At 42.5% G+C, this 72,089-nt stretch overlaps 1 protein-coding gene across 1 annotated transcript; it reads right to left on the reverse strand.

Moving 5' to 3' along the window:
- Positions 1-3,176: 3,176 nt before the first annotated feature.
- Positions 3,177-39,846, reverse strand: LOC121879934 (RNA pseudouridylate synthase domain-containing protein 2-like). Its single transcript, XM_042386752.1, has 12 exons — positions 39,594-39,846; positions 36,046-36,147; positions 33,133-33,254; positions 32,421-32,521; positions 28,934-29,021; positions 23,266-23,374; positions 18,571-18,682; positions 16,178-16,368; positions 15,261-15,464; positions 14,108-14,299; positions 13,429-13,628; positions 3,177-10,136 (listed from the first exon to the last, which is right to left on the reverse strand). Exons 1-12 carry the CDS (start codon positions 39,844-39,846, stop codon positions 10,059-10,061), a joined length of 1,752 nt encoding a protein of 583 aa, XP_042242686.1. The 3' UTR covers positions 3,177-10,058.
- Positions 39,847-72,089: the final 32,243 nt, after the last annotated feature.

The following is a 72,089-nucleotide window of genomic DNA, read 5'->3' on the forward strand; positions in this document are numbered from 1 at the left end:
GGAGGGGTGCAGAGGGAGAGGGGAGGGGGTATGCAGAGGCGAGGGAGGGGGGGTGCAGAGGGTGAGGGGAGGGGGGTGCAGAGGGCGAGGGAGGGGGTGCAGAGGGCGAGGGAGGGGTGCAGAGGGTGAGGGAGGGGGGTGCAGAGGGCGAGGGAGGGTGCAGAGGCGAGGGAGGGGGGGGAGGGCGAGGGAGGGGGTGAGAGGGCGAGGGAGGGGGAGGGGGAGGAGGGAGGGGGGGTAAGAGGGCGAGGAGGGGGAAGTGCAGAGCAGAGGGGAGGGAAGCAGAGGCAGGGGAGGGGGGTGAGGGCGAAGGAGGGGGGTATGCAGGCGAGGGAGGGGGGGCAGAGGGCGAGGGGAGGGAGGCAGGAGGGCAGGAGGGGATGCAGAGGGAGGGGACAGAGAGGTGAGGGAGGGGGGTGCAGAGGGCGAGGGAGGGGGGTGGAGAAGGGAGAGGGATGCAGGGGGGAGGGAGGGGATGCAGAGGGAGAGGGGGGAAGAGGGCGAGGAGGGGGGTGCAGAGGGCGAGGGAGGGGGATGCAGAGGGAGAGGGAAGGGGATGCAGAGGGCGAGGGAGGGGGGGATGCAGAGGGCGAGGGGGGGGGGGCTGGGGCAGAGGGAGGGGGCAGAGGGGCAGGGGAGGGGGTAGAGTGAGGGGAGGGGGGGACAGAGGCGAGGGGAGGGGGGCAGAGGGGAGGGATGCAGAGGGCGAGGGAGGGGACAGAGGGTGGAGGGGAGGGGGTATGCAGAGGGAGGGACAGAGGAGAGGAGGGGGGGAAGCACAGGGGCGAGGGGAGGGGGGGATGCAGGGGGAGGGAGGGGGATGCAGAGGGCGAGGGAGGGGAGGGGCGAGGGGAGGGATGCAGAGGGCGAGGGAGGGGATGCAGAGGCGAGGGAGGATGCAGAGGGCGAGGGAGGGGGGGAGGCAGAGGGGAGAGGGGGAAGCACAGGCGAGGGAGGGGGGATGCAGAGGCAGAGGGTGGGGGGGGTGCAAGAGGAGGGGATGCAGAGGGCGGGAGGGAGGGGGATGCAGAGGAGAGGGAGGGGGGGAAGGCAGAGGGAGGGACGTAGAGGGCGAGGAGGGGGGATGGAGGCAGGAGGGGGGATGCAGAGGCGAGGGGGGGGATACAGAGGGCGAGGGAGGGGGGGTAGCAGAGGGGAGGGGATGCAGAGGGCGAGGGAGGGGGATGCAGAGGGCGAGAGGGAGGTGGGGATGGAGGGGCGAGGGAGGGGGGGATGCAGAGGAGGGGGAGAAGCACAGGGCGAGGGGAGGGGGGCAGAGTGCGAGGGAGGAGGGGATGCAGAGGGCGAGGAAGGGGATGCACAGGGCGAGAGGGGAGGGGGGGTATGCAGAGGGGAGGGGATGCAGAGGCGAGGGGAGGGGGATGCAGAGGGCGAGGGAGGGGATGCAGAGGGCGAGGGGGACTAGAGGGAAGCGAGGGAGGGGGGGGCAGAGGAGGGGATGCAGGAGGCGAGGAGGGGGGATGCAGAGGGCGAGGGGAGGGGATGGAGGCGAGGGAGGGGGATGCAGAGGAGAGGGGGAGAAGCACAGGGGGAGGGGGGGCAGGAGAGGGATGCAGAGGGCAGAGGGTGGGGATGGCAGGGCGAGGGAGGGGGTATGCAGAGGAGGGATGCAGAGGGCGAGGGAGGGGGGATGCAGAGGGCGAGAGGGGGATGCAGAGTGCGAGGGAGGGGATGCAGAGGGCGAGGGAGGGGGGTATGCAGAGTGCGAGGGAGGGCATTGTCAGCACTGGCTGCCTCACCAGTTAGATGAAGGTTGTGGAGATTGGTGTGGTTCTTGAACTGCCCAGGCCTTGCTAAGGTCTCACTGACACTGTCGTCACTGCTTTCTGCCTTCAGCTTCTTCTTCCAAATATTGGTGGCCTTCGCCATGAATATCTTCATAGAGAGGGGCAAGCAGCTGGATCTTAGTTTTGAATCTATTCTTAGCGTAGCCTCTCCATCCTATCCATGATAGGCTCATGCTTCTTTAATAATCTAGAAACAGAGTGGGTTCATGTTCTGCTCTGCAGCCGTCACTTCCGGTGCCTTCTTATTGATGGTAGACACCGTTGACTGGACCAGGCCAAGAGTGTGAGGAATGTAGTATGCCCCTTCACCTCTCTCATGCTGCTTCACAATGTCGAGCTTCACCTCCAAATGCCAGACATTTTCAAAGTTACACTGCTCACTTCACAGTCAATAAAGCAGGGGAATCACTTCACAGTCAATAAAGCAGGGGAAACACTTCACAGTCAAAAAAGCAGGAGAAACACTTCACAGTCACTAAAGCAGGAGAAACACTTCACAGTCAATAAAGCAGGGGAAACACTTCACAGTCAATAAAGCAGGGGAAACACTTCACAGTCAATAAAGCAGGAGAAACACTTCACAGTCGCTAAAGAAGGGGAAACACTTCACAGTCGCTAAAGAAGGGGAAACACTTCACAGTCAAAAAAGCAGGAGAAATACTTCACAGTCACTAAAAGAAACACTTCACAGGCAGACAATACTTCACAGTTACTAAAGCAGGGAAACACAGCACAGCAGTCTAAAGCAGGGGAAACACTTCACAGTCACTAAAGCAGGGAAACACTTCACAGTCACTCAGGGGAAAACACTTCACAGTCACTAAAGCAGAGAAAATGTACTATACCTATTTAGTACAGTTCACTGTTAAACTTTGTAATTTCCTGTAACTGTAATGATAAAAAAAGGAAAATAAAAATGAGACCGGTTGCTGCTGCTCGCCTCACAAAGCACTTTATAGTCACCAAAAAACCATAGAAAAAAATCTATGCTAGATAACAACATTGATGATAACCGATAAACATTGAGCTTCATTTACGTACACACATGTATCCAAGAAACAATGGCTGGACCGTAGTTCACCAGATGGCCACAAGGCAGCATTCGGGTAGATGACACATCAGCCGACACGAAGCGAGTGATGCGAGATGGCGGGACGATGAATACCATTAATGCTAGTCTGTTTACATCGCAAATAGGGGAGTGGTCTTAATATGTCAGCATTGTTAGTGCAAAATATTGTAGATAGGAACATCGCAGATCGGGGGATACCTGTACTCCTATGAGGTAAGGGCTGCTGTACTGTAGCAAACACACTCTACCACAGAGGAATTTTCTGTAAAGATAAAGGATGAAGAGATAATACAAAATTTAGCACCCAAACCTTTATTAATATGTAACACTGAAATTTACTCCGGATTGACACTCGCACAGTCATAAAACAATAAAACAACAGAGGAAAGAATTATACAATCCTTATTGGGACACACAACTTTCCACCTTCTGACCAAAACAGTACAGTACATATTGCTATACAACTGTACAGTATTATTTCCACAACTATTTACAAGTCCACAAACACAACCAGAACCTTAAATGCTATAACAAATTTAAAATTTCTTACATAGGAAAAAAAAATCAACCCTGTCCCCAATTTGTGCTCGCAACAGTTTAAGTACAGCTTTAAAAAAAATAAATAAATAAAAAATAACATGAAGTTTTAAATAGATAATTTCACTCAATTCAAAGGTGATAAATGTGAAAGTTTTAAAATGCAGTAGAAAACCTAATACAGGGAACAGTAATCCATTAAAAATATAACAAGAGAGTTTGGAGTACATTAAGCCACAAAATGACAAAAGGGAAGGTTAACTTGATATGATCCATTCCTCTATAAAATAAGGATGAAGGTGATGAAGCCAGAAAAACTAACCCAAAGTTTTTGGTGATCCGAGGGTTGTATCTTCTCACTGCATTACAGTCCCCCCACAAAATGAAGCCAAGAAGAAACTGAAGCAACTGTTTACACACCTGAACACTACGTACGTGATCTATGGGTTCCCTCGGTGCTGCCATTTAAGAAAGGATGGATACAAGTGAAAATTTATAGCATGAAACAACTGAGGCCCCCCCCAGCATAGTAAGGGTTACTAGCGCCAAAATTTGAAACCGAGAAAACCGTGTTCAAAAATTTTCCAACGTCTAACAAGCATAACTTTGTTGTTTTTTTGAGATACAGCATTAATTTTTTATGCATTTTAAAGCTAACGGACTGTACTTGCAGTAGGTAGGTAGTGCGTCATGAAGTAATGTACTGGGTTGTTGCCTGTTGACTTGAGGCAACAAAACTCCCACCAGCTTATGTTTTTTTTTTACTTTAATCGATATCAGAGTGTAGATGCCACCACAACAAAAGAGAACTGAGGGAGAGGGAGAGAGGGATTCCGCACTCATTGGCTGGAAGGGCAGAGACGGGGAGGAGGCTGCGGGCCGGCCGCTGTGATTTGTCGCCCGCTCCTCTCACTCACTCACTGACAGGACAAGAGCACCTGGCGACGCAAAAGCCAAGCCCATATTATCCTGTCTGCCACAAATTGATGTTACACCCTATTTTCAAAAGGCTTTCAACCTTATTTACAGTGTAGTAAAGAGATCTTATCCACTACCATCGTATAGAGCTAGGCCAAACAGACAGTAGTGCTTTCCAACAAAAATGGGTTTTGCCCGGGTGGTGTGAGCTACCCTTATGATGCAGGGGCCTCAATTATCATCTTCCAATACAAAATTTTCAGCAAAGTGCACCATCAACTTCATTTAAATTCCAATTTTTGGTATAAAACATATCTTACGAGATTTAAAATGTAATGGAATATTCAGCATAAAACAAAACAAATTTTCCTCAACATATTTTGAAATCATAGTTTCTCCCGAGTGATATTAATACCTATACAGTGTACGTGGTGTTGGTAACTGAAGTGCCAAAATACAACTTTCATCTTCATGTAACATAAAAAGATCTGTAATTCATATCATCATCATCATACTTTAAACCTCTATCTTTAATTGCCGAGTCCATTAGAAACTAATTTTGAGTTTAACAACATTCTGCTACTGTCAATTGCTCTACCTATATACAATACTTATATCCACTATCAATTTCTCTACTTATAATTGTATCTTCTGTTAATTGTTCTACCTGTACTTGTATCTTCTGTTAATTGTTCTACCTGTACTTGTATCTACTGTTAATTACTCTACCTGTACCCTGTACTTATATCTACTATTAATTACTCTACCTGCAATTGAATTTACTGTTAATTACTCTACCTGTACTTGTATCTACTATTAATTGTTCTACCTGTACCTGTATCTACTGTTAATTACTCTACCTGTCCTTGTATCTACTGTATTGTACTGTTGTTTTAGTAAATATGATGTGAATTTCAAAACTTCAGATTCTGAATAAATCAAATCAAATTACTTTACTTTTCTAAGAATCCATTTCAGAATAAATATTATGAATAAACACCTTGGAGAAGTTTGACCACACCATAGACCATATATGTATGTAACAGGAGGAAGAAGGGTTGACAGATGAAGGAGCCACCAGACTGACGCTACCCTCCCCTTACACTCTTGAAAATAATTTATCTTCCCTCTTCTGCTGGAAAAAGAAAAAAAGAAAAATCTTATGTATGAGGGTCAAAGAGCAGGGCAATGACATGATGATGAGTAACCCATAAAAAAATACTGCTCTCTGTTCATCTCGGTAAGTAGTGTGAGCTGTCCCCAAATAATTAGTTTACAAAATTCAGATTCTTAACTGATTTCCATTTCAAAGGACTATAATTAAAATAATCTGTGATGTTATAAATTATGGTATAGTTAGTTTTCTTTTCAACAAAGTCAGGTGACTTAACCTATTTTTTATATTCAACTCGCCTGTTTTCTAAAAAGCCTAACACTACTCAGTTTTCAAGTTAACGATTCTTCCAGTAATGACACAAATGAATAGTTTACTTGTGAATCGCCAATAGAGAAAGAGGAAACTGGTGGTGGTTTGGGAAGGATTGGGCAAGCGTCAGTGAAGGGGATGACTTCCTGAGCTGGTCCGATGGGAATGTTGCTGAACAGAGTAAACAACATCACATCCAAGGCTCCCCTACGTAGGGTGGGGGCACACGGGTCCACCTGGCAGAGAACTATAATGCAATAACAGTAGGAGTATAAAGTGAAAGAAGCATTATATGGACTTATTCTTTACAGAGAAGATAATAAAATCATTCGCAGGAAAATAGGCACTTACATTCCATCATAAAATTTCTAGTACTAAACTATTTCCTTCTAACCTGATATGCATCAAGAGAGCTAAAGGTATCTCAGTAAAAAGACTTTATATTCATAACTTGTGCCAACTTGCCTGTGAACAGCTGGTTCTCTACGGTAAGATCCGCCCCCTCTACGAAGTCTATTCTGGATGCGACTGTGTGTTTTTACCGAGGTCTTACAACAACGCATGGAAGTGACTGAGTTAAAGAAGACCCTATAACTAATTTGAGTTTAAGGATGATTCCACAATGCTCCATTTAAATGAACTGCTCTAACAGCATACAGAAGCAGTATGGACAACCGTATCATCTCAAAACAGCCGAGTAAGGTCAAGAATACTGGTAATGTAGGTAGGACGACCACTGTTCTTTTACTTAATCATCAGCATTACGAGTCTCATGCTTGGGATCAATACTTCACGTGAACAGTAATAAAAGATTTTTTTTAACAGAGAATTTTGAAGCATTTACCTCTCTTATGTATGTAACAATGGTAACAGACTATCATTAGCTTAATGTGCTTGTCCCTTCTCCCATTATCATTAAAATTATATTAAATCTATAAACAAAACTTTCTAATTAGATGCCTTAACAGCTAAGAATTATACGTCTAGGATATCGAGGTAGGGACTTAAGTCAAAGCTATACAGTCGTGTGTATTATGGCGGGAGACGCTTATCCAGAGATTTTCCTACGTACATTGAGTAATACTTGTAAATAAATGTTAAAATATTATCTAAAGCAACGTTATTTACACAGGTTATTAATTTACTCTACCTGGCTCCTCTGACTCGATCAAAACTCTAGTTTAATATTTTCTGTGGGAATACTTCATCTAATCACATTATTGCTACTATTGGATTGTATTTTTTCCTGATACCACAGCACCTCACAGTTTGTTACTATGCCAAAAATTTTATGTGCTATACAGGCAAATATGGTCTTTACATGTACTGTACTGTAAGACTAATTTTTTACTTTCAAACATAGCAAAATAATCCTTATTGAAATGTTAATGAAGGTCCTCATTATATGACTTTTGTCTAATTTTCAGATGGGCCGAAACAAACTAACGGTCATAAATGATTGACCGGGTGCTCTATCATGTACAAAATGAAGGCAACAATTCTATCAATATTTATTATAATAATTATTATACCCTTCTGATGTGTCTACCCAAGGCTGAGTACACCAGAGCCACTCTGCTATAGTTGCTCCCTCAGTCACCTGACACTATCTACACTTAGTAGATGATACAAGTGTCTCAATGCCAAGTTAATGTCTCTCTTTCTGTGAGTTGCAGATGCCAGGGCAAACTACAGCAGAGAACTCGGCCTCATAATTACAATGATCTAAGGCACAGTTCGAGAAAGAGCTTGTTACCAAGAATATTCTCAGTATAAGGCTCAGAAACCAGTAGAAAAGTTGGGAAGGCATATTTCGGAGCAGGCATACCAACCTAATATTAATGGCCAACTCCCGGCCAGTTTACATGGCTTTGAGCTCTGGCATCATGAAGCTAGCTAACAGATACATGGTAGGGAGGCCCGTTCCTTTATATATCAGAATTAACAATCCTTAACACTAACCAGACAGGAAAGTTTCTTCACAAGGTATACAATTTATCCTCCCGTGCACCATAAGCTTCCTATTGCAGCTGCATTTTAGGGAAATTTACACACTTACTGTGCCTCTATCTGACCACAGTGTACAATGCTTGACATTCATCATTCCTGTACATCGTCATAGTTTAAAATCAAAATAGTTGTACTGAACTGACACGGATACATCACAGTGAGTCGAAATTCTTTCCTGTCTTTGGAGCCCTTGAATTTCCCCCAGCATGTATCTGTCTTCACTTAAATTGCGCTGAGATGCATAAATAATGCACATCCTCCGACTATCTTCTTAGTGTATGGAGGCCACATGAAATGGGAATGAACCATTTGTGATGTGACAGGGGATTCAGAGTCACATTGCAATACTTTTGTGGCTGATTTTGTTATCATGAAACAATATTCATGAATACTGTATTAAAAGTCAGGCAGCAATATCTGCTGAATGGTACAATGTTGTGCAAGTAAAAAAAAATAAAATAAAATAAAAAAGTAAAGAGAACTATACCTCAATCAGTACACACAACTAGTCATTATCTACAAGTACTGTAGTACTTTAAAAGCAGAAGTATCATCTAAAATGCAGAGTTAAGGACTTAGCTATAGCTCTAACAGAAGATTGAATACCATAGAAGAAACGGTTATCTACCCGCTCAACAAATATCTACAGGTTTATGGCGAATATACAAGATCACTTGTATTTACATTAAAGATGCATGATACATTTCATATCACCTTAACCTAAGGTAAAACAATTTGTACAACAGACTTCTATGACTCAACTAAGCATAGGAGGCATAAGAACCTGTGCATGAATTGCTAATCAAGAAAATCTTATTGTTTACTTTTCTGATTCTTAATTTTGTTCTTCATCTACTGTATATAACTAATGACACAGTTCATGACTGTCAGTATCATACAAAAAAGTCAGATTCTTCAAAAATTAGATGCAAATGCAACGCTAAATGTATTTTTTCATAACACGTGCTCTTAACAAAGTGCCAAGCATGTAAACTCCACTAGTTCACTACGGCCCTGCTTGCAGGGACTCAGACGGCACATGGCAATCACCGGCAGTCAGTGTTTGGGTAGAAGTCGAGCTTCATTACTGTAGATGCCTAGCACAGGCAGAGGGCGTAGCACTGGTGTTGCCGAGTGGTGTGTTGACTGCTCGTAGAACCTGCTCTACAGCATCGAGGACCCGAGGGACATATGGCCAGCACTCTCATGTGACGGCCCTCGCGACTATAACGCAGCACGGAGCAACACCAGACATTAGTTCACGTCCTTTAAAACTCATATAACAACCAATTGAACACTGACTGCATTCCTTGAATTTAACAAAACTAAATGACTGTATAAAATGTACTGTATAGCACTTTCTAATATGAACGTCCTTATAACTAAACATTATTCCTTGCCTCTCAGTTACTATTAATATTAATTTAACATATCAGCATATAGAGTTCATTTTCATGTACCACAATGGTCTTATGTCAGTTGCTATATATATAATTTACTGCATGAAATATGGGGCTACAATACAACACTGAGGGGTGAGGGCAACCTTGGAGCAAGCCATCAAGATACGATACTTAATCTTAAAAACAGCAAGCAAATTATTTTTTTCCGTATCTCTGCATGGCTTTCCCAAATTCAACTATAATGTATTATGTCTTGAAAGAATTGTCAATAAATAAATCTATAACTAATTCCATTCAATACAGGAAATTACAGTGCTTAAACTTAATATATACTAGGTAGCAGATTTGCCATCAAAAAACATTCTTCACAGCTTCATCTGTAATTTGAAAGTGCCTATCCAAGTTTATCCTTTTCTTTATGAGTTGAAAAACAAGAAATGTTTCTTTAGGTGGTGATAGTTTCAGATACTCATAAAACTGCAACTCATTATCAAAATCTTAAATCTTGCCACTGGAAAACTTGCCTGCGAACTTATTATTGCCCAGCTCTACTGCAGGTACATGAATACTTAGGCAACACCATGACTGAAGTAACTGTAGTCAATTAGGAGTTCCTAGTAACACAAATGTATTGGTTACATAAAAAAAAAAAAAAAAAAACACAGATCAAGATAACACGGAGGTTGACAGTTCACGGTTACATGTGTAGTATCCATTCATCGGCCAGATCCTGTCAAAATAGCACCTTCATGAAGCGTCAAGTCTCCACAGATGTCTCTTGAGTAAATGGTCCTTTGCAAAACATCATTCAAAGGTCTTCCTACAGCAGTATGATCTATGTTAATCCCCTGATTCTGTCTTGTCACACTCATTTGTGGTTCCATTTATTGCTCCTCTTCTGGGTTTCCCCATTCCTCATTGGCCCAATCAGGCAACTTGGTTTCAAACTGCCATCCAGGTCCCTAAAAATAGAATTTCACTAAGAAACTTACGTGTAACAAATTTATCAATTGTAAAGTTAAAACAAAAAGCACTGGGAGATATATTTTCCTATTACTTTTATTAGTACAATTCCTTAAGTGTCTAATTACACACTATATACCATGCATCATCTCTTGTCACAGTCATCATTTTACACTATAGAGCAGAAATGATGGATTGGTTGATAGACTGGGTAAAATGTCCGGCATTACAGCCTGTGACCATCTGACGCTGAAAATGAAACGCATAATTTAAAACTATGATATAAATAAAATAAAATCAAGCAGCATTAAGTTCAAATATCAAAATTGAAATACAGTGGTAATAGTAAATCATGTATTTACTAAAAACACAATCCAAAAGCACCTCTTTTGCAATTAAAAATTTAAAAAGTCCACCATCAGGCACTGAACTTCTCCTGCTGAGCACCTTTGAGATAGAAAAGGAGCTATCCTCCTGCCAGTACTCTGCCAGAAAACAACTCCTCAGGTCCCCATGAATGGGACACTTCCAGCAAGTGTCTCACAGTCAGTGGCCCCAGGCAGCCAACACAATAGTGCCATAAGGAAACTGTGGGCGAGGTGAGTGTGTCCACTACATAGACGGGTAAGGGCAGATCTTTTTTGTAATCTCTCGCAACTTATTGGGAACAGATAAATTGTCCCATTGTAGCTGCCAGGAGGTCCCAGCCTTATGGATACTGATTCCTTTAAGGGCTAGGCATAGAGCAGAGCTCTGCAGTAAAAATAAATGCAAAGGTGGAGGTCCCCCACTGTAGCTAAAATCAGGGAAGATGGATCCAAACCCAACACCAGCATCAGATTTGGAGCCATCTTTATAAACATGCATTGAGTCATCGTGTCATGATGCATGTTCCTGGAAATACATCCTGGCCATCACTTCATTAACATCAGCCTTGCTTCCTGGGAAGTAACGACAGAAGTGCACCTCTGGTAGGTCCCAGGGGGCCACGATCGGCACTTTCACTTAGAGTTGAGGAAGTGATAATCTGTCCGTCAGCTCCTGGACATGAAAGCCAAAGGATTGGGAAATGCATGGGTGATGGGTATATCTATGGTCCATGGACCTATATGATAAGGCCTCCCATGTTGGAGATCTAGGGAGATGCTGTACTTGGTACCAGCAGCAAGCCATTAGGGACTGCTGATGCATATCCAGTGGTGGTACATCAACTAGATGTATTGCATCGATGGTCTTTAGCCTGATTGGTGTGGCTGAAGAGTACAGCTCACATCCGCACACCAGCTTTGACCCCAAAAAAGCATGGTACAGTCTGAAGATGGTCCTACAGTCAGCATCCCAGTACGTGTGGGATAAGACCCTCCAAAGGTTGAGGGCTTGCAAGCATGACGTCTTAAGTGACCTAAGGTGGGGAATCTAGGTCATTCTCCTATCTACCACCAGGCCTAGGAACCCTGTCTCCTCCACCACCGGAATGCCGGCACCATATAATGTTAAGTCGGGGTCAGGGCGAGGACTCCGGAGCCAGCAGAAATGCATGGCTATGGTCTTTGAAGTTGAGAACCAGAAGCCACACTCTTCTGCTCACTGGGACATCCGATTCACTGTTAAATGATGTTGTCTCTCAGCAACACATAGATGGTATGACGAAAAACTAATTGCTGAATCATCTAAATATAGTGTGCTAGAGACTTCTGGTGGAAGACATTGGGCGAGACCGTTAACTGCCATGGCAAAAAGGGACACACTTAAAACTGTGCCCTATGGTATACCCTCCATCTGGTGAACTGATCTGGACAGTGAGGTACCCACTTTCACCTGAAAGGCACAGTTTGCTATGAATGATTTAAGGAAATGGGGTATACATCCTTGGAGTCCACAGTGATGTAGCTCTTTTAAAATCCCAAACCTCCAGGCTGTATAGTTCGTCTTTTCTATATTAAAATATACTGTCAGATGGTGATGTTCCACGGCATATGCTCTACACACCTCTGATTCAAATCTTAACAGTGCATCTGTTGTGGAGTGCAATTTTCGGAACCCACATTGTGATGGTGATATGTGGTTCCCACATTCCAAATAATGTATAAAGCTAGGATTCCATTCAAGCGTTTGCAGTGCGTTTTCATTTTCAATTGCCACAGAGAGCGATTGGCATGTACTGAAAATGCAACCGTACCAATGGAAACAACTGTATACATTTAAATGTGATCTATTTTTTACGCTAATGCAACTGCTAACGCGTAAATGGAATCCTAGCTTTAGTCTCACGGTTACCATTCATTCTAAAATTTTACAGTTGTACAGAGTTAGGGAATTGGTCTAAAGTTCAGCAGAAAAGTATGGTCCTTCCCAGACTTAGAGAATGGGAGAACCACGGCACATTTCCACGTAGGAGGTAGCCTCACCTGCCACATGGGAAAACAGTTCCAGCAGAAATTGCTTGAACTGCACCCCGATGTGCCTTAGCATAGCATAAAGGATGTCCTCAAGACCTGGGGAAAGAGCAAACTCCATCTCCTTGAGGCTATATATTGTATTGTAAGCCTCTCTTCCCTAGGATTAGAAGTCAGGACCTTGACGCTCTAATGCCTCTTGTTGCTGGAGCAAGGAGGCTGATTGACCACCTCTCTGAGACACAGATACAGTGCTTGGGCCAAGTCCACAGTTTCCCTTTGAAGAAACTTATGCAATCCCTCTGTGGTGGAGAGCAAACTCTGGAACATTACAAGCATGTAGATTGTTGGTAACCTGCACAGTTTTGCTCTAACACCCACTGCCATGGCTGTTCCAATCTACTCAAGGCACTGTGTGACAGCAATACTCATCAGGAGTAGTGGTTGATAACTTAAGGACACATATAAAATTCATTTGATATGGATGGAAGTAAATCCTGAATATAAAACATCATTAATTCTTGAAAAGATTCGGGGCTAGACAAAAAAAAATTGGGGTCAAGGCCCCGGAAGCCCACCCCTAACGACGGCCCTGGTCGTTCCAGGGAAATCCAAGATGGCCAACAGAGAACAATGGCTGTGTAAGCAACTGGGAACCAACTTTACATAATAGACCACAACAGATCATAGTAGTGCTGCTCTTACCCAGGTAGTTACTCAACAAGATCCTTGCAGCCTGGCAATATGAAGCATAGACAAAATGGAGGTAAATTGCTTTTAGTGAACAAGTAAACCTACAGTACCGTATAGTTATGAGAGCAGAAATAAATGGGCTGAATCATATAAATCCCATTTTAAGAAAATGGTAAACCTTTTAGTAAATAAGACAACTTACAGCATATTTAAGAGCATGGAGGTACATCACCAGGTCCCGAGGCTTGGGGTCACGGTACCTCACTTTGCACTCATAACAGTGCTCATCAATGGTCATTAGGCATGCCTGGTAGCCATACTCCTTGGTGCCCTCACTTGTCTGAGTTCCTGAAGATACAACAGCACCTCCTGCCTCACCCCCAAGTAGTCCACTGTTGCATCCTGGAGCACAACAAAAGCACACAACTAAATACATTATAACCAAAAGAAAAATTATGTTATCAACAATGAATGAACAGAAAATAGATTCTGGAATAAATTAATAACAAATGTTCATCAGCAAGTGTGGTTGGGTAGACCATTGTAGTGCATGTTACAAACCAGGTAAGTTCTGCATCATACACCATCAACAATCAGCTACAATATAATGTACTGAATCAAGAATTACCCAAAACTGTCAATTTAAGAATACTTAAGTTCCAAGGTTACCAGATTTGGGACATTGTGCTCTATGTCTAAATCTTTAAAAGTTGTCTGCAAGAAGAAACTAACACTTGGTGAGTCATACTTTGCAACCCTGGAAACCGAAGCACTTAACATTACAAACAACAAGAGTAAGAACAATGCTGCATATTAATTTCAAGTGAATACAATTGGTTTGTCGGTTACTTTGAATACTGAACATGTAACGTGCGTCTCACCATTCAGTGCTTTTGGTGGGACAGCTTCAGCCCCAACCATCGATGGCTGAATATGCACAGCAGAAGGAGCAATGGGTTTTGGTGTTTGGTAGCCCGTGGGAGCAATAAGGGCTGGGGGGGAAGTCACCCTGGGAGAGTTGGCAGCAGGTGGTGACTTCTCTTTGGGGCTCGGAGTATTGCGTTGTGATCCCACTGTAATGGTGAAATGTTGTCTAGTTAATTTGTTTTGTAACTTGACTCTTTAACCAGGAAATTTTTTTAACTTACTTTGCCAACTTATCCTACAATACTGTACAGGTACTAGTTAATTCTGAGAGAGCTTGTGCTTAAATACATAGAACACTGTTAACAATGACAACATTCACAGCCTCAGGCACTAAAAGCTCAGGTGAAAAATTACTTTATTTCTATGTCTTTTGTTAAATGTTTCATCAATTTTTTTCACCATTTTTACTTCTTCAATTACAGTTTACTGGAAAAATTGAAAATTTAGCTTCTTTTTTTTTTGGCAAATCTGACACGAGTCAGATCATGAACTAATGCTTAATATCAATGGCCAGCATCTGAACTAATGATACTGAACTGTATCAATAACATAACGTCAACACAACAGGACTATTAACACTTGTCAACACAAAAATCCCTTGCCACACTGTCTGATTTTCTGCCAAATCCTGGATTTCTGTAAGATCCACCTTAATCAATTATTTTCAATACTTTATCTTTCCACTTAATTCTTGGGTGTCCTCCATCACCAGACCATTTTTTACTGTTTGATCATTAGCTGCTCTGACCACCTGCCCTTCCATCTTAGATGCACTGCTCTCATGCTTGTTGTCTGAGGCTGCCTGGTTAATCCCTTGTGTATGGGCTTCACCTCTGAGCTGGATGAAACATCTGGCTTTACCCAAATAAAACATTAAAAGTGGTGCCCCATGGTGAAGGGGTTAAACTTCTTACCTTTCTTGTATATCGCTTGCAATGGCTTACAGTAGTTCTTCATCACTAACTACATTAATTCACATATGCTATTAAGGATGTTGTTTTCAAAGCATTTCATTTTTTTTCTGAGTGTTTCAGTGATGCTCCAAGTTTCAGAGCCATAAACTATCACTGCAATGGTAAAATGACAAGATACAGTAAATAGACTGACCTTCATCTTCGTTGTCTGTCTTATCACGACCCTTAAACATGGAGTACTCAGCATCACCATCCATTCCAAGCCAGTTCTCAGCATTGTGAATCTTGATTAGGTCTTGTATCAGCTGTTCGTCAGTCTTGCCCACAATGCCACCCTTTGCCTTGTTTGGCCCAAATACTGTGTGATTGTACAGTGGATCGTTGACAATTGGGTAGCCTGTAAAATAATAATATGTGATTGTACTGAGAATTATTGAAATTTGGGCAGCCTGTAAAATGTGATGACACACCAGGAGAGCCTCCTGCCCCTGCCAAAAATTCCCTATATACTATACAGTACATGGATACAGTACAGTGATTCATAAACCAATGGACTTCATTGCTAGGATAAGAAAATTCAAATCACAAATTTATCATGCTAATCCCCCCCCCCCCTTCCCTCACCCAATCCACACAACTGTAAAACAAATGGTACCAAAACCCTTATCCTCTTCACCACTGGTCGACTCTCTAGCCGGTTGGGTGGTTGGTCATTTTTCTGTTATGTACTGTTGGTAAGTAATGGGCATATACCAGCTCTAGATTGTACCAGAACACCTGCCATTGTTGGTCAAGTATATGTAAATAAGCTCACACTCTGGAGTTTACAACTCCTACCCCAAAGAAGTTAGCTCTGACAATTTTTAGTACACGTGGTTCCTTTAACTAGAGGTTGTGATTCCTACTGGGGAGGGCAGCCTCTACCTCCAGATATGAACACTTGACTGAGCAGTGTCCTTTGAGATGCTTATAAAATCTTTATTAGATTACCCCTTGCCCATCTATAGTATAAACTAGGCAGCTGAAGGCATTCTAACATTCGGGACAAGAAATCAACACAGTACAGTATATTAAATACTCTTAAGATGTCAAGCCTTAATAGCAACTCACCCAGATACTGAAGGTGGACACGGATCTGGTGCATACGACCAGTGTGGGGGCGACACAGCACTACTGAAGTTTTGCCGTTGAAGGATAGACGCTGGAACTCCGTGCGACAGTCCTTCCCAGTGGGTGACACTTTGCATACACCAATTTTGTAGCTGACCACCTCTATGGGTTCGTTACACTCTATATGTTCCCTGTTGAACGAGCAAAGTTAGTAACATTAAACCAAGAAAACAAATTTAATTTGAGAAGAAACCTGGAGTAAAAACAAGCAAATTCCTGTATTATAAATTTTAAAATTCAAACAAAAATTTAGGTACAGCAAATCAAAGCTCACAAGATTTTACAAAAATCATGAAAATTTTTTAATCAGGAAATGAAGTAACAAAAGCTGTAATGAAAATACAGTACAAGACATTAGTTACCATGAAGTTTACTATTTAAAAAGGAAAAAAGTTGTCCAACATATGAGGTGCAACACAATGGCTCACCTGGTCAGCTAACAATTATTTCAAAATGACAGAAAATAAATGTTTTTTTCTGCATACAGTCAACATCCTCTTAATATATACAGGATGTACATAGATCAGTCATTAATTTCACCATAGTATTACCTCTAATAATGACAAAATTATGAAATATTAGCAAATAATGAAGCTCCTGGATGATACCAGCAAGTCACATAAATATCTTACCTAGATTCCTGCCATCTCTGAATGTTCTAACAATCCTTTTTCTAAATCTTATTCACATTGTAAAAACCTGAGTATTTAATCCCAGTAAAACATGAATAATGAACAAGTATAAAATGTATAATGAAAAGAAGCCAATTACAGTATAGTCATCAACAACATGAGATAATGTTGTCTCCTGAGTCACTCCTGCCAACTCTAAAAACATTTCGTTAATTTCTTAGTTTAACCCCTTGAGTACAATGACTTAATCCCCAATGTTTTGAAGTGATCTTGCTAAAGGGATAAAGCTATTGTTTTCAGGTAAAGACATCATATTCAAGGGATTGTCATTGTATTAAAGGGTTTAAGTCATCGTACTCCAGCGCTAAGATATCTAACTTGGTGGACTAATTAAATAATCTTTCACAATGCAAAATATGCAGTAAAGATAATCAGCTTTGACCCATGAGAAAGAGCCAAGGGTAGTGCACTTGCCTCTCACCACTGCACTGAGGGTTCAATCCCTGGGTTGGAAGAGAGAAGGGTGTTATCCAGTGTGATTCTACCAAACATCCCCATTTTCTTTAGGTACTCTGGTTCATCCTGCACTAACAATGAAGGTCATAACAAAGAAAAGACCAATGACCTAACAGTTAACAAGCTGATAAGTGGTGGAAAGTATAAAAAAAAGCAAGCAAAGTGTCAATAAGCACATGGGGTTCAATATACATGCAGTTTACAAATCTGTGGATGTATGTACATGAGCTTAGACTGTACTGACTGTAGAGTTCTAATAGCCATGGAGGACAGTGGACACAGTGCTACTTGTGAGCCTAACCTTAATACTGTACACCATTAAATAATTAGTAATGCTTAACTCTTCAGTCTTAGGCAGTAGCTTTGAAAAAAAAAAAAATATTCACATCATGTGGTCTTGTCTTGACAGAATTTGTTTTCTTCTTCATGAATTTCAATTTTATAAAGAAACATGTCTGAAGGACTTGTGTATTGCATCACCAAGTGTAAAGGATGACACACTTTAGTCCTGAGGGCCACTAGTTTGAGTAACCAGGACCCTTTTTCCAGAAATCCAGCAACAGTATCTCTCTAAATTAACCCAAAGTCCAGAGTACAGAATGGGTGGAAGGGGAAGCCATTAATTAAAATTATGTGCATCATGACAAAAATGTAGGGAACAATTACGTTCATAGATGATACCAAGTTTCTCTGAACATGAAACGAACCAATCAGATCAAGACAAACACTCTGCTAAAAACATAAATACTGTACTGGCTGACTTCCAATGCACTGATCCAGGGGTCAGACTCATTAAGGCTACAGCAACTAAAGAGGTAAGACAGTACCTGGTCATATGAGATGAGTCGAGGCACAAAAATTAAGCAAAAAAATAAAATAAATAAATAAAAAGCATCAAAATTTACACTAAGACTAACTATATAATACTGTACCTTCACTCTGGCCTTGTTAAAGTAAACACAATACAGTACAGTACTGAGAGATTAATGTTGTTGTCAAGGCAGATCAAGCACAAGCCTACCAACAATGGATTGCAAGATGATGTGTGAAAGTGTGGTAAAAAAAAAAAATCCTTTTATAATTTGCCAATATCTGTTCACATTAAGCTTACTGCATGAGAGGGATATGGTCTATGACATAACATTTACAAAATATCTAATATCATTAATAATTTTCTGGTCATACCTTGGGAATTCTCCTTCTACACGGCAGACGTATTCCTTTGTCACCTGGCGAGTCCGTATCTGTTGTTCCATCTCGCGAGCCTTTTTCGGTGTCCGTCCAAACAGCAGGAGGCCTGAAGGACACTTGTATGTTTAGATAATGTACAGCACTACTGCTCCCACACTGTGATATATATTGTCATTCACAAGTGCTTTATGCACCATTAAACTGTTCAGTGGGCCAAGCTAATAGCAATTATGAAGCATTTGATTAATTAAAGTCTGAGAACACTGTACAATTGCACTTATTGCTTTCAAATTAAACTGTACAGCTATTACACATGACAAGAGAAAGGAATTTACATTAAAAAGCTACAAATTTTATTCCCTAATCAATCTATACCAGTACCAGTTTATCAGAATTAAATTAATCAATGGCTGTGCATAATATAACTGATGTTTAAGTGTGCCATTAAAAGCTGGCATCAAATCAGTGACAAAGAATTTAATGACACGACTGCCAGTACTGTATCTGGACCAGTACAGTAGAGTACCTGGACCAGAGTACAGTAGTGTATACTTGGACCAGAGTACATTACAGTATATATGGAGGGTAACACAAGTCTTACATCACTCATGGCCAGGCACCACCAGCAAGATCTGTTAACTACCTACAATTCAAAGAGTCATTATGAAGTGCCATTGTTATACAGAGGTCCAACTCTCCAGATACACCAGGGAACAGTCACCAATATGTCATGCAGTTACTAAAAACCTTCTAAATACAGTACAGTATTTTATATCGTTGTCAGAGGGTACAACACACAACTGTCCTGTAAAAATTTGTCATTATCAGTCACACAAAATTTCATGAATACAGGTACAGTATTAACATGATTAAGAAAATAACTTAGTGCGAATCATCATCAAATATGATAACTGGGATGATGACTGTATCACAAAGTTGAAGTAATCTTGTGAATGATATAATTATGATGTTTATTAGGATAGAGTAGATATATCATGTTCACCATTATTAGGATGATACAATAGATATATCATGTTCACCATATAGTGACAGATACAAACCCCAAAAGATGGATATAGGACAAATAACCAAATAAACAAAATAATAATTAGTTACCTGCCGGACCATAACTGATGAGGGTGTATTAGTCAATCATGTACTGTAGAGGATAATTAATTCTGGTTTGCATTAATGATCTAGTACAACACTTTTGGGAACTTCTCAATGACTTCTGGATACATGGGTATATGCTTGTAATAAAACATACACACACACACACACACAAACACACACCATCTCTCACTCAATCTTTCCTTACCCTACATGGTATGAGTTAGCTTCCTGGAGACAAAGGTATGATCTTCTCCAATTCCTGGCTCGTACGCTAACTTTTTTTTATAAATTGAACTTGTAACTGTACTTAGACACAAAGCTTCTTACAATCCTTGGTGATTTATTTATTTTTTGAAGGAGGCTTAGAGATAGAGAGATATATACCCCATTTAACCATCACCAAGGTAGATGGACATATCCCATTCCTTGTCTACTGTCCCTCAGACCTGACACACACACCTGACCTGATCTGACCTAACCTACACAACATTTTAATCATCATATTAAATTAATCAGTACAAGAAAGACTTTACATCAATAGGGGTGATAATTTTAAAACAATGACCAATGTATGTAAGAAGTTTTATGCTATTATTTGAACACTATACTGTACTACTGTATACACATTTGTTACTTATTTTTTGCCATCATTTTCAGGAACCAATTATGCAGTGTATGGCAACAGAGGAATGCCAAGAGAAGTCCTGCTAAACTTGATATATTTTGTTGTTTTGTAAATCTGGTTAGTAGTTAAAACATGAGAGATAAGGGAGAGTTTTATTATGATGAAGTGAACTATAATGACAACTAAATGGTTAAATAATCAGTAATGTGAGACAGAAACTAATATTCAAGTAGGGGATGACAAGAGAGGTAAAGCTAACAGGTATAGATGCACAGGGTAGTTGTGTTATATAAGCTATCTAAGTAGCGGGAGTTCTGCTATAACGCGTGTTTTGACAACGCGAATTGGCTCTAATGCGATTTATGAATAGAGGAACGATATTTGTATAACGCGAACGCTTGTTTGCTGTCACACGATTTTTGCTTACTATTTCTCCAATTTTGTGGTACAGTGGGGTATGCTATAACGAACGGATCCTACTACGAATATTCCTATAACGAACGAATGCTATAACGAACAAAGTTCTAGAACCAATTAGATTTGTTATAGCATACCCCACTGTATTAACTGTGAATATGGTAAAGAAGAATATCTCCAAGAAGCGTTCTAGTGATCGCATTCCCGGTGATGATCGTAAAAGAAAGGCTATAACCCTTGAAGAGAAGCTCGATGTTATCAACCTCAAAATCACCCTTCTTCCCCATCAAGTTATATTCATATTTTTTCAAGGTTAAGTGTGACATTTACTGTATGATTTCATGATTAAATATGAATGTAACATTTATTTAGACTGTGCTATCCTTTGTGTTAGGCTAACTACTAAATTTTTTTTCGATTTCGAGTAATCTGCACCTAACCCTATTTTCTCCATAAGCCCTGTTATTTCTATTACGCGAATTTCTATAACACGATGTTTTACAAGAACACAACTATCGCGTTATAGCAGAACTGACTGTAGAGTAAAATTCTACCCTTTGTGTAAGAGTGTCTCTCTCTGATGAACAAAATCGTTTTGCATTAGAAAAATACAATATCAAAATTTGTCTCTCTATAGTAAAGGTGTTAGTGGAGATATTTCATTAACCTCTTGTGTACAGGGTCCTCTTCCTGTCTGACGTTAACCAAATCAAATATTAAAAATGGCATCCCCGTAATGAAGGGCTTAAGGAAGACGTTACAGTTTTAAGTTTGGGAAAATATAAATAAAACACAAGTTAGGGATAAACCGTAATACACTTCAAACTTAGTGTCCAAGAGGATGAAGTGTTTACAGCTAACAACATCACCATACCGGAGTCCTGAATGCTACGAGATGTATGTCTATCAACTACATGTGAAAAAAAATCTCTCTACATTCCTCAACCGTAATAAAGAAAAACAAGATTGGCGATGGCGTTAATGAGTGGGTCAAAAGTTATCTCGGTCAGTAAGTTGGTTAGTCAAGATGTGCAGCACAGTACTTCACATACAGTACTTCATGGTGTCTGTAGAGGTGTTCTGCAGGAGACAGGACGAGCCCAAGACAGTAGAAGTAGCGGCTCTTTATCTACTAACCTAAACATAATTACGGTAATGCATTATCTCTCTCTCTCTCTCTCTCTCTCTCACACAAATGAAACTGTAACCTAACACTTTCAATATTTGACTAACACTGTACCTGCCTGAACTATTTACAGTACTGTATTACATAAACTGCCTTAATAGTACAGTACAAGATACTGGCAGGCCTTACAAACCTACAGAAACCAAATTAAAACGATAAAACCTGAAGTTGGAAAAAGATTATTTGTACACAGATGGATGATTAACAGCAATACATTCTGTTTAATTCATCATTACTGTGAGGATGTAGTGGGGCAGATCCAGCAAGGCTTCACCAGTTGCTCATTGATTATTCCCACAAATCATTAATTCTCAATAATTACACTCTAGGTTCAATATCATATTGCCTTGATTTAATATACAATAATGACAGGCATGATTATTCTGTAAACTGTTGATTAAGAATGTATGTACAGTACAGTACAGTACAGTACCTGTATATCAACATACAATGATGTTCAACTATTAACAGCTGACCACCTCCACACAACACCTGGTGCACCACCCTTGAACTAAGCCTTGGATCCGCCCCTGTAATACTCTTACTTAAACTAATTTTCCTGAACATCAAACTTAGGCTACAGAAATTGCAGTGGAATGGAATGATATTACAGAAAACTGAAATAAGCATTAATATTCTGAATGATATTACAGAAAACTGAAATAAGCATTAATATTCTGGTTACTAAATTAGGACTACATTAGGGATGATGGCATGAGTATGTAAGATGATGAGGTAGTACTGTATAGCAGTAGAACTCAGCAACTGTGGGTTGATCAAGGAGAAGAGTAACATGTATGAGAAAGTTGTCAGAAGATTCATAGATCCAAAAGCTGGAGGAAACGGAGACAGAGATTATGGAAAAAAAAAGGGGAAGTGAAAATTGTGGAATATTATACAGTATAACTTATGAGTTCTTTACCATACTGAAGAGAGGTTAAGGGTCTGCTGTGTTGTGAAAATGGCACTCACACTTTTTTCTTTTATAGTAAACTACATAACATTGCTTTTTAGCTCTGGTGTGTACTGTACCAGAGGAAGCATCTCGCCAAACAATAGCAAGTGCGTTGACAATGTGAACTTGGTCAACTTGCGGAATGTTTTACCGTAGATGTTAGTTAATGTGTCAGTAACTCAAGAGACATTTACACAAGTGTTAAAATAAGAAAGCTAGGTGGTTCTGAGGGAAGTTTCATGATCCTCAGCGTTCAGAAAGCCTGATGTGGAAGCGCGGGGTTGTAGTGGTGGGTGGGGAGTGGATGGGAGGCTGATGTGTCATGAAACATAACAGTACAGTATGACAAGATATATACATGAGAGAAGCAGGATGGGAGGGTCGCCAACTTACCGCTCGTGAGTCTATCAAGGCGGTGGATGGTTCTGAGGTTCTTGAGATTGTACTCCTTGGCCAGGATGAAGACAACCGTGTTGTGTCGGTAGCGGCCGCACGGGTGCACCTGAACGCGGGGACAACAACAGTCACCACCATCAGTGAGTGGGGAGGGGCAGGGGAGGAGGCCTGGTCACAGCAGGCGACAGCCCACGGGCACGTCTACAACAGCCTCAGGGATTCGGGCTACCTTTCTCGACCCGTGCGCTTCACTGCCACGTGTCTCTACACATCTAACGTGTACACACTGGGGCTGACGAAGGCACGGGTGGTAATTTGGTGGAAGTAAGAAGAAAATGACAGCCTACCACAGATGGTCCAGTCACTCTGTACTTAGTTCCACCAAACCAGAAAATGGTAGCCTTCGACTGACGCGCTGTGGTATGTGGAGGACCAGCTCTCTCACCAGTGTTACTTACGGGGAGGTGGCAATGTCACAACCAAAATACTGGCGGGTGAGAACCTTTAGTAATTAGGCTGGTTATCAAAATACAGTACAGCCTCATTTTCCCAGAAAAAAGAATGCTAAATATGTATTCAAACATTCCTAGAAATCTGATATTAAAAATACAATGTTAGTTTGACTAATGAAGAATTAATATGCAGAGAAGAACACAAAACATTCTGTCTCCAGGAAAATGTTGCTTTAGTGATCTGTTTATATCATCTCAGGGGTGCTATGAGGTGTACATTGGCACAGCTCCTATGTTGTGGTGCTGGGGCAGTCATGACCAAGTACAAACATGGTCTCAACTCTTAAGTATCTCACACTGTACTACCATCATTGTATAGATCATTTCTCTTACTGTGTGAGAAAAAAAAAAATAGTTCAAATTATTTATTTCTAGTCAATCTCATATAGTATTACAAAGTTGATTTCAGTGAGTTACTTAAGAACTGACACTCAGAAACTCCATGACGTGTAGGTCGTATGTACTCAACCCGGAGCAAGGATTGTAATTCCTTTAATTCAAATGTTAGGTGTGTGATGATTACAGGCTTCTTAGTTATTATAAAAAATGTGACATGGGTTAGATACTTTTGGCAGATGGAGAGCTTTAGAGGAGAAATAAGGAGGAAGCTCAAACGATGAATGAATAAGAGCCACACACATCATTATATGAATAGTGACATAAATATATAAAAAAGACAGTGCCAGACAGATGACAAAAAACATGGCAAATTCAGTAGAGGGAAAAAATGACCACAGTTGGAGATGTAAGAAAAGTACGGAGTAAGATAAATACATATCATTGGGTAAACAGATAAAATGAGAAATAAGGAGGACCCGCTACCATCAAAATCTGATACAGTAATCAACAAACACATGACTGAAAAAGAAAGAAAGAGAGATATTTGTAAATTAAAGTAAGTGAAGACAGACACAATAGTTCCAGAGCAGTGAAGCTACAGTAAACAGACACGCCAGAGTAAGTACAGTACAGCAGCAGAGGAATGAGCAACTTACACAGGGATGATGGATGATGTCATGGGGGGTCTCTAGTGTCAGTCTGTGCTAACCAGGCGCCGTGATACATTACTGAGTGGACATACTGCTTTCACCATAAAGGAAAAAAAAAAGAGAAGAGAAATAACTTAAACAAATGTCAATTAAACTACTAGTGGAGTTTTTCCTTTAGAGTTACTGAGTGACTGTGGTGTGCTGACTATCTTACAGTAGTTGTTGTGTGTTAACAGAGCTCACTCTTGTGATGAGAAGTGTTTATTTAGTTAAAAGTCTTGATTAGATGCTGAGACAAGGTTTGTTCTCAGTTATTGCTGCAAGAAGGCTGACCTCTAAACTGTTGCACATGTACATGCCGCATCATACTAACAATATGTGAGTCTAAAAACTTGGTAACGTGTTTACCCATGCGACACCAAGAAGAGAAGGTCAGGTCGGGTCACGCAGACGTCTGTGGGCACTTAAATCCTAGTGACAGAAGCAATTTAGAGGTCCTCAGATTTCAAAAATCTTTTATTGAGGATTTAGACAGAATAAAAGTTAATTCTTATATCAACGGCAATCGGGTGGCAGAAAAAGCCCTTTCTTGTGGGGAGAAGTACAGTACAGAAGAGCTGGATGAAACAAGCTCTCTTGTCATTAGTATGCCAGGAAAAGTTGCCTTTAAAGACTAACTGACCTTACTTACTGTTCATATCTTTCAGGTCATGAAGCCCATCAGCCCTGTGGGGTCAAAATTTGAGTCAGCCAAACCGAGCTGAGGTCACAAAGGGTGAAGCAGGGACGATGATGAGTGGTGATGACGGCTACAGTACAGTACAGTGCCGAGATTAGCTGTGGTTAACATCAATGACAACAACAGTGAAGAGCATGAAGCTGAGGGAATGGTACAGTACTGTTAACTTTGTTAGCTGTGGTGGATAATGTTAACTGGTGGATAATGTTAACTGGTGGATAATGTTGGCTGTGGTGGATAATGTTGGCTGTGGTGGATAATGTTGGCTGTGGTGGATAATGTTAACTGGTGGATAATGTTGGCTGTGGTGGATAATGTTGGCTGTGGTGGATAATGTTGACTTTGGTGGAAAATGTTGGCTGTGGTGGATAATGTTGGCTGTGGTGGATAATGTTGGCTGTGGTGGATAATGTTAACTGGTGGATAATGTTGGCTGTGGTGGATAATGTTGACTTTGGTGGAAAATGTTGGCTGTGGTGGAAAATGTTGGCTGTGGTGGATAATGTTGGCTGTGGTGGATAATGTTGACTGGTGGATAATGTTGGCTGTGGTGGATAATGGCTGTGGTGGATAATGTTGACTGTTGGATAATGTTGGCTGTGGTGGATAATGTTGACTGGTGGATAATGTTGGCTGTGGTGAATGTTGGCTGTGGTGGATAAAATTGGCTGTGGTGGATTATGTTAGCTGTGGTGGATAATGTTGGCTATGGTGGATAATGTTGGCTGTGGTGGATAATGTTGGCTGTGATGGATAATGTTGGCTGTGGTGGATAATGTTGGGCTATGGTGGATAATGTTGGCTGTGGTGGATTATGTTAGCTGTGGTGGATAATGTTAGCTGTGGTGGATTATGTTGGCTGTGGTGGATAATGTTGGCTGTGGTGGATTATGTTGGCTATGGTGGATAATGTTGGCTATGGTGGATTATGTTGGCTGTGGTGGATTATGTTAGCTGTGGTGGATAATGTTGGCTATGGTGGATAATGTTGGCTATGGTGGATAATGTTGGCTGTGGTGGATAATGTTGGCTATGGTGGATAATGTTGGCTGTGGTGGATTATGTTGGCTGTGATGAATAATGTTGGCTGTGGTGGATAATGTTGGCCGTGGTGGATATAGCTGACTGTACATGAGGTGGATAAAGCTGACTGTGGTGTAATAAGGCCAACTGTGGTGGATATGGCTGACTGTAGATTAGGTGGATACGGCTGAGTGTGGAAGAGACAGATAAGAGTGAAAGTGGATGAACCAGGAGAGAATTACAGTACTGTACTCGCAGAACGTAAACTATTCACTGTCAGGATAGGTTTAGACAAGCGGGTAAGGGCGGATGTGGGTAGGAGGGTGAGAGTAGGTAGGTGAGGGTTGGTGGATGAATGTAGAAGGGTGAGGGTAGATGGATGAATGTAGAAGGGTGAGGGTAGATGGGTGTGGGTAGGAAGGTGAGGGTAGGAGGGTGTGGGTAGGAAGGGGTGGGTAGGAGGGTGTGGGTAGGAGGGTGAGGGTAGGTAAGATGAGGGTAGGAGGGTGTGGGTAAGAAGGTGTGGGTAGGAGGGTGTGGGTAGGAGGGTGAGGGTAGGAAGGTGAGGGTAAGCAGGTGTGGTGTAAGTGGCTGCGAACTTTCTTAAGACATTCAGCTGATGAAGATGTGGCCTATGTGCAGCCATCAGAAGACCATCTTCATCGCCAACGTACGCCTGGTTGTCCAAACTGACACATCAGATGAGCACAGATGAGAAGAATACTTTACATACCATCGATTATGAAAGTGATGACAATATTATTCTGATGAGAAGCATGATGATTACCAGTGATTATCATATACCAGAATAAGCGATTCAACACTTATGGAAAAAAGACAAGAGATAGGAAAAAAAAATATCAATGAACTGCTTCATCAATGTTATATATTCGGGTGAAAATAATCTTAATCTTTTCGCTCACACAATCAAGTGAGTTAATTTTGAACGTCTTGGTCAAATTATATAGAAAGTGAACTGCTGTGTGTCTTGACCAAGTAAATAAGTTGTCTGCAACATTCAGAATGAGGTTGGTCCTATCCACCAGTTGGTTCTGTGTAGCTTGCAACTTGGCAGTGTTTTAGAGTACAGTATATAAGGGTAAAGGGACCAAAACTACAAAACCTGCAATTCACACAACAAACAGGTGCAACTGTGCAAATCTACAAAAAACCAGGAATTTAAATAGAAAGGATTCAAGAGATAATAGGAAAAACTATTTAATGATCACTCGTGCCAGGGAGAACGCAAGTTATCATCTTATTTAGAAAACAATATACAATACAACAAAATGAGGGAAAATCATTGGAATTTGAAAAAAAAATAAAAATATTTATGGTTCCTTGGCTTGCCATGTTGGGCCAGGTCCACTCTGGGAAACAGTTCTGAAACAAACATAAAATAAACAGCAAATCAAGGGTGCAAGTACCGGTATATACTGCCATGGTACCTAAAATACAAAGGTTATATAATCATGCTATAGCCATGTGACGGATTAAAAAATATAAAATAAAAATAAAGGGCCAAAATTGGGGTCGGGCAGCCAATCGCATGTGTGCCAGGAACCAGGAGGTTGTAACAATGGTGGTGCAGAGGATCCAATTCAAGAAGGGAGGTTTCAAGGCTATCTGGGTTGGCTGATGCATCACAAGTCAGTAACATAAAATTTTCAGGAATGACTGGGAACAGCTCCATGACATAAGGGTCCAACTAACAGCTCCTTCAGGGAATACAGGGATCGGGAGTAAAATAAAACAAGGGCCAAATTCACGCATGTGAACTTACAGAGGATGACCAATATTGAAAGCTAAGGCACGGCAATACAATATAAATAGAAATCTAAAAAGTGAAGCGTAGGATGTGTAAGGGGACGGGGGGTGGAGGAGCAAGGGAAGGTGATATGCATATACAATAAATAAATGTATATATAAATATATACTATAGGTTATTGTGGTGGAGGCTGTTGCCAAGGTGGATGTAAGAATGTATAAAATGCTTTAGAAATGGAACTTCTCATTAATTTATTTATGTATTTAGTTAAAAGCTGACGCGATAACTTGTAAACGATCAGTGAATTTGATGAGTGCACGCCTGAGCCATTTATGGGGGGGGGGTATATTTCACACGGTTTAGTCTGTTACGCCATCATAGGGACGGCTGCGCTGTTAGAACGTCTATGCTCTGTAGGACGTTGTGGAGCTGTCGAAGACTTGGGGTGCCGCTGAGAGCGTTGTGCTCATTATGCGGACAGCAAGGTGGCAAACGCACGAGTGCCTGGATACCCCGTGGCCTGGAAAGTGCTGACCACACCATGCCGGGGGTGGGGGTCCTGCACACCCACCCCTGCTACACTAGGCAGGCAGCTAGCTAGGTAGCCGGGTTAAAGCTCGCCGCTACTACTCACCGGCAGGGAACATGGCTTGTCGAGAACGACCAAATCCTCATCTAAATGTAATATTGCAATGTTTCGCGCTAACACCGGCGTCTCATGTCTGCAATAGCAATCACAACACGACTGCGTTTAGCATCTATATTAACAATATATTAGAAAACATAGGCACTGATCTATTATTGTGAATGCATAACGCGAGCTATTGACGACTGCAACACACATCCAGTTAATCTGCGACGGCCACCAACACTCTGAAAACACAAGTTTAGCAACAACGGGAGGGGAGGGTCCCTCGCCGTGCCCCCTCGCCACCTCGCTCGAAGACCCAGATCCAATAATGATGTCATGTTAAATAAGTTCATTAAACTTGACAAACAACTTTTGGGACCATTGAGTTTGCAATGAAGTCTATTTTTTTTTTAACTCTGTTGACCTGTTTAGCAAATCTTGGTTAATAGACATTAATATCATACATGTCTCAGAACTTTCAAGCTGAGAATCATCAAGATCTGCATACAGTTAAACTTAACTAACCCCTTCAAAATATACTCTGACCATGATAGTCCAGGGTTCTTAAAAAGGTTGTGATAGGAATTCCATGGCCACAAAAATATTTTTGAAGCAGGCAGAAAAAAGTCCGATTGCCTCTGGGTGAAGGAACATGCATGTGTGCGGGTGTATAGTGGGTAAATGATGCACAAGTTGGGGGCTTTGCTGCAGAGGAGGTCTATGCTGCAAGGGGAAGAGGGAACTTTGCTGCAGGGACGACATAGAGGATCTGGGACTGAGCGAAGTGCTGGTTGGGATTCGGCACCCACTAGTACCTCACCTCACATTACCTACTATTAATTATTTATCTACTAAATAGACTAAATTTCCAGTCAATTATTTAAAATTTTAAGAAACCGCCATCCAACTATGCTCAATTTAAATTCTGTGTCCCAGGCAATAAACCTGATTGAGACACATGACGACCCTTGAGACCGTGAGGTGAGATGTGGGGCGTGGGAGTAAGTGGTCTAGATCTATACGGCAGCAGTGGTGGGCGAGTATGTTGACGACTTACAGGGATGGAGGCAGGCTTGTCCACCACTACCAAGTCTTCGTCCACGTGCACGATTGGAATCTGCTCAGCCGTCACGGGGACCTCGTGCCTGAAACCAACGACGCTCACACCTGCAGCTCAACCACACACGCCCACACGGAGGTGGTGGGTGTGGTATGACCTCCCCTTTTACCCATTCATGTCTTCTCCCCACCTAACTGTATCTTGTGCACATGACATCAACCAGACATGAAAGCTAACATCAGTGACACCTACTCATATATATGTACACACGCACGCACACACACACCTCTCTCTTGTCAAAACAAATTCAAGTATATTTAAAAAAACAAAAAAACAATTCAGTTTTCACTCACTAACCAGAATCTTCTCACTCATCATTATAATGTCTAATACTGTATTGCCTGCTCTTATAAGCAGACCCAAAAATTAATTAAAATATGATTACACTGACTATCTCACAATATGATTACACTGACTATCTCACAATATGATTACACTGACTATATCACAATATGATTACACTGACTATCTCACAATATGATTACACTGACTATCTCACAATATAATTACACTGACTATCTCACAATATGATTACACTGACTATCTCACAATATGATTACACTGACTATCTCACAATATGATTACACTGACTATCTCACAATATAATTACACTGACTATCTCACAATATGATTACACTGACTATCTCACAATATGATTACACTGACTATATCACAATATGATTACACTGACTATCTCACAATATGATTACACTGACTATCTCACAATATGATTACACTGACTATCTCACAATATGATTACACTGACTATCTCACAATATGATTACACTAACTATCTCACAATATGATTACACTATCTCACAATATGATTACACTGACTATCTCACAATATGATTACACCGACTATCTCACAATATGATTACACTGACTATCTCACAAAATTCCCCCAACTATGAGTAAGCAACAACACAATTGTCAATGTTAGAAAAATGTACAACAAATAGCAACTATCAATTTGTTTTTTATTCAGACTATATGCATAAGGTAAATAATAGCTTCCTGAAACAATAGGTATGGTTTGACTATTGTAGTTCATGTCAAAACAATTTCAAATTAAATAAGAGCAGTGCTATTTGGTGTAATGTTTTTCTTAACACTGACCACATTATATATTATCATTTTGTGTTACTCTCATCACGTAACTTCTCTCCCATCTAGGTGGGGTAGCAGGGACCCTCTTAGCCCGATAGATGAGCAGAAACACATAAACAACTTAATCTAATACACAAATGGTTATATAAGAACTTTAATGGTATGTAATCAGATCCTAAGACAATACTGTATCTTATTCTTGATAAAGGCTATGAATTCAATGCTAACCCTGGCAAAAAAAATAATTATGCTATTTTGCTTCTAAATTTGTCATTGGAAAGGAAGTATTGAAAGTAGTTTGCTTAATTAACCCCCCTCCCTCCCCTTGTATTGTGTCAGATGAGTTTGTCCTGCCTGGGTCAGTGTTAACACAGGAGTGCCTAAAGTTACCCTATGAGAGTCAGTTAAATGACATAGGATAACACTCTTCTCACATCTTCCCTGGGATTGAACCCAAGTAGCCATGGAGAGAGGCACTGTGTCATCTACTAGCAGTTTCACATACATGCATCTACACTGTGATTATACCATGAGCTATTTAACTACCAATAACCAGTATAACTAGAAGTAAAGGAAGTGTATTTATACTGTATCTCACTTTGTAACAATATCTGCTCATCTATCTTATAACAATTAACATTTTTTTTCCTCAAACTCAAAATTATCATAATCTTCTACTGTACTTTTATCCTTTCTGTCACTGATCAGCTCTTAACCAAACCTAATATCTTTTAAGCTATATCAACTTATATAAACCAAGGTCTTCAATTGTTCTTCTCTAATGCACAAAGTTCATTAAAGACTGAGCTATCATTTTTTTTTCCTCGAGTCATGGAGTATCTGAAACATTTTTCTTTTTGTCAGTACGATAATTGTTTTCCCTCACTCTCCACCACCTTCTTACTTAAAACCTTACCAAACAAACCTAACATAACCAAGCTTAGTTTAACCTAACCTAACCAAGCTTAGTTTAACCTAACCTAACCCAGTCTAACCTGTTGAAAGCTACCCCAGCCTAACTTAATTGAACCTAACCCAGAGTAATTTCATGTAAGCTAACCCAAGGGAGCTGAATGTATATGTCTTGCCTAGTGTAGTATTTATTAGTCCTTGGACCTAGAAGCTGACCTGACCTAACCTAATCAAATCTATAGTTTTGGCATAAAAACTCGGGTCAGGTTCTGGGGACTAATTTAGCCCCACTAAGTCAGATGAGGTAACAGGTAGCAGCAGACGGCCTGAGGGGGCGAGGTTGGGTACCTGTGCACGATGTTGGCCAGCAGGTCGTTGTGCTTGAGGCGGTAGTCTGTGTCCACCTTTTCATAATTGACAGTCAGTGTTCCGCTCTTGATGCACCGCTCCTATGGGACAGACACAAGTTAATATTTTGAAGAGATTTTTGCAAAGAATGTCTCATGGTTAACACGTGATTATTCTAAATATTAATATACTGTTCTTTTGTGGTTCAGAAAGCAATATATGTAAAGAATTAAACTCTTAATTAGAATGTTAAGTGAGTAATTTAGCTCCTAGGAAGAATGATGCATTTAGTGTTAATATCTCAACCAGACTCCATAGGTGATTATCTTAATTAAAGGTGTACAGTATTGTTCCCTGGGTGTAGACAAGTATATTAACCCCTTATGTACAGTGTCGTCTCTGAACTGAATATAACATTAAAAGTGTTGTTCCTCATAGTGAAGGGGTAAACCATTTAATTAGCTTTATTAGTTTTCCAATGAAGAATTTTGTTCTTTGGGTGAACATAAAAATAATATACCTATAACTGCTTTAGGACAGGTGGTCAGGGAAGAAAATAATCTTATAAAAGTACAGTATTTGATTCAGCTATGTCTCATAATCAAAATAAGAATAAATGCATTAATACTGTACTGAAAATGTCTTTGGTGAGGACTACCTGGAGCTGGACCTTCACCCTCATAAGCTCACCCTCAATAAGGTAAATACTCACATACTCCTCGGCTGGGTGTGCTCGGAACTCCTTGGCGAAGACGTCGAGGATTTTCTCTCCCACCCAGCGGCCCTTGGTGAAGGTGGTGAAGGTGAAGTAGTACGGATACACCTTCCTCAAACCTGTAGAAAGAGGAGAGGGAGGGAAGGGAGAGATATTACCACCAGGGAACACACTGAAGGAGAGTGGTAGTTGTCAGACAGAGAGGCGAATTTACCTTGCTGGTGTTCCATACTCATTCCCGAGTAGTGCCTCTTCTTCCCCAGGGGTAGAGATGTTTATTGTACATATATGATAAACCAACCAAACCTCCCTAGCCTAGCCTAGCCTAGCCTAGCCTAGCCTAGCCTAACCTAACCTAACCTAACCTAACCTAACCTAACCTAACCTAACCTAACCTAACCTGCCATTCTTGGGATATGAGTGCATTATTTAAGGTTAGTTAGGTTGGTTGGTTATGGTATCTTATTATTTTACTTTATTGTCAACAGGAATAACGCAAACTGGTGTTGTCCAAAAACTAGGGAAACCTAGAGTAAAGAAAGTTGCAATCACTCCAAAATTGTATAGATTTTAGACTTCTAGAGGCAAGACAGAAATTATCTAATACATAAAACCTTCCTAAAGTTGCTGTAAAGTGAGGTGACTTGTATCTACAGTATTACCCAAACGGCATTTAGCTCTTTTACTCACCTTAAATACAATACCGTTCACAACAGAGTATATAACACACAGCTTAACATAATTACATAATGAAATATCAAGTATACTAGTTATATGTAACCTCACTGTTATCAATCATTATAATTAACGAAGATATTCCATTAGGTAACTTCTCCCTTGTCATTAGGTCAAGTCAGGTCAGGTCAGGTCAGGTCAGGTCATACCCTGACATGCCCCTTAACCCCGCTTCATATGACACACACATGACACTAAGTACTTACACACACTGTTATATCACCACGTACACAGTCATATTATCTCACCACGTACACACATACTCAGGACACTCACCACGTACATTAACATACCAAGGACACTCACCACGTACAACTGGCTAACTAAAGGGTCGTTAACACCTAGTATGTTAACCTGTGCGGGTCTATCTATCTATCTATCTATCTATCTATCTGTCTGTCTATCTGTCATCGCAGTGTTTATACGTGGTGAAGCTGTGGGTGACTGAATTGTGAGGAGTACTGATTACCTGTAGATTAGACACCCCTTAGTTTATTTCACCTGTAGATTAGAGACACCCCTTAGTTTATTTCACCTGTAGATTAGAGACACCTAGTTTATTTCACCTGTAGATTAGAGACCCCTTAGTTTATTTCACCTGTAGATTAGAGACACCCCTTAGTTTATTTCACCTGTAGATTAGAGACACCCCTTAGTTTATTTCATCTGTAGATTAGACACCCCTTAGTTTATTTCATCTGTAGATTAGACACCCCTTAGTTTATTTCACCTGTAGATTAGAGACACCCCTTAGTTTATTTCACCTGTAGATTAGAGACACCCCTTAGTTTATTTCATCTGTAGATTAGACACCCCTTAGTTTATTTCACCTGTAGATTAGAGACACCTAGTTTATTTCACCTGTAGATTAGAGACACCCCTTAGTTTATTTCACCTGTAGATTAGAGACACCCCTTAGTTTATTTCATCTGTAGATTAGACACCCCTTAGTTTATTTCACCTGTGAATTAGAACACCCTTAGTTTATTTCACCTGTGATTAAGACAGACACCCCTTGGTTTATTTCACCTGTAGATTAGAAGACACCCTTAGTTGTTCATCTGTGAATTAGAGACACCCCTTAGTTTTATTTCATCTGTGGATTGACACCCCTTAGTTTTATTTCATCTGTGGATTCTGGAACACCCCTTAGTTCATTCACCTGTAGATTAGAGAACACCTTAGTTTATTTCATCTGTGGATTTAGACACCTGGTTATTTCACCTGTGAATTAGGGCACTTAGTTTATTTCATCTGTATAGATTAAGAGAGACACCTTAGTTTATTTCATCTGTGGATTAGACACATAGTTTATTTCATCTGTGGATTAGAAGACACTTGTAGTTTTATTTCATCTGTGGATTAGACACCCTTAGTTTATTTCACCTGTGAATTAAAGACACACCTTAGTTTATTTCACCTGTAGATTAGAACCTTATGATTTTATTTCACCTGTAGATTAGAAGACACCCCTTAGTTTTCACCTGTAGATTAGAGACACCTTAGTTTATTTCACCTGTAGATTAGAGACACCCCTTAGTTTATTTCACCTGTAGATTAGAGACACCCCTTAGTTTATTTCACCTGTAGATTAGAGACACCCTTAGTTTATTTCACCTGTAGATTAGAGACACCCTTAGTTTATTTCACCTGAAAGATTATCACCGTAAGGGCCAACCTAACTTCACCTAACCCAACCTAACCTAACTTGACCTTAATTGAGCCAGGTAACGTTAGGGTAGTTAATCACATTATATAATTAATCGTTAATAAAATGAATCAAACTAACCTACCTAACCTAACCTATATCCATTAATAATATTTAGGTGAAGGTTAGATTAGGTTAGGTTAGGTTAGGTCAGGTCAGGTCAGATTAGGTTAGGTTAGGTCAGATTAGGTTAGGTTAGGTCAGATTAGGTTAGGTTAGGTCAGATTAGGTTAGGTTGGGTCAGATTAGGTTAGGTTAGGTCAGATTAGGTTAGGTTAGGTCAGATTAGGTTAGGTTAGGTCAGATTAGGTTAGGTTAGGTCAGATTAGGTTAGGTTGGGTCAGATTAGGTTAGGTTAGGTCAGATTAGGTTAGGTTGGGTCAGGTTAGGTTAGGTTAGGTTAGGTCAGATTAGGTTAGATTAGGTTCTAGTATACAATCACTCAAGATTAAGACAGTCCACCTTACCGTTTTCTATATAGTAAGATGTTTCGTTGTAGCGTTCCTCTGAGAACCCTGGTCTCTTAGCCTTCAGCGCCTTCGTCTCCAGCTTGGCCTGAGAGAGAGATAAAGAGATGGTTAAAGTAAAGAACAAAATATATTAAAAGAGAGAGTTTTTAAGATAAATTCAGAAATAAAATAATGAAAGACGTCATACTTACAATAACTTTCTAAATATTTTCTTGTTTCTTGTAGGATCCTCAAACATTGTTGACTCTTTGTAGGTATTATAGATAAACATTTATTTACGTATTTTTTGTGACATTTATATTATTTATTTATTGTATATATTTTTATATCATGTTGGTTTATGTTCAGGAAATAAGTGTAGTGTTTAAGTTAAGAACATTTGTGAATTTCTTAACATTGAAGTTTAAACATCATCATTACCGCTCCCATCATTATCATCATCATCATCACTACCACCATTATCATCATCATTACCGCTACCATCATTATCACCATCATCATCACTACCATCATTATCATCATCATCATCACTACCATCATTATCATCATCATTACCGCTACCATCATTATCATCATCATCATCACTACCATCATTATCATCATCATTACCGCTACCATCATTATCATCATCATCATCACCATCATTATCATCATCACTACCACCACCATTATCATGACAACCTGACACATGAGGTTTGCACATTAATTTTTCTGCCCCCCCCCCCTCCCCCCCACACACCAGAAAAAAGCTGGTGTCAGGCCGAGCCATTTATTCAGAGTGCCACACGGGGGCCACCTGTCGCCTGAGGTGAACACCGTCATCTGGCACCGGGGGAGGAACACGTCTGGCACCGGGGAGGGCCACGTCACCTACTCACATTGGATTTTCCCAGCGAACTGAGCGAGTGTATGCCTGTCTACTTCTGACATGAATCTGGACATCACAAGTCTTGGTGTGTGGAAGTGACTGAATAATAATAATGATAATAATAATAATAATAATAGTCACTTTCTTTGATAAACACACGGAACTCCACAATTGATCCATACATTGGCAATAATTACAATTATAACAATACGATACCAAGATAACAGCTGTCACAGGCACCTGCTGTCCCGTAGGCACCACCCATTACAGCTGTCCTTGGTACCACCCACCACAGCTGTCCTTTGAGCACCACACCACAGCTGTCTGTCCACTGTGAGTAGCACCACCCACCACAGCTGTCCCGTGAGCACCACCCACAGCTGTCCAGCTGTCCCTGTGAGTGCCACCCACCACAGCTGTCCCGTGAGCACCACCCATTACAGCTGTCCCTTGAGGTCCACCACCACAGCTGTCAGTGCCACCCCACACAGCTGTCCTCACCACCCACAGCTGTCCCGTGAGTACCACCCACCACAGCTGTCCCTTGTCCAGCACCACCCACCACAGCTGTCCACCACCCACACGCTGTCGTGTGCTGTCCCTTGAGTACCACCCACCACAGCTGTCCTTGAGCACCACCACCACAGCTGTCCTTGAGTGCCACCCACCACAGCTGTCCCATAGGCACCACCCAGCTGTCACAGCTGTCCCTTGAGAGACCACCCACCACAGCTGTCCCTTGAGAGACAGACAGACAGAGACAGACAAATAAAAGAAACTAAAAAAAGAAAAAGTAAAAAAAGAGAGAGAGCTACAATGTAAGGCTCGTCACCAAGAGGATGAATAATAGCACCATTGGAAGTGTCCAAAGTGACAAATGTGCTGCCGTACAAACACTCCCGCGGTTCGTTTAATGGGAAGTTGCTTGTTTGATTAACCAGAGCGGCTGTGGTTCGTTTTCTATGGACCTAATCCGTTGTCTGTTGACCTAATCCGTTGTCTGTTGACCTAATCTGTTTTCTGTGGACCTAATCCATTTTGTGGACCTAATCCGTTTTCTGTGGACTTAATCCGTTTTCTGTGGACCTAATCCGTTTTCTGTGGACCTAATCCGTTTTCTATGGACCCAATCCGTTTTCTATGGACCCAATCCGTTTTCTATTGACCTAATCCGTTTTATGTTGACCTAATCCGTTTTCTGTGGATCTGACTCAGAATTTAAACATGATTTAAAAGTCCTGAAGGGTTGGGTTGGGTTACGTTAATCTTCAAGTGATATTAAGTTCCAGTAGTGTCTTGCACCTCTATTAATGTAGATCAGTTTATTGTCTTGTGTATGACCTATCTTAGTGAGGCATAGATACACATTACATACATACATACATACATACATTCATACATACATACATACATACATACATACATACATTCATACATACATACATACATACATACATACATACATACATACTGTAGAACGTGTCCCTCAACTCATCTTAGAGAATCGAGTTTGTCTTAGTGCCATGTCCTTGAAGGCTGACACACACACACACACACACACACACACACACACACACACACACACACACACACACACACACACACACACACACACACACACACACACACACACACACTCACCATATGGCAGCCAACAAAACTGAGCCAGTCAACTAAACACACCTGACCTGGCTCCTGTCACTCCATTACACCCGAGTATTTCAACAAGGCTTTTATCCCCACCAATATTAGTTATATAAACACGCTCCATTTACCTCTTACATTGACTAAAACAATTGATGATGTTATTACAAATGAAAATATCATAATTATTCTCATCTCGAACTCATATACCCTATATTAAATTACAAACGTATCCTCAACTGTTTTAAGTAATATATAAAGACATCTCGGCATGTTAGATAAATAAACCCTAAAATATAATCCATGTTAACTTATGTTTTCAAGGGTTAATTGACGAAAGTAATTAGTATAATAATAATAATAATAATAATAATAATGTTGGGTATATCCGGTCACTCCACAGACGTAGTGAGCTTAACATAGGTTAACTACATACTTAACCAAGGTTCAATGAAGGGTCACAGTGACCTACTTTGGATGTTGTGTCCTGGTCAGGTTCCTGTGCCTGACGGGGAGGTTTCCTGGGCCACTAGTCACAGACCAAACGTATATATGGACAAGAGACGTGCGGCTCAACAAGGGTAAACATTAAGCGCTCATTTTTCATTGTTGACTTGGCATAAAGATATATAACATTATATATAACCATTAGTGTTAATATGTGTAAAACTAAACGGGACATAGTTCATCTAACCACCAGTATTATTATGTGAAATATATCAAAAATCAATAAGTAAACTGAGCGTTCATAAGTGAAACACGGCCAGACCGAGTGACACTGGCTGCCCCATGAAGCGTCCTCAGACCGAGTGACACTGGCTGCCCCATGAAGCGTCCTCAGACCGAGTGACACTGGCTGCCCCATGAAGCGTCCTCAGACCGAGTGACACTGGCTGCCCCATGAAGCGTCCTCGAACCAAAAGGTGATACTGGCTGCCCATGAAGCGTCCTCAGACCGAGTGACACTGGCTGCCCCATGGCAAGCGTCCTCAGACCGAAGTGACACTGGCTGCCCCATGAAGCGTCCTCAGACCGAGTGACACTGGCGCTGCCCCCATGGAAGCGATCCTCTGAACCGAAGTGACACTGGCTGCCCCATGAAGCGATCCTCCAGACCGAGTGACTGGCTGCTTATGAAGCGTCCTCAGACCGAGTGACACTGGCTGCCCCCATAGGCGTCCTCCAGACCGAGTGATACTGGCTGCCCCATGAAGCGTCCTCAGACCGAGTGACACTGGCTGCCCATGGGCCGATCCTCCAGACCGAGTGACACTGGCTGCCCCCATGAAGCGTCCTCAGACCGAGTGATACTGGCTGCCCCCATGGAAGCGTCTCAGACCGAGTGACTGGCTGCCCCATATGAAGCGTCCTCGGACAAAGTGATACTGGCTGCCCCCCATGAAGCGTCCTCAGACCGAGAGTGACACTGGCTGACCCATGAAGCGTCCTCAGACCGAGTGACACTGGCTGCCCCATGAAGCGTCCTCAGACCGGTGACACTGGCTGCCCCATGAAGCGTCCTCAGACCGGGTGACACTGGCTGCCCCCATGAAGCGATCCTCAGACCGAGTGACTGGCTGCCCCATGAAGCGTCCTCAGACCGAGTGACACTGGCTGACCCATGAAGCGTCCTCAGACCGAGTGACACTGGCTGCCCCATGAAGCGTCCTCAGACCGAGTGACACTGGCTGCCCCATGAAGCGTCCTCAGACCGAGTGACACTGGCTGCCCCATGAAGCGTCCTCAGACCGAGTGACACTGGCTGCCCCATGAAGCGTCCTCACAGACATATACAAACATCTCCAGCCAAAAACCACAAGGCGCCATCTGTGTACACGACGATAAATGACTCCAACAAGTTCATTAATTTCAAGAGCCGGATTCTATAATAACTGCAAGATAACATTCCTCCTAAATGGAGATATAAGACCCATGTGACTCTTGACCCACGACACATAATATGGATTCTCGTTGTATCGTAGGTTATGTTTTCTTCATAGATCACTTGACCTAATACGTAAAATAAATAAATAAAATCATATTTTTCTAAGATTTGAACATTATTTTTTCCCATAGCCGAAGATGGAGAACGAATTTTATTGGTTCATTTAAACTACGACACCAAAAATTACATTATTAAATTGTACAGAAACTTTGTAAGAACTAGACTCATTCTTTTACCATCAGCGAGGGGAAAAATAATATAGTATTTATAAGGTTAACAACAAGGTGACAATAAAATGGATTGACCCTAATCTAAACTAACCTATTTACTACAGTTCACTTCTTGGTTTTCTTCTTTTTTTTTTACATTTCTTTTCCATTTCTTTTCCAATCATATAAGGTCATGTACGTGATGATTGGTCCTCGTTTACCATGACGTCAGTTAATCCATAGAACAAATAGGTGTTGATTGGTTCTTGCTTACAATGACGTCAGTTAATCCACAGTACGCTACGTGGTGATTGGTCCTCTATTACCATGACGTCAGTTAATCCATAGAACAAATAGGTGTTGATTGGTTCTTGCTTACAATGACGTCAGTTAATCCACAGTACGCTACGTGGTGATTGGTCCTCTATTACCATGACGTCAGTGAATCCACGCGTCTCAGGGGATATCGAGGATGCTCATTGGTCGCCAGAAGAAGAGAGAGAAATAAAAGTAAATGGAGTTTCCCTGTTTTAATCACAAGTGAAACGGTTGTAAGGACAAAGGTCAGGCAGGAATGATCAGCGAATTGTCCACTTCCTCCTGACTCTTAAAAGAAAAGTTTCCTGTCTCTAAACGTACGAATGAATAGACAGATGGACAGACAGGAGGATGGATGGATAGACGGACTGAGAATAAATTACTATACTGGGACTTGATATACTGTAGTCTGAAGTACTGATGATGCTGACAAACACTAATATTACTTGTAACTAACACACACACAAGCCAGCAACACGCACTGACATTTGAGAACTTAAAGTAGATACCATAAGCCTGACGGTCAGTTTAGGACAGACTACAGCGCCCGGTACAGTATGCTACAGCCTTCACTACACAGGGAGGCACTACACTAAACTGTCTATATTTTACCTACAATAACACCAGGTACACTTTCACAGCTGGGTGTACTTGGGGGATGACTCGGAAATATACTACATTCGACCCTTAGTACAGCTGGTAACTAAATTCCCCGACACCTGTGTTTAAACAACCTTATTTCTCGACAGTTTTATGTCTCCAAAGCTATTTCCATCTGGCAACAGTCGTGATTTATATCTTAGTGTGTCCCGCCACAATTTTTCCCCAGGTACAGGTTGTCAGTGCCAATATGCGGCGCTCCATAAAATGCGCACCAACTTCCCTCCTCCGCCTCTTCCCCACCACGCTGATACACCGACACGCGTCATCATCAACTTATTTATTTTTTTATTTTATTTTTTTAGATGTCAGTCGTGTGGTGGTGTTGGCGGGTGTTTGGGGGGGCTGGCTGGCACGAGGTGTAATCAGGAACACCCTGGCGGAGGACCAAACGACGGGAATTGAAATCGACAACCGGCAGTGAATACAAACGACGTCATTCCCTCTTCATTATCATACAGTGGGCAGGTCATTATGGCGTGGGGGTGGAGGGGAGGTACCGGGTCAACTCAACACGTTCCCGTCAATTTCCTCACAATGTCTTCCGTTCCTTTCCTCCTCCCCTTCCTACCACCTCCCTCCCTCACCTTTACATAATACAGAATATGCTACAGGTTGAACTACTTATTTTACATGACTATATTCCTATAACGAACGGTTTTACCTATAAAATTGAGAATGCTATAACGAACGAAACTCCTACAACGAACATTATTTAAAAATTTTTTTTTTTTTTACTAATTTATTGTTTTTGTAATACAAGTATTAATGATATTCTTTATTTCAGGGGTTTAGATGCATATTTATGCACTTTTTTAAAATTTTTACAATTTTATATTATATTTTTCAGTGTTAAGTGGTTATATTTGGGGGCCTGGAACGGATTTATCCTATAACGAACGAATGCTATAACGAACAAGGTTCTAGAACCAATTAGATTCGTTATAGCATACCCCACTGTACCAGTACTAGACTCTTCAAGAAATACCTATATCACCTCACCTATCATGATCGATTCGCTAAATATAAATGTTTTTCTTTAAATTCAACGTTTATCTTTTAATTAACTAACAAGTAAAAATAAGACTTCAACAGTGATTCCCCAAGACGGAAAAAGACCAAGAGCAAACTTTTCCCTCAGTATAAATCTCGCTAAATGACACGAACAACTGTGAAACAAGACGATAAATATAAGACACGGCGGACATTAGCGAGCCCGACCACTAAACAAATGAGGGTCGGGAGTAAACAGTTAACAGGATCTTAAACAACTGATCTGTTATACATTAAGAGGATTCAATTACAATAATAATACGACAAACCTTTATAATAAATTACTATACGTTAAATAGTGATGATTCCTCACCTGATACGAATTAAGATGCTAAAGTGATCTTAACCTTACAAGATTTATTAAATACAAAATTAAATACCAGAAATACAAGCCCCAAGGTCAAATGATTACATAAATATAAAAAAAATATAAAAATAAAGTGTACAACGGCTTGGTAATGATTCATATAATAATAATAATAATAATAATAATAATAATAATAATAATAATAATAATAATAATAATAATAGTAATAATAATAATAATAATAATAATAATAATAATAATAATAATAATAATAATAATAATAATACTGTTCGTTGACATGACCGTTAACGTCTTTCAATTTGAAATTTCAATTACAGCGGCTCGTCGGTGGTTGTATAACGGCCATAACGAATTATACTGCCGCAGCATATACACAACAGCCTCGTTAAATATGGGGTTAACGACAGGTTCGTTGTACAGAGGGTTAACGACAGGTGCGCTAAGAGGGTTAACGACAGTACATTAAACGAAGTGGTTAACGAGGCCACTATACATCAGTTAATATACAGTATAGTCACCACAGACAAGTCAATGTATACTATACATATCACTGTACCTTATACACTGCACGTGTTATGTGGCACCATTGCCCCGAGGGGCAATGGTGCCACATAACACGTGCAGTGTGCCACGTAATTATATACATAGATACTACTCGGCACAGTAGCTTATATACAAGGTTGCTACTCGGCACAGTAGCTTATATACAAGGTTGCTACTCGGCACAGTAGCTTATATACAAGGTTGCTACTCGGCACAGTAGCTTAGATACATAACCTACAGTATACACATTATACCATTTAATATACACAATAATACTCACAACCCGCCACTACAACTATTACCTACACTATAGTATACTGATGTATGAACACTATAAGCGACCATACACTATACACATAATGACAAGTATTTAACACCCAACTAACACACAGTTAGACCGTCTGACAGGTGAAATATTCTAACCTTCACCTTTAACAGTGACCTCGTGACCTATATATATATATATATATATATATATATATATATATATATATATATATATATATATATATATATATATATATATATATATATATATATATAAGGCTCTATCTAGAGTACATGCAATATGCCGTCGTTTTCCACCCGCCTGCAGGGGTGACCCGACCCGTGCAAATATCTCTTGCTCAAATATCAGAGGACGGCGGCTCTTATACTGTATATTCCGGACCTAAACGATCCTCCTCTCCTTTATAAGACTTCCTACTGGCCGCGTCCCGATAAAGGCCATATAAAACATGCCGATACGTATGATACAGCTGCTCCGCCACCCGGAACTGTCTCCTGCCAGATGATACAAGCTGAGACAACTTGTGAGTGATCCTCCCCGGCCGATAAAACGGAGCCACACACCGACACACGCCAGGTTTTATGTACTGTATTTGTTTGTTGTTTGTCTCACTAACTCCTCAGGGGCCGCCAATCATCGGTATATTTTCTTTATATTCGAGAGTTTAACATTAAATTATTTTTCATATTACTATTGAAATTAAGTTATATTTACGAAGTATTGATGTAGTAGTACTGTATTGTTATGTAACCAGTGAGGGAGTGCTGTAGCGGCGGGGCTCTAACCAGCACCGCCTCTCCTCACTGGCCATACTGATGCTGAGATCATTAAGTCAAGCTGCTGCGTCACCCACGAGGCCACATGTTGGGCCATGTTTCACTGTGTCTGGCCACATGTTGGACCGTTTCACTGTGTCTGGCCACATGTTGGACCGTTTCACTGTATCTGGCCACATGTTAGGCCATATTTCACTGTCTGGCCACACGTTGAATTATGTTTCAGTGTCTGGCCATATGTTGAGCCATGTCTCTTTGTGTGTAGTTCCTTTACAATGCGTCTGGCCACGTTATAGTAAGTCTAGCTAGATTTAAACGTGTCTGGCCATGTTCCAACTAGTCTACATAAGCTTCAACTAGAGTAGACATGTTCCTACGAGTTTGAGAGGAAATTTTATCGCGTCTGGCCACGTTTTAACACCGCGTGGGTCTGTGTCAACACGAGGACTGTCACCAGTAGTAACAGGCCGGTACGTGAGGAGTGTAACGCGACCTGGGTGACGCGAGGTGTTCCGTGTTCCCCCGTCAGACACAAGGAGTTGATGTTGGCGTGTTTTAGTGGGGAAGAATTTTTCATACGGTGATATTTCCGTTCCGTTGTTATTTAAGTTTCGTTAGTTTCAATATATAATTAAGATTTATATTAATTTGACGTGTACAGAGGTTAATTATTCATGAAAAACGGGAATAGGAAGACGAAATGGGAGAACAGTACACTGGCTTTTTGGTCAACTGATCTATCGCCGTTTCTTTCCCGCACTTTTTGTTTAATGCTTGTCAAATAATATAAACAATGAGTATTACCCGAAGAATAGCCCCCAAAGCTTATATAAACACCCTAACAATAACCTAACCTAACCCCCCCACCCCACAGGAAGCGTTAGTTAGGGTTCATCAGGTGAAATAAGCTGATAGTAGGGTTTAAATTTCACGTCATCTATAAACTACCAGAATCCACTCAGTATAATATTCAGCACACTAACATTATAAGAATAGATGTAGTTTAATTTTAATAAGACAAAAAAACTTGAAACATTATCTAGGAGCAATATAACGATAACATAAGAAAGAAGAAGAAAAAAAAATTACACCCTGGATAACGAATCAATTATATACAGTAAAAGAAATAAAACGGGAAGAAATAAGTTAAAGAAATGGGTATCGTAAAAAGATGTGTATTCTTCAACGCTCTGTGAAGACCCGGGCGACAAGACGGCACGGAACCTGACACACATACCTTCTCTAAAAGCCTGTCACCACTCCCTTCACGTCACTCCCACAGCAGGAGGAAAATGAGCCTTAAGAGTCCCCAGGGAAGGTTTATTTTACCGCGAGAGACCCGAGAAAGGGAGGGAGAGGGAGAAGGAGGGAGGGAGAGGGAAGGAGAGAGAGGGAAATTTAATGGAAAATATGAGTGATGGGAAAACTCCGAAGGGTAAAAAGGGGGAAGGAGAGACATTTTTAGATAGTGACTCCCTCCTGAGCTGTCAACCCGTGTCGTATCCTCCTCCTTCCCCCTGTTTCTCCTTGTACTCCTTCTTATTATCATATTTTTGCGTCGTCTATATTGTTGGGAGACATAATGTGCGTTAGTGCGTTAAGGCTTTGAGAGTTGTGTGCGTACGTGTAAATAAATGCGTTATGCGTCAGTGATGTGTGCGTATGTGCGCTAGACCAGTGTGTGAATGTGAGTTAGGTAACGTTTGTGTACATATTTGTTGGTTCATGTGCGTGTGTATGTGTGATAAATGCGTACATGTGTTGGCCTTGTGTGTGTGTGCGTTGGTGCGTGCTTGGATCAATAATATGAGGTTTGTGATGCATGCATGCGTTAAATCGTGTGTTTGTCATGTGTCAGCTAGTCGATAAACCACACCAGTCACAATGCGTCACACAGCACCACCATCCAATCAGTACGTCACAAGATGCGTCACAATGCGTCACCTCATCATAATCAAAAGTCTACGGTTTTACAACACAGATTTCACTTACTGTCGTCACTCTCTCACCCTTGTCCATAGCCCCTTACCTCCCACCCCCATCCCCTCCCTTACCCCCCCCCTTACCCCTTACCCCCCCTCCACCCCCCTTACCCTTCTCATCCCTTACCCCCCTCCCCTTACCCCCTTACCCCTTGCCAGTAAGCGTCCCCAAGGTAAGATTTGCATCTAAATTGCAACTCCCGAGTATTAATACCGAGTCATTCTCCTTAACTAATGACTAACGATGCCTTGTTGCCGTAACGAGGTGGTTTAGCAAATGAGGTAGTTTGAGGAGTGTCGCCTGATTTATGAGGTTGTTAAACTTACACCAAGAATAAGGAATAAGTGGGGTTTTTTATATTGTTTTTCTTGTGGTAGTTAGAGTTGCCAGTTACTCATTATTGTTGTTATTATTATGTGTACGTTGTTGTTGTTATTAGGTGTGTGTACAGCGTGTGTGTGTGTGTGTGTGTATGGAGCCAGCAACGTACACTAGAACCAGCCTTGCTCCAAGCCTTCATCTGGACAATAAACTTTTCTGTACATTTGGAGAGAAACAGTTAAGGGTTACAGGGCCCAGACAGACAGACAGAGGGCGGGAGACAGAGATAGAGCAAGACAGAGAGACAGACAGACAGAGGGCGGGAGACAGAGATAGAGCAAGACAGAGACACAGACAGACAGAGGGCGGGAGACGGAGATAGAGCAAGACAGAGAGACAGACAAGACAGATATAGGGAGACAGATGCATTATACTATGACAACACACACACACACACACACACACACACACACACACACACACACACACACACACACACGAGGACGAGTTACTGCACCACGTGAACACCTCACCACCCGGTGTCTCCATGACCACGTGAGGTCCTTCATATCAACACCCGAGGACGAGTTACTACACCACGTGAACACCTCACCACCTGGTGTCTCCATGACCACGTGAGGTCCTTCATATCAACACCCGAGGACGAGTTACTACACCACGTGAACACCTCACCACCCGGTGTCTCCATGACCACGTGAGGTCCTTCATATCAACACCCGAGGACGAGTTACTACACCACGTGAACACCTCACCACCTGGTGTCTCCATGACCAGCCCAGCCCGGGCCATCAACTGTAAACTATAATAATTTGTATGTTCAATCATTGTTCCTTCTTCTTTCAGTCATTAAAGCTTTTGTTAAACGACCCGCCCACCCCAGGTCTTTGTATGTAATAACTCATTTTTGTCCAATGTATATTATGAGCTTTCGGGCTGCTGAACTTTATCAATAAACCGTTAATTATTATTATTATTATTATTATTATTATTATTATTATTATTATTATTATGATTATTATTATTATTATTATTATTATTATTAATATTATTAATATTATTATTATTATTATTGAAGACTTGACTGGTGGGTCAGATGCAGCTTACACCCCCCCCCACTTCTACCCACCACCAATCCACCTACCCCCTACCCCCTACCCCTTACCCACTATCCCCCACCATTACTCCACAATGCCGTGATGAAGGCAGTATTTTTGTCATTCTTTTTTTCTCAACAAGGGAGAAAGAATTGATCGAATGAATGCCGTGATGAAGGAAGAATATTTTTTTCGTAAACAAGAAAGAATTGACCCAAGGTGACCCAGTTGTGAATGACCGCTACACACGCTATCATCACCTCCTAACCTAACCTAACCTAACCTAATGATGATGTAGACTGATCGGTCTTAAATGTGGTTGCCGGATTTTAGGTTGCCGGATTTTGGGTTGCCGGATTTTGGGTTGCCGGATTTTGGTTGTTTGTCCGTCGTTTTTTGGTTGACTGTAAAAGAGCCAAACACCGATCACCCACCACTAAAACCTTAGCATGTCAGAGAGCTCCTACCACAATCACTAGCCCTACCACAATCACTCCCCCTACCACAATCACTAGCCCTACCACAATCACTTCCCCTACCACAATCACTGCCCCTACTACAATCACTGCCCTACCACAATCACTGCCCCTACCACAATCACTTCTACCACAATCACTCCCCTACCACAATCACTAGCCCTACCACAATCACTGCCCTACCACAATCACTGCCCCTACCACAATCACTAGCCCTTCCACAATCAATTCCTACCAATAACATTATTCCTACCACAAACACTCCCCTACCACAATCACTCCCTACCACAATCCTACCACAATCACTAGCCCTACCCTAACCACTCCCCCACAATCACTGCCCCTACCACAATCACTGCCCTACCACAATCATTAGCCCTACCACAATCACGAATCACTGCCCCTACACAATCACTAGCTCCTACCACAATCACTCCCCTACCACAATCACTAGCCCTACCACAATCACTGCCCCTACCACAATCATTAGCCCTACCACAAACACTCCCCTACCACAATCATTAGCCCTACCACAATCACTCCCCCTACCACAATCACTACCACCAACCACGACACATCAGAGCAGTACTGTACAGGTAAATTATTAAGGTAACACTAAATTAATTTCACCGCAACTGGACATAACATGAAACTGACGGTGAAAATAACCAACAAAAATTAACAACAATAACAACATGACTATACCATAACCAAAGTCTCTCTCTCTCTCTCTCTCTCTCTCTCTCTCTCTCTCTCTCTCTCTCAGGCCCCGGGAGACACTACACACTTCCTCCTCTTCTTCCTCTACCTCCTTCTCCTTTCCCTCACTCCTTGCCCCCTCTTCTCCTCCTCTCCTCCTTCCTCTCCTCCCTTCAAGGTGTGATATTATTTAGTATGACGTGTGTTCACTGGTTGGCTGTGACGTGTGTTCCCTAGCTGTGACGTGTGTTCATTGGCTAGCTGTGACGTGTTCGTGTGTTCGTTCACATATCATAAAATGTCTTTGTAAACTGACATAAAATACATTAAATAAAATATCAAACTTGTGAACCGGAGTTATTGACGTTCGATGTTACGTAACCTGAATGTAATATACCGAGTTATTTACAGTTAATGCTGCTATATATAGACGATGTTGAGGAGGGGAGAGGTGAGGGAGAGTGAGGGAGGTGAGGGGGAGAGGTGAGGGAGGTGAGGGGGAGGTAAGATGAGGGGTAGTGAGAGGGATAAGGGAGCAAGAGGTCGCTTAGGGGCTGTCTACCACTGGTCGATGTGTTGTCGAGTGTAGAATTATCCCCTTCTTGAACCATGGAGGAGGAGGAAGAGGAGGAGGGGGGGGGGAAGAAAAGGTGAAGGAGGAGGAGAGGGAAGAAGAGGAGGAGGAGGAAAAGTTGAAGAGCAGGAGGAAAAGGAAGAGGAGGGAAAAGGTAGAGAAAGAGAAATATTCTATTGGTAACCAGCTGCTATTATTTCAAGGGAGGGAGTAACCAGCTGTTTCAACAAGGGTATAACTCAACTGGCTTGTAAACAATATGTCCATCAAACTGCACAGAAACTCAACATTTAATCCAACAAAAACATTAACCTATTATCTCCACCGGGTTTTTTTTTTATTTAGTTCTGACACGTAAAAAGTTTTCTTCCCGTCATGAGGAACTTGTGAAGGTCTGTTAGTTCGTCCGGATCCTCTGATGTTGTTATGTTATGGGATGAAACAAAAACGAATCGCTTGAGCATCAATCAAAAGCAAAAACAAATCATCTAAACATGTATCAAAAAAAACAAATACGAATCACCATCACTTTTCAACAATCAAAGAATCTATACATTACAAAGACTCACAAGACCTGGGTGGTGGTCGTGTTGTACCGTGACAGCACTACCACTTACGACCCTATGAACAAAAACCTCAAAAGCGCCACTACACGACCCAACGAAATGAAAAATAAACAATTAAAAAACATTATGTACCCATAAATCTGACTCTTACAGGGAATTACTCCTCTATATTCCCCAGTGGTTGAAAAATATCATTATATATACACTGTAACCTTATCACCATTATATATATTCTGTATCATTATATATACACAGCCATGGAGAGAGATACGGCGGTACACTCACTACAGTAACGGCTGTAACCTGAGCCTATATCACCAATTTGCACCGACCTACGACACCCGTGGGAGGGGGAGGGAGAAAGGATGGAAGGGGTGGATGGGGAGAAATGGGTGAGGGGAGTGGAAGGGAAGGGTGGAATGGGGGGGATGGGGAGAAATGGGTGGGAAGGGAGGAGGAGGAAGAACTGCTTTGCTTTAAGAGGAAGGGAAGGGGGGGAGGAAGAAAGAAGTGGGGATGGGTGAGGAAGGGGTGGGAAGGAAGGGAAGCAAAAAGGGTGGGGAAGGGGAGGAATGGATGAAAAATGAAAGGGGGAAGGGGGAATGAGAAAGGGGAGGGGGAATGGGAAAATGGAAGGGGTGGTAATGGACTGCTATTGGAAAACATTAGGGAAAGACAAACAGACCAACCACCACCACCAACCACCACCACTAACCACCACTACCACAACTACCACCACCCACTACAACAATTCCACCACTACCCACCAACATCCTACCAGCCAGCCATCTATTCACTATCCCCCCGTGGGCGTGGAGGTGTTGCCTATCCTTCTTCATCTATCACGTCCCATAATTCCCGGGACAGTTGAAGCATTAATGAGAGAGAGAGAGAGAGACTCGTTCTACTTACTACATAATCCTTCAATTTAATCTTCCATCTGTCACTCACTCCACCTGTCCATTTGGTTCTGTCTTACCTGTCTGTTTCTCTATGACCTTTCCCCTTAACCTCCCACAGCCAAAGGTCATGACATCACCCCCCTACACCCCCCTCCCTCCCTCTCCCCTCCCTCCCTCTCCCCCTCCCTCCCTCTCCCCTCCCAACCAACACCTCGACTTAACCCGCCATCGAGGTGCCCTGGTGTCCGGTTTGTGAATTAATGGTGACAAGATTAGCCAGCTCCCTTACCCCTCTCCTCCCTTATCCCCCTTACCCCTTTATAATTCTCCTCTCCCCCTTCCCCTTACACCATCACACCCCCCCACACCCTCAGCCGTCGACGACACCGCAATAAACCGCCACCGCCTGCAATTGCAAGTGTAGCAGCGGAGGTTGGAATGCGTGGTTGTGCAGCGCCTCTATTCTCTCTCTGCATCTACATTGCAAAGTCGAACCATATAGCCATCAACCTGCTGACGCCTCGAGGTAATAAATGTACTACTAGGAGGAAGGGGAGGGGGAAAGGAGGGGAGGGGGAAAGGGAAGTGGAGGGAGCGAGGTTGTGACGCTGGTAAGGACAGGTAGGTAGCAAGGGTCAGCGGTGGTGGTGGTGAGAGAGAGAGAGAGAGAGAGAGAGAGAGAGAGAGAGAGAGAGAGAGAGAGAGAGAGAGAGAGAGAGAGAGAGAGAGAGAGAGAGAGAGAGAGCATAACACTGTTACTAACACCGACCACCAAATTCAGTCCGTTATATGTAAACATCCTAAGCAACCCCCCTCCTACGGCCATCCCCCTCCTACGGCCACCTGTTTCTACGGCCACCTCCCTCCTACGGCCACCTCCCTCCTACGGCCACCTCCCTCCTACGGCTACCTCTTTCTACGGCCACCTCCCTATAGCCTTCATCCTCATATAGCGGCTAATTCACCCACTATACAATTGTCACCTCACTATACCGACCACCTCACTATAACGACCACCTCACTATAACGACCACCTCACTATAACGACCACCTGTCACCTTCCACAGCAGCCAATGTAATTTCCAGTGGCCAAATTATCCCCATTTAAAATACTTGACCCATTAGTTAATCATATCATATACCATTACCCCTAGTTAATGATATCTGACCCATTACCTAAATCACACCATTATTCCCATTTACAACCCCTAACCCATTACTAAGACCATACCATACCATTACCCCCATTACAATAACATAACAACAACACCCATTACAATCCCTAACCCATTACTAAAACCACAACATAACATCACCAATTACAATACTTAACCACAACATAACATAACATTACCACCCATTAAAGCCCCACCATTACCCATTACAATAACATAACATCACCCATTACAATAACATAGTCAAGTGGGCGGAATTTCCAACTCGGATTATATATGTATTTAATTCTCTCTTGATAAAGTGAAGGGAGACTAATACTGACCCGTGTTAACCCTGACGTGTGGTTTAAATTCTCAACAGTGAACCGTATTTAGCTGGGAGTTCAAGTGTGTGTGTGTGTGTGTGTGTGTGTGTGTGTGTGTGTGTGTGTGTGTGTGTGACTTTAAACGTTAAACAGCTGAGGAAATTGTTGCTGTATTCCGTAATTACAGTTATTTGTATTACTATTTAAATAATGACGAATGGAAGGTTAAAAAAAATGACATTTCAAATTTCTAATTATTCCAAGAATTCCGTTACTGACTGTTATTTTTTGTATAATAAACTTGAATAAAAAATACAATATGAACATCCACAAAGGAAATATTTGGAATTTAATATATCCAATTTTTTCCATTAGTATGAAATTTCGTTAAAAACCGTCAATATCCTTAATAATGACCGTTATACTTTGAATTACAATGACCGTTATACTTTGAATTACAATGACCGTTATACTTTGAATTACAATGACCGTTATACTTTGAATTACAATGACCGTTATACTTTGAATTACAATGACCGTTAAAATTTGAATTACAATGACCGTTAAAATTACAATGACCGTTATAATTTTGATTTACAATGACCGTTTTACTTTGAATTACAATGACCGTTAAAATTTGAATTACAATGACCGTTATACTTTTGAATTACAATGACCGTTGAATTACTTTTGAATTACAATGATCGTTTGCTTGAATTACAATGACCGTTATGCTTTGAATTACAATGACCGTTATACTTTGAATTACAATGACCGTTATACTTTGAATTACAATGACCGTTATACTTTGAATTACAATGACCGTTATACTTTGAATTACAATGACCGTTATACTTTGAATTACAATGACCGTTAAAATTTGAATTACAATGACCGTTAAAATTTAAAATACCCTGATAGAGATATTTGAAATTTGAGCTTCAATTCATCCACACATATAAAATTCGGTACTATGTAGATATTTTTTGTTTAAAGACCGTTAGTTAATTCTCTCTCTCTCTCTCTCTCTCTCTCTCTCTCTCTCTCTCTCTGAGGATGTCTACTAAACGACCATTAGCATTTAACCTTGGCTTGTTCCCCTCGTAACTACCACACGACGGAAGAAGAGGAGGAAGGAAGAGGAAGGAGGAAGAGGAAGGAGGAGGGGATAAAGGAGGAAGAGGATGGAGAAGAGATAAGGGAGAAGGAAAAATAGGAGGAAGATGAAGAGGAAGAAGATAAAGAATTAAAAACTTTCCCGTGAAATAATAAATAAATAAATAAATAAATAAAAACTTACAAAAATTAACACGTCTGAACATGTCCTCGTCTTTTGTGGGGGGGGGAGGGGAGGGCGGGGAGGAGGAGGGGTAGGGTGGGAGGAGGGGAAGAGAAGGGGTAGGGGTGAGAGGGAAAGGGAAAGGGAAAGGGAAAGGGAGGTCTTATCGCACTATTTTTTTTTTACGGGTATTACCCCACCCGGGCACAGGTCACTGACCCACATCAGGGCCTGGGGGGCGAAAATGTAATAATAATAATAATAATAAATAATAGTCATAATAATTCATAATAAATAAAATTTATGATAAAACAAACAAAAATAAAATAATAAAATAATGATAATAATACAATAACTGTAATAATAATAATAATAAAGAACTATATATACAAAAATGAAAAAAAGATCAATAGTGAGAAACAATATATGTATGTTGTGTTGTCAAAGTAAGAGAAACAATTGAGACCCTGCAACTGTGTGTAAATGAGGCAGAAAGTCAGATCACCAACCTGGGACTTGGTCACATGGCAGCAGGGTCTACCATTAGACAACACATATCTTCCCGGGCGGTAGTACCTCCCTGTTTGGTAGCTGTCTACTACCTACTACCAACTACTATCTTCATCCCCTTTCCCCTCACCACAACTAGCCCTTAAAGGATAACGAGGTGGTTTGGTTTTCTCCTCACGTCCCCTCACTTTCCTTCCCCTCCTCCTCTCCCTTCTCTTCCCACCTCTTTCTTTCCCCTTTCACATCACTAATTGCTCTCCCTTTTCTCTTCCCGTCTTCCTTCCTTCTCTTCTCCATCCAACTCCTCCACCTCTCCCTTTCCCCTCCATCCGTCCCTCCACCTTCTCCACCCACCCCTCCACCCCCTCCAAGAACCACTGTCAGTCAGTCAGTTAGTCAGTCAGTCAATACCAGCATTCACAGAGCTAACAGACGCACACCAATACATACATACATACATATACCTATACATACATACACCTACACATGCATACACCTACACATCCATACACCTACACATACATACACCTATACATACATACACCTACACATACATACACCTACACATACATACACCTACACATACATACACCTACACATACATACACCTATACATACACCTACACATACTAATTGATACAGGTTCAGTTCTAATATAAACTGGTATAAGAAGCTTAAGTGAGGTCATTATATTAGCCGGCAGACCATAAAGCCTCATTAGGTACAAATAATACAACCGGTGAAATATTAATGTGTGATAGCCGGGTTACACACACACACACACACACACACACACACACACACACACACACACACACACACACACACACACACACACACACACACACACACACACACACACACAGAGCGTATACATTAAGTCTTACAATAATAATAATAATAATAATAATAATAATAATAATAATAATAATAATAATAATAATAATAATCACCTCAACTCAGGCCTAAACTAATGGTCTGTGTCACAGTTTAATCAAATTATTACCTGATAATGAGGTCTTTTATTACACATTATATAATTATTACTTTCCTTGATTATCATACGAGTTAATGACCCCAGCTATGAGGTCAGGTCAGGTCACGAGAGACAGAGACAGGTCACGTCATGGTTAACGATTCGGTGATTAATTGTGTCGGTTTTCAGGGGGTGATGTGTACACCCCCTGTGTGTGTGTGTACATGTTTACATTAGCTGATTTTACGTACAAATACAGATAAACAGTTCTCATGTACACACACAGGTATGTAAAACAAACACACACACACACACACAAACACACACACACACACACACACACACACACACACACATACTATGACGACGACCCCGAGGACAACTACAGCACGAGACCTCGAGGACAACTATAGCACGACCCCGAGGACAACTACAGCACGACCTCGAGGACAACTACAGCACGACTCGAGGACAACTACAGCACGACCCCGAGGACAACTACAGCACGACCCCGAGGACAACTACAGCACGAATCTCGAGGACAACTGAGCAGCACGACCCCGAGGACAACTACAGCACGACCCCGAGGACAACTACAGCACGACCTCGAGGACAACTACAGCACGACCTCGAGGACAACTACAGCACGACCTCGAGGACAACTACAGCACGACCTCGAGGCACCACGACTTTGATATACTGACTATGAACTAAAACGACCTATAACAACAACGACTAAGAACTACCCTCTGCCTTGTTACCTTCACACTGGAGGAGGAGGAGGAGGAGGAGAAAGAAGAGAATTTTATGAAGGAGGGAGAGAGAAAGAGGAGAGGAAGAAGAGGCGAGGGAAGAGGAAGGACAGAGTATTATGAAGGAGGAAGAGAAGAAGGGAAGAGAAAGAGGAAGGAAAGAGTATTATGGAAGAGAAGGAGAAGAAGGAAGAGGAGGAGGAGGAGGAAGAAGGAAGAAGGAATTGAAGGAGGAAAGGAAGAGTTTTATTAAGGAGGAAGATAAGGAGGAGGTGTGTGTGACATGCTTGAACTAGGCCAATAGGAATACAGTGTGTGAGGCAGTGAGACGTGTTGTTCTGGACACACACACACACACACACACACACACATTAGCTCAGGCGTTTTCATCCGTTCGTTAATTCATATGTGTGAAAGTTTCCGGTGACAAGGAAATGGTGTGAATGTCAGGCACCTTCTCTTGGCACTACCATTATGACTGACAGTGACCTTTGACCTGTATCTTGACCTGGCAGTGACCTTTGACCTGTATCTTGACCTGGCAGTGACCTTTGACCTGTATCTTGACCTGGCAGTGACCTTTGACCTGTATCTTGACCTGGCAGTGACCTTTGACCTGTATCTTGACCTGGCAGTGACCTTTGACCTGTATCTTGACCTGGCAGTAACCTTTGACCTGTATCTTGACCTGGCAGTAACCTTTGACCTGTATCTTGACCTGGCAGTAACCACTAACCTGTACCTATCATGGCATGGCAATGACCTTTGACCTGTACCTATCATGACCTGGCAGTAACCTTTGACCTGTACCTATCATGACCTGGCAGTAACCTATGACCTGTACCTATCATGACCTAGCAGTAACCTATGACCTGTACCTATCATGACCTAGCAGTAACCTTTGACCTGTACCTATCATGAACTGGCCGTGACCTTTGACCTGTACCTGTCATAACCTTCGACTGTGATCCATTTTGTAACTGAACACGTCAAGACAGTTAATCCTATAAAATAAATATTCGTGACTACGTTAGTGACTGGCTGACTGACTGTTTAACTTACTGACTGACTGACTGGAGGAGGGGGGGTTGGGCTGGTATGGGAGGGGAGCTGGAGGGGTTGGGTTGGGGTGATGAGAGGAGAGGAGAGGAGAGGAGAGGAGGGGAGGGGGGTAGATCAGAGTGCACCACATGGCGAATTACAAAACTCCAGATGAAGGTAGTAAGTGCCTCTGACACCGCAAATTACCACTCTGCACTTTTCACCTGCCAGATGGGGTTAGTTAAGCAGGAGTGGGAAAAATCTCGTACCGTAGTGAGTGATGTTGTATTGCTGGTATATTATTATTATTATTTTTAACTAATATTATGTAAGGGACACACACACACACACACACACACACACACACACACACACATACACAGTCAAGGGAGTAACTGTAGTAAATGTTTAATATACGAGTAACTTCAACCTCAGGAATAATATCAGTTATCGTCATTATTTTCAGTTTTATCATTGCCATTATCATTATTATCATCGTATCAATTATTTCATCATAATTATAACACTCATTACCCTAACATTATAACACTATCATTCTTTTCATAATCCATCATCTGGCAGAGACTCACAACTCACTGTCTGACGTACGATTAACGGCATCATTCTATTGGCTGACGGACACTGGATGCAGACAACTGATGTACGATGATCTTAAACCATAAAATCATGTGTGGATATTCTCTATACAGCAAAACTCATCCTTATTTATTGTGACTATAAAACAAAACACCACCACAAGTACAATAATATCCACCATTCTATTATCCATCTTTATCCACTTCTGGTTATATGTTATCAGACTGTAAATGTTCGGTGCAGTACGATACTATAAGACTGTTGATGGTGTACGGCGCTGCCAGACCCATGTGTATGTATGTGTTTATGTAGAATATGTATTTATGTATGTATGTATGAATATATGTATGTATCTAAATATAATGTGTATATGTGTGTGTAAATAGAATGTGTGTAATTGTATGTACGTAAAACTATAAGGCAAAACACACACACACATACACACACTCACATGAAAAGTAAGAAAGGGAGGAAAGAAATAATGACCAATTAATAGAAGAGACGAGAAAGCCAGAGAGAAAAAGAGATAATGAGAAAGACAACGAAATAACGAGGGAGACAAAGACGAGTAAAGATAACGAGGAAGACAAACAAAGGAACAGCAAAAAATAAACTTCAGAAACCAACATACCAGCCCCCCCCCCCCCATCATTTATTATACCACGCGTCACTTTTACAGGGAACTCTTGACATCTGTCGCTCACTGTCGCCGTCTGTTTGTCGTTTAAACCCGTCCATCTTCCCCCCAAACAAGTGTCCAGGGTACGGAGGTAGGGGGGAGGGGGTAGGGGGAGGTGGGGAAGGGGAGGGAAAGGGGAAGGGTAAGAGAGGGTAGGGGAAGGTTGAAGGAGAGGGTTAGGGGGGGAGGAGTGGGTAGGGGAAAGGGTGTTGGCGAAGGGGTGGGGGTAGAGGAATGGGGAAGGGAAAATAGAAAGGGGGGGTTGAGGAAGGGGGGGAATTCGTACCCAGAGGCAGGTTAATAATACTAAACCAGACATCATGTATTTGAGGCCTGTGTTTACGAAGCTCTGTACCGGCACCAAGAAACAGTGGCTGCCAAACGTACGATCACTTACCACTGCAGAGATACATCCCATCTTGGCTTACAACATAACACATCATGGCCAAGAATAATATCAAGATAAGTAGTTTTTATTCTGTACCATCGCCAGAGAGAGAGAGAGAGGCAATGATATATATTCCTCCACCAGTACATCTTCTGAGCTTCGATTCTTCTTTATGTCATAGGAACGGTCAATGTCGGTGACGCCTCTACAGCAATGATCCCCAAACTGTAGTTCTTCGAGGGCGCCGTTATGAAATCCGGGAAGGTTTAATAGAGAATTGTGAATTATTTGGGATTCTTTATATGAGTGAAATTAATGAAAATATGTAATAATTTTATACAACTTTTTAATTTGTCCCGAGTCTGTCGTGTAAAGGAACTGTGTATTTACCCCATACCGGCCTAGAGAGAGCAAGCCTTCTCACTGGGGTCAATACACATGTCCTGGTAACAGTTAGACGTGTAAACTACAAATAACTGTACAGTATATATGAGAATTTTTGTTTCTTGACTGTAGATCCAAAGTTATGGCGCTCACCACTATATGTTAACGATGATAAATGTGCCCCAGTGTCGACAACACAAGCTTGGCGACCACTGAACTAAAGCTGTGTATACTATTGATAACTTTCTTCCATACAACTAGTACAATTATTATTATTATTATTATTATTATTATTATTATTATTATTATTATTATTATTATTATTATTATTATTATTATTATTATTATTATTATTATTAAATCATTCAAAAACCTCCAGTCCTTATATTCCAAAGCAAAGTACTACACAAAACTGCAACGAGAGAGAGAGAGAGAGAGAGAGAGAGAGAGAGAGAGAAATGACTTAAAGCTAAATTGAACTGTCAAACTTGGTCTGTCTCTCCTCCTTGTCTTGTTCTAATGATGGCAGTGTGTCCCTCCCCTACCACCACCACCACTACCACCATCATCACCACCACCACCACTACCACCATCATCACCACCATCACCACCATCACCACCACTATCACTACTTAGACACACACACACACACACAGGAGTTAACAAAATACTACATAATATAAATAAGTTCCTCTCCCCACCCCATCAAATCCTTCTCCCCATCCAACAGATCCTCCTCACACCCCAATATCTTCTCCCCACACCCCAATATGTCCTCCCCACTAGGTCCTCTCCCCCCATGTTTAAGTTCTCCTGGGCTATACTGTGCTATATTAAGTTATCATGGACTATTATAATATGTTCTCATCGGCTATATTGTGCCATAGTGTGTTCCCGGCTCTCCTTGACATAGTCGTTACGCTTAAGGTTCATATATTGTTTATGCTCTCTCTCCTCTCTCTCTCTCTGTCTCTCTCCTACTCCACTACCACAACCACCAGCACCACCACTACTACTCACCATCACCACACCACCATCCGCACCACCACCAGCCTCCCTCGCCTGCAGCCGTCGGCTTTTGAAGTATCCTAGACTCTGCAACAGCGTGTGATTTTACTGTGTTGTTCAGGCGACAGAGGAAGTTGATGTGTGTATGTGTGTGTGTGTGTGTGTGTGTGTGTGTGTGTGTGTGTGTGTGTGTGTGTGTGTGTGTGTGAGAAGGAAATTAGGGGAAAGGGAGAGGAGAGAATGAGATAAAGAAGAGAAGGAAGAGGAAGGAGAGGATAAGGGTGAAGAGGAATAAAGAGGGAGGGGAACAGAGACAGAAAGGGGTGTTCAGGGGTGGTATCCAGGGGAGCTAAAGGGGAAAGAACCGCCCCCCCTCCCCCTTTCAGCCCACGTCATCAAACAGGATTCAATTAAAGGGGTTAAAGATATAAGGTCTGGCTAGCTGTGTGTGTGTGTGTGTGTGTGTGTGTGTGTGTGTGTGTGTGTGTGTGTGTGTGTGTGTGTGTGTGTGTGTGTGTGTGTGTGTGTGTGTGTGTGTGTGTGTGTTTGTTTGTTCTTACCATCTGTATTAAGTCACCCTTCTTGACTCTTCTATTCCTTTCTCCTTCCTCCCCTCTAATCTCCTTCCCCCAAATCATTCTCTCCTCCTATTTCTCATATTTCCTCCTTTCCCTCCCTTCTTTTTTTTTCTCTTGTTTTCCTCCCCCTTTACGCCTCCCCTTAGATAAACCCAATTTCCTCCCTCATTCTTCCTCTTCTCTCTATTCCATCTTCTCCCTCTTCTCTGTCATTTCTTCTTCCTCCTCTCTCCCTCCTCCTCCTTCTCCCTATCACACCTCCTCTTCTCCTTCCCTTCCTCTTCTTTGTGTCTTCCTTCTCCATTATCCCTCTTTCCTCCCCCACACCTGTCCAAACTGTCCCACACCTGTCCAAACTGTCCCACATCCTCCCTCACACCTGTCCCATATCCTCCCCCACACCTGTCCAAACTGTCCCACATCCTCCCCCCACATCCTCCCCCACACCTGTCCAAAATCCCGTCCTCTCCCCACACCTGTCCAAACTGTCCCACATCCTCCCCACACCTGTCCAAACTGTCCACACACCTGTCCAAACTGTCCCACATCCTCCCCCCACCGTCAAACTGTCCCACACCCACCTCCCCACACTGTCCAAACTGTCCCCACATCCCTCCCCCACACCTATCCAAACTGTCCCACATCCTCCCCCACACCTGTCTAAACTGTCCCACACCTGTCCAAACTGTCCCACATCCTCTCCCCACACACCACATCCAAACTGTCCCACATCCTCCCCACACAGTCCAAACTGTCCCACATCCTCCCCCCCCACACCTGTTCAAACTGTCCACATCCTCCCCCCACACCTGTCCAAACTGTCCCACAACACCTGTCCAAACTGTCCCACACCTTCCCCCACACCTGTCCAAACTGTCCCACACCTTCCCCCCACACCTGTCCAACTGTCCACACCCTCCCCTACACCTGTCCCACATCCTCCCCCACACCTGTCTGTAAACTGTCCCACATCTCCCCCCACACCTGTCCACTGTCCCTCACACCCCCCCAGAGCACCAGGTGTCCTAATTAACATATACGCCTGTGTGAACTCACTGTGAGAGGATCCTATCAAATTAACACAATGGCCAATGGGAGAATATAATTATGGTAATTGAATAACCTGAGGAATTATACAGTATTGAATTATCGTTAACGTCATGTGGGGGGGGTGGGGTGGGGGTGTGGGGTGGGGGTGTGAGGGTGGGTGGGGGTGTGGTGTGGTTGTAAGGGGAGGGGTTGGTGATGAGATTATGTGTGGGGGAGAGAAGTGGTAGAGTGTGGTAGAGTGAGTTGAGTGTGAGGAAAGGTAGTGAGTGAGTGTGGTAGGAGGAGTGAGTGTGGTAGAGTGAATTGAGTGTGGTAGAGTGAGTGAGTGTGGTAGAGCGAGTGAGTGTGTAGAGTGAGTGTGGTAGAGTGAGTGTGTGGTGAGTGAGTGAGGTGGTAGAGTGAATTGAGTGTGGTAGAGTGAGTTGAGTGTGGTGGTGAGTGAGAGGGTGAGTGGTGTGGTAGAGTGAGGAGTGTAGAGCGAGTGGTGAGTGAGTGAGTGGTAGAGTGTGGTAGAGCGGGCACCTCTCACCAGCCGTCACCGCCTAACTCATATTAACGATAAAGGATCGACAATTCCACTTGTGAGTGTGTTAGGTGAGGGAGGGGAGGGGAGGGGGGAGGGAGGGGTGGGGGGAGAGAGGGGTGGGGGAGAGGGAAGGGGAGAAGTGGAGGGGGAGGGAGGAGAGGGGAGAGGGAGGAGAGGGTGGAGAGGGAGGAGAGTGTGGGGGAGAGGGAGGAGAGAGTAGGAAGGGGACACTGTGAGGGAGGAGGCAAGTCTGGATGTTTATATACCTTCCCTCCATCTCCCCACCCCCTTTCCCCCTCCATTCCCAGCTCAGCTACAAGTATAACTTTGACCTTTAAATCTTCTTTTCTACCAAGATCTTGACAGCTCTCTGTCTCTCTCTCTGTCTGTCTATGTGTTTCTCTGTCTCTGTCTGTTTCGTTTACCCAGTTTATCAGTTTCTATAAAGGATGAGGGTGAGTGAGGGAGGGGGAAGGGAGAAGGGTGATGAGGAGGAGAGGAGGGGGAGGGGGAGAGGGGAGGAGGTGAGGAGAGAGGGGAGAGGGAGGGAGAAGTAGATGGCCATAATGAAGAAAAATTGTCAGGTGTGTGTGTGTGTAAAAAGTACCCAAACTACACACACACACACACACACACACACACACACACACACACACACACACACACACACACACACACACACACACGCACACACACACACAGTTTTACCCGTGAACAAAGTTGTAATCCAAATAACAAGATAAATACTTAGTGACATGTGAGTTACGTTCTTACATAAACCAAACACATTAAAATACATAAGATAAAACAGAATATCTACGAGCCTTTGTGAATCCATCGTGAGTGAGTCTAATGTATTCTCTTACCTCTAGTTAAGTTTATTTTTTACCTTACGATTTTTTTTTGTGAGTTTTGACCATCCGATTTCTTTTATGTTACCGGGGGGGAGGGGAGAGAGGTAGGAGGTAGGGAGTGGAGGAAACGAAGGAGGGAGTAAAGAGGAGAAGGATAGGTAGGACTCCCCCTCCCTCCCCCTTCCATCTCTTCCCATTTCCTCCTCCTCCTCCTCCTCTTCCCCCGGGCCAGCCAGGGGGAGGTGAGACACGTGAGGAGCTTAGAAAACGTAATACAATTGACCCCTATTTACCTCTCCCCCTCCTCTCCCCCTCTCCTTCACACCTCCCCATCTCCCCACCTATAGACCTCTCCAATCACCTCTCCTCCACTTCTAAACCTCCCGATCACCCCCTCCCTCCCCATCACCCCCTCCCTCCCCATCACCCCCTCCCTCAGGCTCTCACAAAACACAATTTGTATATAAGTTAGGACAAGACGCACTCGTTCACTTAACTTTAGTGATGGTGTCGTAAGTGTGGGCCGATCCCAGGTGTTGGAGGGAGGGAGAGGTGAGGGAGAGAGGGAGAGGTGAGGGAGAGAGGAGAAGGTTGTGTTAGGGAGACGGAAGGAGGGAGAGGGAAAGGAAGGAGAGGGCTGACGACAAGGCTGACACATACTTATTCTGCTGACATTTCAATCTCTCTCTCTCTCTCTCTCTCTCTCTCTCTCTCTCTCTCAATAATCTCACCCTTCACACGGTTCAATCCCGGGGCCCGTCAGGTGCCGAGGTTCATCAATAACTCCCTCCCCCCTTCCCCCTTCTTCCTCTCCCTTCCTCTCCCTTCTCTCCTCCCACAGGGCGTTGCTACTCTGACTGAAGGAAAGAAAGAAAGAAAGAAGGAAGTTTAAAAGGAAGGAAGGAAGGAGGAGAGAGAAGTTCCTTTTATTTGTTACTTGTTTATATCTTAAAAGTTTTGGTACATTGTAAACAAATAAACCGGTTAGAAAGCCTCTCTCTCTCTCATACATATCTTCTCCATCTTCTCTCACATGAATCTTCTCTCTCCCTCCTCCTCCAAATATTTTCTCCTTCTCTCCTCCTCCAACTATCTTCCCCGCCCTCCTCCCTCCCTCCTCCAAATATCTTCCCCGACCCCGGTCTTCCTCTCCTCTTCCGCCGCTTGAGGTGGACAAAGCCAGGCGGAAGAGGATATATCCGTTGTGCTGAGAAGAGAGGAGTAATATCCTCTTGTTTGGCCAACGCGATCATCACCTTCTTCCTCTCTTACTCCTTCTCTCCATCTCTTTATCTCCTTCTCCTCTTCCTCCTTCTCCATCTTTATCTCCTCATTCCCTTCCTCCCCATTCCCCACCTCTCTCCCCATCTCTCCTCTCCCCATCCCTATCCCAACCTTACTCCCTCTTCACCTCCCATTCCACCTTCTCTCTCATCCCTATCCCACCTTCCTCCCCTCTTCACCTCTCCCTCTATCCCTTCCCTCCTCTCTCCCCCATCCACTCCCATCTCCGACGTGTCTCAGGGGATCATTCGAGCTGTGTCTATCATGCCCTTATCACTGGCTATGGTCGTATGTCCTAACACCATGTCCTAAAAAGAGACATTTCTGCCATGCCCCGTGTGGTAAACCTCGGTGGGGGGAGGAAGTGGGAGGGTGGGAAGGAGAGGGGAGGAGACATACACAAGACATAACAATTCACAGAGAGAAAGAGAGAGAGAGAGAAAGACAAGAAGAAAGGAAAAGAAAACAAAAGAAACTGAAACCAAACTGAAACAAAAACAATGAACACAAAGAACAACAACATCGCTCTAAGAACCACAAACTAAACAACACGAAACAAATAATATCCACACAAATAAAAACTCACAAATACGTTATAAAACACCCACATATTTTGTTTTATACTTGTTTAAAAATGAAGAAGGATAAGAAGAGATAGAAGAGTATTCACGGTCCCTGGATTATATAATATAGAACGTTGAATAATATAGCATCGTACATCGTGCAGCTGTTGGGGGTGATAGAATATGGGAAACGTATCGTACAGCATAACGACATAGGGGTGAAACTAAGAAAGTAAATAAGTAAAAGTAACACGGATGAAAGTAACAATGGATGAAAGTAATACGATGAAAGTAAATACTGATGAAAGTAACAATGGATAAATACAATGGATGAAAGTAACAATGGATGAAAGTAACAATGGATGAAAGTAATGGATGAAAGTAAACAATGGATGAAAGTAACAATGGATGAAAAGTAACAATGGATGAAAGTAACAATGGATGAAAGTAACAATGGATAAAAGTAACAATGGATAAAAGTAACAATGATGAAAGTAACAATGGATGAAAGTAACAATGATGAAAGTAACAGATAAAAGTAATGATGAAAGTAACAATGGATGAAAGTAACAACGGATAAAAGTAACAATGGATGAAAGTAACAATGGATGAAAGTAATATGGATAAAAGTAAAATGGATAAAAGTAACAATGGATGAAAGTAACACTATAAAAGTAATTAGCTTGTCAACATAGCTAACACAAAACCGGGTAATAATACAACACAAGAACAACAATGACAAAATTCAGTCCACGAACAGCGAGGCGACGAGAGAGAGAGAGAGAGAGAGAGAGAGAGAGAGAGAGAGAGAGATGTTTGAAAATGAGTGAAATGTAAGCAGAATGTGTGTGTGTGTGTGTGTGTGTGTGTGTGTATGTGTGTGTGTGGTTATTAATTCAGTATCAGAGTTATTCAGAAAACTATTGTAAAAAAAAAATATCTCATGTTCTGTAAATTTTATTCCTAATTTACAAGTCAATTCTGTTTTTTTTTACATTAGATACATTTCCACTGCAGTATTTTTTTACACAATTTATAAGTGATGCGAACTTTTGTTTTTGCACGATTAAAAGTTCATACGCCGTAATTATTTGAACATTTACAAAAACGTAAATTAGTTTAGTGTATTTTCTTTTTACAATTTACAACTTGTTTTGTGTTTTCTTTTACACGGCCCCTATTAAACCTGGGGCCTATTAAACCTGAGGTCTATTAAACCTGGGGCCTATTAAACCTGGGGTCTATTAAACCTGGGGTCTATTAAACCTGAGGCCTATTAAACCTGGAGGCCTATTAAACCTGAGGCCTATTAAACCTGGGGTCTATTAAACCTGAGGCCTATTAAACCTGAGGCCTATTAAACCTGAGGCCTATTAAACCTGAGGCCTAAACCTGAGGCCTATTAAACCTGAGGCCTATTAAACCTGAGGCCTGATAAACCTGAGGCCTATTAAACCTGAGGCCTATTAAACCTGAGGTCTATTAAACCTGAGGCCTATTAAACCTGGGGGTCTATTAAACCTGAGGCCTATTAAACCTGGAGGTCTATTAAACCTGAGGCCTATTAAACCTGAGGCCTATTAAACCTGAGGCCTAATAAACCTGAGGCCTATTAAACCTGAGGCCTATTAAAACTGAGCTCTATTAAGATTAGAACCTATTAAAACCGATGCCTATAAAACTAGGGCCTATTAAGTTTTGAACCTATTAGAACTGGGACCCATTAGAACTGGGACCAATTGACCCGTTACCTCCACAACTAGCATAGGTCACTGTCTTGTTTAGATGACGCAGCAGAAACTAATTTAGCTTATGAATCCTACCTTGCCTGGGGGGGACGGGGGATGTAAGGGGGGTAATGGAAGGGAGGGTGATGGAAGGGGTAGATAATACAAGAGGGGAGGGGAAGGAGGGGAGAGAATGTGTGGGAGGATGAGAGAGGAGGAGAGAATAAGGGAGATGAGGAATTGAGGGAAGGGGGTGGAGGGAAGGGAAGGGGATAAAGGAGGGAAGGGGATGTAAGGGGAGGGAAGGGATGTGAGGGAGGGAAGGGGTGAGGGGAGGGAGGGATGTGAGGGAGGGAAGGGGATGTAAGGGGGAGGAGGGGTGTGAGGGGAGGGAAGGGATGTGAGGGGAGGAAGGGATGTAAGGGGAGGAAAGGGATGTGAGGGAGGGAAGGGGATGTGGAGGAGGGAGGTGGAGGGGAGGGAGGGATGGAGGGGAGGGAAGGGGATGAGGGGAGGGAAGGGGTGTGAGGGGAGGGAAGAGGTGTGGGGGAGGGAAGAGGGTGGAGGGGAGGGAAGGGAATGTGAGGAGGGAAGGATGAGGGGAGGAAGGGATGAGGGAGGGAAGGGGATGTGAGGGGAGGGAAGGGGATGTGGGAGGGGAGGGAGGGGGTGGGAGGGGAGGGAAGGGGATGTGGAGGGGAGGGAAGGGGTGAGGGGAGGGAAGGGGGTGGGGAGGGGAGGGAAGAGGGTGTGAGGGGCGGTAAGAGGGTGTGAGGGGAGGGAAGGGGATGTGAGGGGAGGGAAGGGGATGTGAGGGGAGGAAGGGGGTGTGAGGGGAGGGAGGGGATGAGGGGAGGGGAAGGGGGTGGAGGGAGGGAAGGGGTGGAGGGGAGGGAGGGATGTGAGGGGAGGGAAGGGGATGTGAGGGAGGGGAAGGGAGGTGGAGGGGACGGAAGGGGTGTGGAGGGAGGGAAGGATGGAGGGGAGGGAAGGGGATGTGAGGGGTGGGAAGGGATGTGAGGGGAGGAAGGGATGTGGAGGGTGGGAAGGGATGTGAGGGAGGGAAGGGATGTGAGGGGAAGGATGTGGAGGGAGGAAGGATGAGGGAGGGAAGGGATGGAGGGGAGGGAAGGATGGGAGGGGAGGAAGGGGATGTGAGGGGAGGGAAGGATGTGAGGGAGGGAAGGATGAGGGAGGAAGGGGACGGTCAGCTGCTGTTCAATTATTATGATGGCAGATGTGGCGCACTGCGGTGTGGCGGGAGGGAGAGGAGGAGGGGAGGAGGAGGATGGGTAGATTAACACCACCGTTGCTATGGACGCTATAACATCACATGACCGTTGCTATGGACGCCAACATCACATGACCGTTGCTATGGACGCCAACATCACATGAACGTTGCTATGGACGCCATAACATCACATAACCGTTGCTATGGACGCCATAACATCACATGCACCGTTGCTATGGACGCCATAACATCACATGACCGTTGCCATGGACGCTATAATATTACATGACCGTTGCCATGGACGCTATAACATCACATGACCGCCGTTGCTATGGACGCCATAACATCACATGACCGTGCTATGGACGCCATAACATCACATGACCGTTGCTATGGACGCTATAACATCACATAACCGTTGCTATGGACGCCATAACATCACATAACCGTTGCTATGGACGCCATAACATCACATGACCGTTGCCATGGACGCTATAATATTACATGACCGTTGCTATGGACGCTATAATATTACATGACCGTTGCTATGGACGCCATAACATCACATGACCGTTGCCATGGACGCTATAATATTACATGACCGTTGCCATGGACGCTATAATATTACATGACCGTTGCTATGGACGCTATAATATTACATGACCGTTGCTATGGACGCTATAATATTACATGACCGTTGCTATGGACGCCATAACATCACATGACCGTTGCCATGGACGCTATAATATTACATGACCGTTGCCATGGACGCTATAATATTACATGACCGTTGCTATGGACGCCATAAACACACACACACACACACACACACACACACACACACACACACACACACACACACACACACAGGTAGACAAGATATACATTTATACCATAAAACCTAAAGACAGACAGACAGACAGACAGACAGACAGACAGACAGACAGACAGACACACAGACAGACAGACCTGACAGCGCTATGACAATCTTCTAGCAGAGATAATCTTACCTGTAACAACGGGGAATTATTATTATTGTTGTTGTAGTCGTTGTTGTTGTTGTTGTTGTAGTTGTTGTTGTTGTTGTTGTTGTTGTTGTAGTTGTTTCAGGTAAGATTTAACACCTCTTAACACCTCTAATTAACACCTGTACAAAATATTTTCCTCCTTTCCCACCCGCTCTTACTTCCCCCTTCCATCCCCACCACTTTCTCTTCTTATCTACCTCTCTCTTCTTCTCCTTCTCTCCTCACCTTCCACTTCCCTCTTCTTTTCTCCCTCCCTTCCTCCTTCTCCTACCCCACCCTCTCCTCCCTCTCTTCCCTACCCCCACCCTCTCCCTCCTTCCTCCTTCCCCTACCCCCCACCCTCTCCTCCCCTTCCTCCCATCCCTCCCATCCCTCTCCTCCCTTCCTCCTTCCCCTACCCCACCCTCTCCCTCCTTCCTCCCTTCCCCACCCCCACCTCTCCCTCCTTTCTCCCCCCTCCTCCCTCCCTCCCCCCCAGTAAACATCTCTCAGGTAATCAAGTCACTAATCACCCTAATTGAAGGCCATTCAACCCAGCACAGACCTAACGATCGACTCAAGCTTGTTACATTCTCCTAAGGGTCATTAAACACCACTAAATTAGCCTTGTATAGCATCTGACAACAATTTCCAACATCTGGTAACTTTTTTCCCCACCCCTGACAACATTCTTGCCACACCCAACATACTGACAACATTCTTACCACACCCAACATACTGACAACATTCTTACACACCCAACATACTGACAACATTCTTACCACACCCAACATACTGACAACATTCTTACCACACCCAACATACTGACAACATTCTTTACCACCCAACATACTGACAACATTCTTACCACACCCAACATACTGACAACATTCTTACCACACCCAACATACTGACAACATTCTTACCACACCCAACATACTGACAACATTCTTACCACACCTACATATTGACAACATTCTACCAGTAAGATCAACTACCACTACCATCAACAACTACTACCACCATTAACAACCACTACCACCATTAATAAGGAGTCACCATCATTAACAACTACTACTACAACCATCTTTAACAACTATTACTCCTACCACCAACCACCACTAACAACAATCACCTACCATCAACCAACCCCCACCAACAACAACAACAACTACCACCATCCCTAACAAATACCCCCACAACCAACCACCCCTACCACCAACAACAACTACCACCCCTACCACCACCAACAACAACACCACCACCCCTACCACCACCCCTACCACCACCACAACAACTACCACCACCCCTACCACCACCAACAACTACCACCACCACTACCACCACCCTACCACCACCACCAACAACTACCACCACCCCTACCACCACCAACAACAAACTACCACCATCACCACTATTGATAACGGAACATCCACACACACAAAGTTCAGTTAACAGATCAAAGGAAAAAAATAAAATATTCAGTCAAAATAAAAAGTACAATAAAATAGAAACGGAACTGGGAAATGGGAGACGGGGAAATGGGGAAATGGGAATAGGGAAATAGGGAGACAGGGGAAATAGGGGAATGGGGAAAATAGGAAATGGGGAAATAGGGAGACGGGGAAATTAGGAACTGGGAAATAGGAGACAGGGAAATGGGAAATAGGGAGACGGGGAAATGGGGAATGAAAAATTAAGATGAAAATACAAGGAATGGCAAATAAAAAAATGGGAAATGTTGGGCAATGGGAAAACAGTGAAATGGGGGAGGAATAGAAATGATGAAATAGGGAAAATAAAATGGGAAGATATATAAAGCGTGTGAAATACATAACGAAATAGAATACAAGTAGGAGAAAAATGCAATAAACGATGAGAAATGAGAGAGAGAGAGAGAATGATACCCAGTGAAGATAGTAGAATCTGTCTCACTCTAAATCCACACACCTCTCTCTCTCTCCCTCTCTCTCTCTCTCTCTCTCTCTCTCGCACCTGGCAACACAAATTGAAAGGCTCAAAGGTAAGGTAAACAGACAAACAAACAAAAAAAAAAACACCCAACATAAAAGAGGGAAGAATGACAAGCAAAAACATGACAGATTTAAAAGAGAATGACAGAAAAGTAAAAGTTTGACGACAACAGTTTTAATACTTTTTACTTTTTACCATTTTATTTCATTTTAGGGTGACCTGACCTTTGACCTGAAAGTACAGACGCAAGGGTGATCTGACCTTTGACCTGAGGTACAGACGCAGAAGCAGTAATCTGACCTTGACCTGAGAGTACAGACGCAGAAGTGATCGACCTTTGACCTGAGAGTACAGAAGCAGAAGCAGTGATCTGACCTTTGACCTGAGAGTACAGAAGCAAGAAGCAGTGACCTGACCTTTGACCTGAGAGTACAGAAGCAAGAAACAGTGATCTGACCTTTGACCTGGAGTATAGAAACAAGAGGTGACCCGAACTCTGACCTGTGACCTGAAAGTATAGAAACAAGAGGCAGTGACCTGACCTTTGACCTGAGGTATAAAGCAGAAGCGGTGACCTGACCTTTGACCTGAGAGTACAGAAGCAGAAACAGTGACCTGACATTTAACCTGCGACCTGATAGTATAGAAGCAAGCAGCAGTGACCTGACCTTGACCTGTAGACTCTGGTATTAATTTCACTCATATATTTTTCAGTTAGTTTAATTAACACACACACACACACACACACACACACACACACACACACACACACTATCGCCTCAGTCCCTTTAAAACAGAGCATCTGAGCTCATGAATATTTACACAACGTTCATATCCTAAACTAACCTAACCTATGCTTCCCCTAGCCTACCTAACCTAACCTC

Source organism: Homarus americanus, unplaced genomic scaffold (genome assembly GCF_018991925.1).
Source record: "Homarus americanus isolate GMGI-L3 unplaced genomic scaffold, GMGI_Hamer_2.0 scaffold29478, whole genome shotgun sequence".
Taxonomy (NCBI): domain Eukaryota; kingdom Metazoa; phylum Arthropoda; class Malacostraca; order Decapoda; family Nephropidae; genus Homarus; species Homarus americanus.

Excerpts from the sequence above, each read along its gene's own strand:
- LOC121879934 (XM_042386752.1), bottom strand. The coding sequence starts at position 39,846 with ATGGGGGCAGCCAGTGTCACTCGGTCTGGAGGATCGGCCCATGGGCAG. Across the intron at positions 33,255-36,045 it reads ATCTTACTATATAGAAAACG|GTTTGAGGAAGGTGTATCCG; the intron begins GTAAGGTGGACT and ends CTCTTTCTACAG. Across the intron at positions 18,683-23,265 it reads CCTTGATAGACTCACGAGCG|GCCTCCTGCTGTTTGGACGG; the intron begins GTAAGTTGGCGA and ends AGTGTCCTTCAG.